Here is a 72089-nt window from a genome sequence, read left to right on the forward strand (position 1 = left end):
GTGTGTTACATACGGATATTGGCTGTATGTAATTTGAGTTTTTCTTGTAGTGTAGTATTACTAGTAGTACTAGCACTACTAGTATTACTATGAGTACTTGTATTACTAACAATACTAGTATTATTAGCAGTACTAGTATTACTAACAGTACTAATATTACTAGCAATACTAGTATTACTAACAGTACTAGTATTACTTGCAGTACTAGGTTTACTAGCAATACTTGCGGTACTAGCAGTACTAGTATTACTAGCAGTACTTGTATCACTAGCAGTACTAATATTACTAGTAGTACTAATATTACTAGCAATACTTGTATTACTAGCAGTACTAACAATACAAGTATTACTAACTGTACTAGTATTAGTAGGAGTACTAGTATTTCTAGCAATACTAGTATTAGTAGCAGTACTAGTATTACTAGCAGTACTAGTATTCCTAGCAGTACTAATATTTCTAGCAGTAATAGTTAGTAGTAGTACTATTAGTACTGTTATTATTAGATGTACTAGTATTACTAGCAGTACTAGTATTACTATGTCTCGACCCACACCAAAAACTTAAATTCCCCCCTTATTTTTTCCACTTTGTGTTTTTTCTAGAGTCACAACAATTCTTGCATTTTTCTTAAACTACACTCTGCTCATAGAAAATTAGTTCTGGAGGGTCGATTTTAACTTTTCTGATCTTTGTCTTTAAATTGAAGTTCTTCTTCATTATTCTTTTTTCCTATTTGGTATTCGTTTTTGTTTTGTCCTATTTGATTTTTCAAATTGGTTTTCATTTCTCCTAATTCTCATTTCCAGAACTACGATGCGGTTTGGGAGTTCGGTGTTTCAGGTTAATGTTGTGAAACTCGTAACTCGAAAGAGGATAAAAAAGGGAATGAAAACTTGTAACTCGAGAATCGTAACTCGACTCGAAAGAGTTACTATTCGAGTTAGTATGATACATAACATAATTAAAAATAGACTCATAATTTATAAAATGGTCTAAATACATAACATAATGTTTAATAGAGATAATCTATCCAAAAAAATTATTCATATTAATCATAGGATAATCATCTTCCTCCTCCAAATGATCTTCATTTTCATTAATATCATCTCAACTCCCAAAGACAAACTGCAACACATGAAATAAGAGAGAGAGGGAGGTGCGAGCGGTGGAGTGGAGAAGCGCGAGTAGTGTAGAATCACTAGTGACAGACAAAATTGAAATTAGGAGTTTTTAAGGTTTTTTTTAGGGTTTCTAATGATAAGGGATTTTGTGCAACACTTATAGGCCTCGTTTTCAGGTATGTTTTTTGCTTTTTTTTTAATGGGCCGAGTCACGGATTAGAGAGACTCAGAGATCCTCTTATTCGGCCACTAACTCGTTGGATTGCTCTTATCCGATCAGTTTACAATTTCCCATGCGATCCTGCACTTTTTTTCTCAAAAAGCGCTAGATCGGACGATCTAGATCACGATTTTAACAACATTGCTTTGGGTGTTTCGCTCAAGGATCGAAGACCACAAAACAAAACTCCATTAATAGTGAGTTTTCCTCTCTAATCGATCAGTCGAGCTTTAAGAAATGGTTACTCGATTTTTTTTCATTATTGTTCTTCTTTTGTCAACTGAGATGAAGAAAATGAATTTATATGCATTGTCGAAGAATTATTTTTGTCATTTATATGAAAGATGACTTTCGTAAAGGTAAAAATTAACATTATTAGTCAAACAAATGTGAATACAGTACCGTATTGTCGATGGTGAATGCATGGTGGCGTAACACAAGTTTTCCTGCTTACTTTTATTAATCTTCAACCCATAAAATGTGAATATGAATCTTTAGTCTTGTTGGTTTATAACCAAAGGTTTAAGATGCCACCAATTGGTCGAGTTGGTTTACATATTGCTTTTTCAATGGAAGAAATAAATAAAGACACTAGTATAACTATACAATTTTAATCTGATGAATGCTTGATTGAAAAAAAGAAACATGTACAATATGAGAAGAGGATGTATAATCAATGTGATAGGCATGAGGAGAAATCAAACCATATTCTTTTTACAATGTAAAGCATACGCAACAGTTTGGCTGTCAGTTTTGAACTGGTAGGAAATAGAAACAATGATGCGAGGTGATTTAAGATCACAGTTTGTGCAGTTTAAAGGACTATTTCATATATTTATTAATTCAGCTCTAAAAGCAATAAAGTATGGAAAGGCGTGTGAGTGACAGTTTTATGGAATATTTGGAATCAAAGAATGAGGTCGTCTTTAAAGGGGAAAGGTGGACGTTGATGAAATCGTTAGCCTTGCACAACTTCAAGTTTGGTTTTGGCTGAAGAGGAAAATAACTAGCTTCACTTTCTCTTACTCCCATTGGGTTCTCTATCCCCTCAATTGTCTGTTCTCCCTCAACTAATGTGCTTAGTCTTCTTCCGGCAGAGAGTGGCAAGTCATCTGAGGGTTGTTAAGGATGTTTTGGTGTTGTAATCATGGTCTCCTTCTCAACCGCTACTTGGATTTTGAAGGGCATGAGTAGTTCCCGCAAACTGGCTTTGCTCCATTGTTGTCTGGAATGGTAGTGCCTATCGACAATTGTTTCAGATTTTATTTTAGTGGAAAGGTTATGATGGTTCTAGAGTTGGAGGTTTGGTTGCTTTTGGATGGCCTTGAGACAACTAAGGAAGTTGTTGGACCAGCTTATTAACTGCGGTAAAATGGAGGAGTAGATGCATTGGTGGATTCTTAGTGCAGTTGCTGCAAATGTGAAACAGAACCGGGAGTAACATCTTTGTATGCCTTACGTGTGATTCTGGGTTTTCTTTGGATATCAGAGTGAAGGCAGAACGTAGCAGCTGCTGGTATGTTTTTTTCAACATAAGTGCATAGATTTTGTTTCTGTGGCTGTTTATGAAGGGCAGCTTTGCCAAGAGGTTTATTCTTTTGGGGCCTGCAACTAATTCCCATCTAGTTGCACCAATAGTCTTCTTTGGCTGACAAGGGCAATGGATTTCTTTGTCTTTTTTGATTCCCTGGGCTTGGCCCATAGTAGAATCTAGATGGATTTGGTCTTTTCTTTGTGGTTTAAGGGAGTTGTAATGTAAAGGTTGATTTTTCGGAGGGATTTTAGGATAGCTTTATTATGTTCTAAGTCAAAAATTGTTTTTTTTTTATACCGGTTGGAATAATCATGAAGGATGATTCTGGCATATGGGTGATATTTGTTTTTGGATTAAGTTAGAATCCAATAGCATGAATATGATGCCACAACCTTTCCCATGATGTATAATATTCCAGTACACCATATATTCCTCCCTCTTACTATGTGTTTTTTTAATTGCCCACTCCTGAGAAGTCACCAAGGCCTGTAAATTGTGTTTAAAATAAAATAACTTATTCATTTTACAAGTCTCCAAGTTTAGACTTGTTGAAGTCATGATTGATTGTCTAAGTTGTAAAAACGATTTTTTTTGTTTAGTTTCGCTTCTATGTAACTCTTTAGAATCTTCCAAACTATTTTCTATCCTTCTACACCACATTTTTGAAACATGAATTGTAGTTTTGGTTTGAGGTTAAGTGATTATGGATATGGGTTTGGACAACTGTAGCTTCAGTTCTTTGATGATGCAACCTTACATGTGGCCAATTTCCCTTTCATATATATTCTTGTATATCTACTAATGGACCTCAATATTCTATTCTCAACTACACTTATATTTGGCTCTTGTTGACTCTTCACTGCCGACCCAGCACTTCCACACAACATTTCTGATTCTGTAGCTGCTCATTACAATTTTCATGTAACTTGATGGGCATTTTGTGATCACAGGTTATACTTGTAGCAATGAAGCATTTATCAATTTCTTACCTAGCTTGAATTTGGAATGTGATGTCTGCAACAATCTTCATTTACTTGACGGAAATTGGAAAACAACTAAGACTAAAACTAGAGATTCCCTTCTTTGTACTTGCATATTTTAAGACATGTTTGTAAAGGATTTGGCTCCTTCAAAGTGAGAGATTCATAAGAGAAAAGGAAAATCTATGACCATTGATTATGATTAAATGTATGCCATAAAATCTAATTAATTGTTATAATGATTAAATTAGATATCATTTTAGAAATTAATTTTTTTTTAAAATTAGTTTCTATTATTGTTAAATGGTTTTTAAATTAATATTTATTTAACAATTAAAGTTTTTTTACTAAATTTAGAATATAAATAATTGATAATTAAATTAAATATCAATTTAAAAACTATTTAACAATAATATAAACTAATTTTTTTAATTTTTAAAATGGTTCATAATTTAATTATTATAGAAACTAATTATTTTTTATTTTAAAATTCGTTTTTATTTGATATAGAAGTTAATATTTGTCTCGGTATTAAATGGATTCTCTATTTTTTTTACACGTGTCCATGGGGAAATGGTAACTATGGATTTTCTTCCATCTGACAACTTTAAAGTTCTTGATTCTCTTTATCAATACCTATTGGATTTTTGGCTATATGATGTTTTTACTGAAAAACTTGACACTTCCCTTTTCTCCCAAAGTTATTGAGAGGATGGCAATTATTCATTACTGTCTTGTCCTCAGCTGTGAACTGGTAATATTTTATGTTCCTTTTCTTCAAAACAATGAAATAATTTCTTTCTTTTCCATGGTGGATTCATAATTGGGGAATAATTAATTTTTCAGAGTATGCTTAATATCCTAAACTGGAACTCATAGCTTTATTAAATTTATATTATTCTTCTAAACTGCATGTAAATTATTAGCACGCCAACTTACAAAGTTATTGAATTAACTTACTTCACTATAGCACTGTTACAAGTGAAAACTTATAACTAAATATTATAATGAATATGTAGTATGTAATATGTATATTGAATGAAATTGAAACGAAATAAATGTTTGTATACATGTAATATTTAAATGGCATAAATATTAACATTATTAACTGGGGACAAAGTTTAGTAAAAAAAGAATTTAATTTTTACTATAAATAGGTTAAATAGAACACAAAATCATTTTAGGAGAGAATATTTTATGTTCTTTGTAAATTATATTTTATAATTTAGTTACTTTCTTTTATTCGTTTTTATTTTTCAATTTTGTTGGAAATTCTTATTTAGCATGTTTGATAGAATGTCTTTGATTTTAGAAATTCATTCCTATTAAAATGATGAGTCCAGGTACATGCAACTATACATGGATTATTCTTCTAATAAAAATAGTAAAAGAAAGTTGGAGTTAATTGAATTTTTAAAATTTTAAAATATTTATTTTTATCATTTTTAGTTGTTTTAAGATTTATGTACATTAAAAAAAGATAATCTATTAAAATAATACAACAAAATTAAAAATACAAAAAATAAAGTAACAGTTTTGCAAAATCTCTATAAATAATGGAGTTTTTCAAACTCCTGGAAGTAACGGGATTTGGAAAATTTCTGGAAGTAAAATGGGTTCAGAGAACTTCTAAAAGTAACAAGGGTTAAAAAAAATCTTGAAAGTAACAGGGTTAAAAAAACTCATGAAACTAATGGGAGTATACAGACTGTTGAAAAATAATTGATCTTTCAGAGATTATTTAAAATAATCGGTAATCTATTAACGACGCTGCATCTACTAGTGATAAAACAGATCACAAATAATACACTTAATAAGGTTAAAATAGTCGAAAATGTTAAATATAATCTCAGTTAAAAATAAATTTTTTATTAATATATGAAAATTTCATAAATTGAAAACCACCCTACACTTAAAAAAAAATTAGAAAACAATGACAACTTACTAGGTGTATTTTACCTATCATAAAATGTGATGATTGAATTTTTATAATAAATATAAAATTTATTATGTCACTTAAGAATATAACTTATTATATCTGTTTACTGTAAACAGTTATAGTAACTTATTTACCATATCATCTAAAATTTTAACTCGCATTAAATTTATTCTATCAAATTTTTTGAATCCTAACAATTAACTCATTCTCTTCTTCCCGTTAGGGTTCACGAATCCGAGAGATTTTTTGACTTGATGCAAATTCTTTGTTCTCAAATCCTCCCCAATGACGTTGTTCCTCGGTTCCGAGACAGTGGCGTCGTCATCCATTTCGCACATGGTAGTGGCGAGCGTTTCGGTGGCAGAAAGAAAACTCGACAAGGAATTCTCGGTACTTCTATCGTGTGAGTTTTGCACACTTCATTTCACTAATTGTTTATGTGATTCATTGAAATGGAGGTTTTGGTGGGGCAGAAGACGAAGCAGTGAGAGTTCACGTTAGCGTTCGAGTTCGAGTTTTCTTCTTCTTCTTCATCTTTTGCTTTGCGGGGGGTTGTTGTGTTCGCTGGTAACGTTCTTCAAATTCAGAACGAATCTAACCATATTGTTCTCAATGCTTATCTTACAGATATCCAGGTTTGTTTCTGTTTTTTTAATCTCGCTAGATTCTTTATTTTTTTTCGTGTGTTAACTTAGTGATGAAGAATGCGACCAATGTTGTTGTGATAGTGATGTCTTTATTTTTGGTTGCAGTATTTGAAATATTGTTGTGCTTTTTTTGGTTTACAACTATTCAAGTTCGGTCCTATTAAATCGGTTTGAATGGTGGAAGGGTCTAATGCTGACAAATAGGTACACATGTGGAATCAACTTTTGTTATTTTAACTGGTGTTGTTTTATTTGGCTCGCACATTATGAATTTTATTACTCTTTTTCTGGTGCTTAGAAGATTTATTCTGTCTTTTTTTTTTTTAATTTGCCTTGAATAGTGATGTTTATGCTTGCGTTGGCAGAGGTTGGCACGATTGCTTAATTTGTTGATGTACTACCATGTATGTATGCCTTTAATTGTGCCTAAGTTAAGTTCCCTTGTGAAATATCATTCCTGAATTTTTACTGTCATTTTGCGAGCTATATTCCAAAATACTTCTTCTGAAGTAGTTAAGGAAAATGATGGAAATACAACAATATTGGGAATACCAACAGAATCAACATTATTGGAATTTGGCTTGCTTTCAGATGGCGATTTTGATGCACAACGTGCAACATATAAGATACTTAAGGTTGAGCCTTTCAATTCATTCCGAAAGAAGATGTCTGTGCTAGTAGGTCTTCTTGATGGAGGTGTCCAAGCTTTTTGCAAAGGTGTTTCAAAAATAGTGTTAAAATTGTGTAACAAAGTTATTGATCCTAATGGAACAGTTGTTGATTTTTCTGATGAGCAGGCAAAGAATGTCTCTGACATTATAAATGGCTTTGCCTCTGAAGCTTTGCGAACTCTTTGTTTAGCTGCTAAAGATGTAAATGAATCCCTAGGGGAAACCAGCATCCCTGAAGATGGTTATACTCTGATAGTCATTGTGGGAATCAAGGATCCTGTGCGCCCTGGGGTTAAGATCTGTTCAAACTTGCTTAGCTGCTGGAATAACTGTCCGCATGGTTACCGGTGATAACATAAATACAGTGAAAAGCTATAGCTAAAGAATGTGGCATACTTACGGAGGGGGGTGTAGCTATAGAAGGATCCCAATTTCGTGACTTGTCTCCGGACCAGGGAGTGCAAGTTGGCATGCGAGAATGGGATCTTGTAAAAAAGTGGTTGCATGATTCTCAAGAATAAAAAGAGACACTTTAGATTGATTGTGCCATATTACTTGAGCTAGGTGGAGAAGAAGACTAAAGTGTCTATCCTAAGAAGGCAAAACAAGAGTGAGAATTTGGCTAGCAACTTTGGCAACAATTTCACTCATTTATTAATCTTAGAAAATGTGAGTCAAGCACCTTCCATGCCAAATCTTCTCCACTCCTAGGTTGTTATGTGGACATTCATGTTCTCCATGCCAAGGTGATTTTCATTCTCCAATATACCCTAGACGTTTTAGGATTACATCAAGTTCAAAGAAGCTCAATTGTTATCCTAACTAGTCACTTTTAATCCTAACTAGACCTATTTTACTAATGGCCTAAATACAAGCTCAAAAACCTATGCTACTTGGCTCAAATATTTGGTCCAGTTATTTTATGCTACTAGGCCCAATACATGGCCCATGAAATCCTAAACAACTTTATACAATTTATTTAAGCTAAAGCTTGCCCCACAAATAATGTTGACTAGTCAGCATAAACTCAGTCTTCTTGTGTTCCTCTGACCAAAACTCTAGTTTATATTTTGATGAGTTGGGGGTCTTTTTTAATATGTTTGTACATTCTTTCACCCTAGAGTTGTCATCTTGATTGGGCCTACAAAAATAAACAAAAGTTCAATTAGACCCATATTTGCAATTAAATCAATAAACAATCTCTAAGTCTTCATCCTCATTGTTATGGGGTTGTGTGTTGCTAGGGCTATGCCATCATCCCCTCCTTCTTGAGAGGGTCTGTCCTCAGATCTACTAGGTTGATCTCGAACAACAACGTTATTCCTGTTTTGAATACTATGCTTATCCTTCAGGATCAAATATTAACTTACAATAAACATCAAAGAAAAGTGAGATAAGGAAATTAAGACTAGTGTATTCAAATAAAATAGTAAGGAAATAAGGCCCTTTGCTATTTTTATAAAAGTTTTATTGGAAATAAATAGGGCCCTTTCCAAAAATGTTTTTGTGATTTTTGAGAATAAGAGTAAGAATTATGATTCAAAGGAAAAGGATAGTTCAAAGTATTGCAATCCCTCTTTAAAGATTCTTTTTCCACTATACTTATAGGAGGTGTTGTAAGATACTTCTCATTCTTTCTAGATTCCTCTTCTTCTTTTTCAAACAACCCTTCACTTGGCTTTTCTATGGAGGAAAGGTTTATATCTATATCTGGTTTAGCTCCATACACAGATTTGTCTTCAAGCATCTTCTCACAAGGGTTTTCTATAGAAGAAGAATGTATGCCAATGTCTAGTTCAACTCCAGGAAAAGGATTTTCCTTTAACTTTTTTCTCTCTTTTTTTTTCCTGTATCTTTCTTTCTCTAAGAGCTTGTAATTTTTCTCTAAATTCTTTTTCTCTTACATATTTGTTCTCTCCATTTATAAAGTTTCTTCCTTTTTCTACAAGCTCATTCATTTCTTCTCTAAGCTTCTTCTTTTTCACATATGAAGGCAGATCAAATTTTCTTCTCATACACATCTTCAATTCATCCCAATTCAATACTTCTGATTTTCTGCCAATTCTAACATCAACTTCCCTTTGTGTCCACCAAGACCTAGCATATTCTTGAAAACTTAGGGTAGCCATGGAAATCTGCTAAACTCATCCAATTGGTGTTTTTCAAAGATTTGATCAACCTTTGTCTCCCATTCTAAATATGCTTCAACATTTTTATTTCCATCAAAGTAAGGAATGTATACTTTAGGCTCTATAGAATATTATAAACTTCTAGGCTCAAAACACATCCCTTCCTTTTTTTTGATAATGAGGGTTATAATTCTTTCTTCTATGACTATGTTCCTCATCTCTATGATTGTTTCCTTTTTGGCCCAACCCAATTTTTCATATATATACCATTTCCTTTCTTTTTCCAGGTTTTTTTGGATGTTCTATGTTTTTTTTTTCTTTAATTTTTCTTTTTTTCTCATCTTCTCTTTTTTGTTTCATTTGTACTTGGTCCTTTATCACTTGTGAGGGTGTTAAAGGATAAAGTACAAACTTCTTTTCCTTATGAGTGAAAGTAATCTCGTTGGTAAGACCATTATGCATAGTTTTCTTATCAAATTGACATGGTTTTCCCAATAAGTTATGACAAGCTTCCATGGGAACTACATCACATAAAACTTCATCTTTATAGTTTCCCACAGAAAGTTTGACTTTCACTCGCTTGTCCACAATTAATTCCCCATCTTCATTTATCCATTGAAGTTTGTAAGATCTAGGATGAGGTATTAATGGTAGATTTAGCTTCTCAACCATCCTAGTGCTACAACAATTGCAACAAGAGCCACTATTCACAATGAGAGAACAAACATTTTCTAAAACTTTGTATCTTGTATGGAAAATGTTCTCTCTTTGTGTCTCTTGGTTCACACTAGGGTGGTTGTTGAGGGTTCTCCGGATCATCATTAGTTCTCCCTCACAGGGATATGCCCCCTCACTGTTTTCTTTTTCCTCTCCCCCACTAGACTCATATTCTTGGCTACTATACTCATCCTTCCCTCTTAGGATCACAGTTTTCCTATTTGGACATTAGGATGCTATGTGACCTCTACCAAGACATTTAAAACATTGTATGTCTCTATTGCGGGTTTGTGAGTTGGAGACATCTTTTCCTACACTCTTGGGAGTTTCCTTAGGTTTTTCTTTTGAAACACTATCCTTCCTTTCTCTTCTATGCTCTCTCTTAGGATAAAAGTTAGAGTAAGAACTTTCCTTGTGACTTGATCCTTTTCTCAAATTTTGTTGCTCAACTTTGATACAAAGTTGGATCATCCCTATAGGGCAAAAGTTCCACTTTATTCCTAATCTCAAGATTCACACCACTTAAAAACCTTGCTATAGTGCTGGTTTCTTCCTCCCTAATTGAGGCTCTCATCATGTATAGCTCCATTTTCTGCCTATATTCCTCTCCACTCATGCTCTTTTGTTGGAGTCGTTGGAGTTTGTCCATTAACTCCCTATTGTAATAGGAAGGAATATGGCGGCATCTCAAGGCTCCCCTAACATCATTCCAATACTTTATGGGAGGGTCCTTATGGAGGCACCTTTCTCTCTCAAGGGCAGTCCACCAATACATAGTGTTACCTTGAAAACTTAAGGTGGCTAGGGGTACTTTTCTTTCCTCACTCACATGGTGGCAGGAAAAAAGTTATTCTACCTTCATCTCTCAATCTAAATATGTTTCAACATTTTCTTTCCCATAGAAATGAGGCAAATCTACCCTAGTCTCCTTTGGGTTTTCCCTTCTAACTCTCCTAGGTTGAGGTTGATAATATTCATTCATTCTAAGGCTTTCCTCACCATATGAATCTCTCAACCTAGAGGTAGATGCATGTGAAGATCTTTTTATTATTTTGATGTATTCATCCTTTTCTTTAACAACTTTCAACTTTTCTTCTAATATAGCAAGATGAGCATCCCTTTCTTTTTTATCTTCTAAGATTTGGGCCTCGTGTTGCATTTGCTATGTAAGAGTGATTGAAAGTCGTGGGCTAATTGTTTTAAAAGAGATTTTATAGACTTTCTATCACTTTCACTAGGAATAGAAGAATGAGAATACATGTTTAAAGTTATGTGTTAAAGCAATTTACCACAAGAAAGATAGGTGGAGTAATGTAGGTAGATTCCCAAGAAAGGGATGTGGACCACTTAAGTACCAAACCTTTCCTAGCCAGATTCTATCCCTCAAAACTTTCACAAACCTTTCTCTAAGTAATTCACTTAGAGCACAATCAAAGATGAAAGCAAAATTTTATGCAATAAAACAAAATGCAAAGCAATAAACACAAACACAATTGAAAATTGTTAACTAGAAAGCTTTAAACTAGGTGATCCTAAGGTGAGGCTTCTAGGCAGTTAGAACCATTGAAGACACACTCACCGTCTAATCCGAAATTAATCCACTAATTGATCACAGTTTTGCAAGATACAACTCACAGAAAATACAATGAAAATTAAATCAACAAATTTTGAAGCACAAAAATTTTGAGACCTAATCTATGCACTCCTTCTTTTTGTAATTCCTTTGTGTATATTTTTATGCTAGCTTGTTTTTGTCCCCTTGTTATACCTCTTTAGGATATTCAACTTTGAGTATTCAAATATGCACCTCTTCAGTGATATAACTCTCACCAAAAATTTCAGCTCCACTACTCACCAAGGCACTTTTTGAACTGCTTCCACCAAGAAAGAGATCAAACACGTTTAAAGCAACAAAAGCTCAATTAAAAAATTGGACCACAGCAAAGGGAATTGATATATGACAAGACTTGAAAGAGTATTCAATAAAATTGACAAAAAAAATTAAAGGTACTCAAGAAAAGGTAGTACACAAATTGAACCTAGAGAATGGTACTAGAATTGGATGAAGAAAACAAAAAATAGTACTATTGGAATTTTGTGTAAAAAATTTGCGTAACTTTAAAATTTTATGTTGAGTCGAATATTTCAAATTTCAATGTGAAATTTAAACCACAGAAAACTCAATGTCTTAACTCAAATTAGGCACTGTAATTGTACCAAAACAGTGCGCCAATTAGTTGTGATAAATTTTTCAAAATCATTGTCGCTTCACTTTTTTTTCTCAGAGTCAGAATTTTGTACTTTGTGCATATTTCATTATCGTTTTTTTTTGTATTTTGAATTTTGATACACTTCTTTTTTTAACTTTTTTTAACACTTTAAACTGTTCAAATACCGAATCTTAGAATTTTTCACCAACGAAATTAATTTTCACAAACGTTTTCAACCAGCATAGATTCAGTGATAGAGGAAACCTACACTGGAATTAAAAACAGAATTGAAAAACTTCAAAGACACAATGAAATTGATGTATATGAACTTGTATGGATCTAACACACAAACATAAACTCAAATCTGAAAATAAAAATGCACCAAAAGCTCAAATACATAAATATAAAACTGCACTCAAATGAAAACAAGCAACCAAATCAAGAAACAATCAGTACCACTTGGAATTGATGACATTGTGGAAGAAACATAACTTGACAAAAGTGAATTGGATTAAAAAATTTAAAATGACTCAAACCAAAAATTATGCACCGATTGAAATATCAAGAAGACTCAATTAAAATAAAAAACAGAACAACACATACAATTACTCAATAGAATCCTATAAAATTTTGAAAACGGAAGCTCAAGATCAATTTGAACCAAATGCATCGATTAGAATTTTCAAACAACAACATATACCAAAATTAAAAACAGTAACATAAAGACAATCAAGGTAAGATGATGAACAACACAGAATAAGAAAGAACACAAAAATAAAATAAAAGAAGAGAAGACACACTTAGCTCTTGAAGAACCATGGCTCATGATACCAAATCATGGATTGTGCCTTCAACCGAATTGATTTGTTAAATTTTTGGAGGATTTGCGGAAGCTTCGATGGATGAGATGAACATGGATGAATCATATAGAGCTATGGATTCCTTGAAGGTGCATGCTAGGTATGGTGAGTGATTGGTTGGGTCATATCACTTGAGCTAGGTGGAGAAGAAGACTAAAGTGTTTATCCTAAGAAGGCAAGACAAGAGTGAGAATTCGACTAGCAACTTTAGCAGCAATTTCACTCATTCATTAATCTTAGAAAATGAGAGTCAAGCACCTCAATTTATAAGAGAGAGGGTTGAACATTTTGGAGCCAAAATTTGAAAATTAAAAATAAATCTCTCCAATGAGAAGGTGTCATGTGGAGTCATGCTTTGCATGTTGAGCTCAAACCTTCCATTCCAAATCCTCTCCACTCCTAGGTTGCCATGTGGACATCCATGTGCTTCATGCCAAGGTGATTTTCCTTCTCCAATATACCCTAGATGTTTTAGGGTTACATTGGGCTTAAAGAAGCCCAACTGTTACCTCAACTAGTCACTTTTAACCCTAACTAGACCTATTTTACTATTGGCCCAAATACAAACCTTAAAATCTATGCTACTTGGCCCAAATATTTGGGTCCAATTATTTTATGCTACTAGGTCCAATACATGGCCCATGAAATCCTAAACAACTTTATACAATTTATTTAAGCTAAAGTTTGCCCCATAAATAATGTTGACTAGTTAACATAAACTCAGTCTTCTTGTGTTCCTTTGACCAAAGCTCTAGTTTATCTTTTGATTAGTTGGAGGTCTTCTTTGATATGTTTGTACATTCCTTCACCCTAGAGTTTTCCTCTTGATTGGGTCTTCAAAAATTAACAAAAGTCCAATTAGACCCATTTTTACAATTAAATTAATAAACAACCTTTAAGTCTTTATCCTCCTTATTATGGAGTTGTGTGTGACTGGGGGTTCTGCCATCAGACCCTCTCGGTGCATTGGCTTTGGCCAGTCAACCTTTCAATTAGACTTATTTTATTACCAAATCCATGTGGAAGAATATTTTTTGTCAAAGTATATATCAACTAATTATCCTGGCGGTTCTCACTTTTGACGGGAAGAGACTACTGATAATTAATGGTTCAGATTCAACTATAGTGTTCAACACTTTGATACTCAACTCCTTTGTATTTTGCCATGTAAACTACTGATTTACCCTCACTAACACCAATTGTGATGATTGTAATTGACAAATATATGACTAATATTTTTGAAGATGAAAAGTGGAAGAAAAACTATTATTAAACGATTTAGTAAAGTTTGATAGAATTATTGTAGAAAAATTAACAAATATATGAAATAAATACTCAATTTGACTGCTAAATGATTTGAACAACTACAATGGTTCATTAATTAACATTTTATACAAACTTGTTCTTAATTAATATATTTTCTTGTATTTAAGTTTTTTTAGATAGTGACACTTTTAACTTTATCAGCATATAACTTAGATGGTGTAATATTAAAATGCTAATTTTCATAAAAAAATTATTCAGGAAAATGTTACCCAGTCTCAATCATTCACGAATTAAATTAGGTATTTATATGATAGAACTTTATCGAGTGTACAAATAATTAAGCGAAAGTTTTATTACAAATAATACATGATTTGACACTATAAAAATCATTTAATTCAATCACTGCTAGTTGACTTTCTTAACAATAAAATGTTTTTTTTTTATTTCCTTAAGTTTGTTAACTCACTTCCTAATATTTTTTTTTTAAACTCTTTTGTTTGTTATAAATTTAAATTTTGTTTATGTCTCTAAATATGTTTGCATGGCTCTTTAAACACTGAAATTAGGTTTTTTTTAAACCAAAGCAATAATAAATTTATTACAAATGAAAAAGTTACAAAGATTACTAGAGATAAAAAAAAAATTGAACATTTAAGAGGGACAAAAACATTTTAATAACAATGAAAATCTATTATACCAATGAAATGTTTCTCTATGAATAAATCCTAAATTAGCCAACCTATTTGAACATGCATTTCCTTCACGAAAAATATGAGTAACTCTAAACCTGATTTTTTGACAGTAATTAAGACATGTATTCCATCGATTATAAAGCATCCACATAACATTAGTCCTAGCAGTAAACGCAACACAAACCAAGGCAGAATCACATTCAAGTCAGACATTAATAAGCCTCATCTTTTGAGCTTTCTCCATAGCATGTATAACTTCATAAAACTCAGCAACCATAACAGTTTGAACTCCAAGAAACACAGAGAAAGCACCAAAAAACTATCCCATACTCCCACAGAAAATAGCTTCACAAGTAGCAAGACCAGGATACCCCTAACAGCCCTATCAGTGTTAATTTTAACTCAGCTTGGTGAAGGAAACTCTCATCTAACAGGAAGAGGACGAAGAACTTTACCACTACGAGTATTAATACCAAAAAACTTAATCACATTGAAATCCAACATATCATTCTTCATCGGACGAATTTCCCACTAGGCAAGTTAAGTCTTTAATTACCGAAATAACCTTAGAAACCTCAATCTTATCCTGAAATCTAGCAAAATTCCTCATATGTCGTATCCAAATAGAAAAAGTTATCACAACAAGCATAATCAATTTAACCAAAGGACTACCATCACTCTTAATAAAAGAAAGAAGATAATCCTTATTAGAGAAATGAAAAGTAAGAAATATCTGTCGAACCCAACTCCAAATATGCAAGCATTAGAACATTAAAAAAAATGTAGAATAGATTCCTCATGCTTTTCACAAACCGTACTCATAGAACATATATGCAAACTTTTATTCTAAATATGTTGATCTGTAGGAAGTTGCCCACGAAAAACTTTCCAGTGTACTAGAGTTTTGGAAGGTGGAATAGATGAAGACCAAATGAATTTACCTCAACCACAAGGAACTCCTGGTTCCAAGAAAAAAGTCTTAGCCGATTTAAGAGTTAAACGACTAGACTCATCTAGAATCCAATTAGATAAATCATGTTCCTCCCTAACCATGATATGATTAAAAAAATGAGGCATCTACTGTAAAGACAAAGGAATATTCCAATCACAACCTGCCCAAAACCGAGAGACTGTATCCAGAATGCTAGCACCATCAGATAACTCTGCAATATTTGTTAAAGAAGTAGTAGAAGACTATTTATCATTCCAGAAATTAATAAAAGTACATGTACCAACAATCCAAGAAATATAATCAAGGATAGTAGAATAAAACTGCTTAATTCCAGGCCAAAGAGATGAGGATCTATAAACCATTTTAAACTCGTATTTTAATTTTAAGAACCCTGACTTTCAGGAGCAAAGACCAAGGATTGTTGCTATAAGCAAAGTTCCAAGCAAGTTTAAGAAGATATGCATTATTTTCATGACGAAGATTAATAATCTTCAAACCTCCATTCTTAAGAGGAGAACAAATAGTATCCCAATTCACGGTGACTATGTTTTTTTTTTTTTTTTTTTTTTCAGGATATCACCAGTCCAAATAAAATTTTGACACCACTGCTTAACTTGGTTAAGAAGTGAAATAGGCCATTTATACATATTAAAGTTATAAGTTAGAAATCGAGTAATCACCGTATTGATCAATTGAATCCGACCCATCAGGCTAAGAGATTTACCTTTCCAAGATGATAGCTTCAATTTGACTTTATCAGCCTAAGGTTGAAGAAATCGACACTTTTGAGCACCAACAAAAATTGGTACTCTTAAATAATTGAAAGGCAAACAACCATGAATACAAGAAAGAATACGTTGAATTTGGTGACAAATCTTGCAGAATTATCAATGGTAAAAAATATTATATTTCCTACCTCATGATTAATATCAATTAGCGAATGTCTAACTTTTTATAGGGCTTTGAAGGCTCATTCGAGATTGCAAGGCCTTCCACATGTAGTTAGGAAGAATATACAATTAATTTCACCTAATGTAACTTATTCATCTTACCACTATTTAATTATGATATAAAATATTTTATATTTGTGTTTTAATTTGAAGTGTTTACATCAATCAGGAAGCTATAAGTGTGGATATCATGTAATGAAGTACATGCACACAATCATATCTGCAAACATTTCTGACTCATGAAGAAAGGTAATAAAAAAATTACTCAAATACCTTAATTATTTAGTGAATTTCACTTTTTATTGATTAAGTAAATTTTTTTTATAGTTATTCAACGATCCATCTTCATTTAAGGATAAAGATATAGAAGACATTAGAATGCATTGGGCTTCATTCTCCTTAAGTGTTTTTGATAAGATGTAAATTTCGTTAGTTTATTAATCGATGAATGAGTTTGTCTGTAAATTGTATGCAATTGTCTGGATAATATTGATATGCAGGTGATTGTTATCAATGAATAGAGTAAAATTGATCAATGATTAAGTTTGTTTGAAAATTGTATGCAATTGCCTAGAAACATTGATATACAGGTGATTGTTATTAATGAATGGAGAAAATTTGATCAATGAAAATATTTTTCTATAAATTTTATGCAATTATTTGGATAAATTGATCAATGAATGAGTTTGTGTGAAATTTATATGCAAATTATTGTTACTATTGAATGCTGGAAAATTGATAAAACAATATTTAAAAAAAAAGCAAACTTACTATGATGGTTGTGGTAATAGATGACATAAAAGGTTTTATTTATTATGACGGGTGTAATAATATTTGTTATAGAAAATCACTTACTATGACGTTTTTTATGAGAATCATCACAGTAAGTCGTATTTTCTTTAACGATTGTAGAAATACGAGTCATAGAAAGTTTTGTCTAAACATATTATGACAGATATTTTGTATATTTTATGGTGATTTATAGAGAACAATCATAATAAGTCAACTTACTATGTCAGTTTTTCAACCGACGTAGAAAGTGCAAAGTTTGTATAACTCTGGATTATATGTCCTCATCAAAACCGTAATACAAAGTCCTATAGAACTGTCATAAAAAGTCTTTTTTGCACTAGTAATATTTTAAAGAGCGTGAAATTCACGTAAAAAGTTATTTTATAGTAAAAACTTAATTAATATAGTAATATATAATTATATTTATTAATTTAATTTAATTTAATAAATTTAAAATTAAAGTGTAATTATATATTAATTTTTTTAACAAAAATAAATATATAGTTTGATATAATAAAAAAGATTATGACTATTCACGGAACTCTCACAATTTGTTACTAAAATCTTTTCAGAAAGTAATCACTAAAAATTCATTAGGATATAGAAGAGACATGTTCCTCCATAAAATATATGCTGCAATATTTATGTTTCTGGTGGCAAGAAATGAATGTTAATAAATAAAATGGTAGTTATTTTATTTAGAAATAGGTGTTGATGGTATATTAACAATAAATATGATTATATATATTTTATTATTTTACTAAAAAAATAATAATTATCTACCGATAATTATATACAAATGTTTTGGAAAAAATAAATAAAGTCTCCGTGGAGGTTTTGGAGGATCACGCACACATATAAATTTATTAACATTTTTCATCATAAATAATATAATATTGATAATTTGTTTTCTAATTATTTTTTTTTATAACATCTATATATATAATATAGAAAGTGTGTGAAATTTATTTTATTTTTTAGACAAAAATAAATAGAATTCCTCCCACTATATTAGAATTGTTTTGTGACACACACTAACAACACACAAATAAATGTAATCAACTATTATCTTTTATTTTAGTTGTTATGATTTATTTTCTGTTTTTCATTTTGAATGTTAAGGTCATTGTTATATCCCTTAAGACCAAATCAAATCGCAGGTACATATTATCCTCAGCTGATTCCTGCTGTTGGTCGTGTCCTGAATACATATTTTATAGTTTTTAACACATCCGGAGTATCCACCTGTGTGAATCATGGGTATTGTCTGGACAAAAATCAGTAGGAATAATAATTTTTGAAGCTGCAATATCCAAATCCAATGAAAACCTAACAGATAAGCAATAAGTAGAATATTAGCAAGAAGCTTCTGAAGAAGAAACCCTATGGATTTTACTTTTGGACCACAACAAAAGGTAGCTCATTATCAAGGAAGATATTGTTTGAATTAGAAATTAGAAACGTATTAGGTTGATATATAATAGGAGGATCATACTTAGGACACTACTTTATGACACGAGTCCATAAACAATGACCATGCGCTCGATAATAATGCATTTAAAGCAGTGCAGCCAAGATTACTCTAGTTGTCATAATCTTCCCTTATCATGATTCTGATTAATAAAATAATTAGGTAATGTTGGTTTCATATCTGCTAAATATAATTGCTTTGATACACGACCAAGTTTTTTGTCGCATAATGGACCCAGGATATACATGAATGCAATCATTAAAAGGAATGGTTTTGAATTAAGTTTTTAACTCTGCAAATTCTAAAAACAAATTATTATTCAATGTCCAACTAAAATGCTTGAGGGAACATTAATTTTTTTTTATCAGAAATAAAAATAAATAAATAAATAGGAATTATCTCAGGGATGGTTCAACCCTTATACAGAAATATTTGACACAAATCTGAACGCCTACCAAATTAGCAAAAGGATAACTATACCAACACTAACCAATTAATGAATCAACCTCATACAAGCCAGAGGATTTAAAACTCAACTAGAATAAGGGAAATAAGCAGAACGAGACTTTGCATAAATCCAAGACCATACCTTTACTTGCACCGAAGCGAACACTTCAGACACATCTGCCACACCTCTATTGAAGATGACCGAGTTCCTATGTTTCCAGATTTCGCTCACAATGTCAACCCAAATTGTACCCCAAACTTCGTTAACCGAAACAGAAGCTTGACTCATCCTAAATTGTGAAAAATTTGACTTAGGTTCCTCGTGAATTACAGACGATTATACGATTATGTGCACTATCTTCTACAAATTATTATTCAATGTCCAACTAAAATCCAAATAATGGGAGTCAATTATTGATGAAAGTTCCACCCCAACATATATATGTCTTTTGGAGGAGTAAAATGCAGTGGCAAGGTCAATTATAGAGGCAAACATTTTAGCTATAACTTAAAGGCTTTGTGAATTTTGGATACAGAACATTCTTTATGACCTTACACTATAATATGAAGCTGCTTTGTGACAGTTTTTTATGCATTCATCATCATCCCTTGTTGCTTGCTTGATAGTATTAAAATTTTTCGATACAATTGTTTATTATTTTAAAATCCAAAAATTTAGTTTTTAAAAGCACTTTTTGCTTGTAGTGCAAATTTAAAACAAAATTAATATTTTTTTAACAATTACTAATGATATAATAATAATAATAAAAAATTAATAGTATAAGATTATTATTAGTTTATAAATATTCATTCATTTTTTGCAAAACTAAATTATTTTATAAAATAATTATGTGCATATTTTTTTATTTTTGGATGAAATTTTGTGACAAATTAAAAATAGTCACAAATAATATACACAAATTTTTATATTTACCAGTTTTAATTACATTATTTAACATTAATTTATAAAAAATCATAAATTCAAAATTTAAATAATTTAATATTTTTTTCACTAATATATATATATATATATATATATATATATACTTATAAGTTTTCAATTAAATATACTAGAATAAATGTATGAGTCATTTATTGAAACATAATTTAACATGCTAACCATTAATAATTTATTTTTAATTTATAATTATTTAATAAATTTTATATTAATTATATAAAAATAATTTTATTATATAATTTTTTTATTAATTATTTATCATATGTGTATTTTATTTTTTTAATATAATTATTGTGATATTTTTTATTTTTATCATTATTATAATATTTATGAAAAATAAAAAATAATTAGAAATAATATATAAATAGTGATAAAATTATGTTTATCACTCAATTTTTGTAAAGAAAAACTTATATTTATTGTAGTGTATATTAATGTTTAATATATATATATATATATATATATATAAATAAAAGATATATTTGAATAGTAGACTTTAGTGACGTTCATTATCAATGATGAACACAAAAGTCAATTTTAAAAAATCTATTTTTTAACTAATGCAAGACAAACGTGAATAACGTCTCAACTATTTGCCGTTAACCTGATTTTTTTTGTCAACAATAAGTTCCATTAAGTTCAGATTTTCTTAAGTGATAATACTGGACCACATTGATTGAATGCATTTGTCATTTTTCTTATATTTTTGGCTAAACGGGTACTAAAATGAAAAAAAAAAATATACCTGCAAAATCATGAAAATGCTATTATGAAATAATGAAAATATCTCAACAAAATGATGAAAATATCCCTTAAATAAAAGAGAGTGTAGATAAAAAATACTTTCAAAACACTTTTTTTCAAAATATATTTTTGAAACACATTTCAGAGTTTTGGAATTTTTTTCCAAAATACATTTTAAGATGTGTTCTTGATTTTTTTAATGTATTTTTTGTATTTTGAATTACTATTTATGAACTGGAATGATATTTTGATTTGTAGTTTTTGAATTTCATATTTTCAAATCCAAAATAAAAAATAATTTTGGAAAATTTGAAGGATGATAGGATATATATTCAAATTGATATGGTGCAAAATGAATTTGTCCCGAATAATTGAGAATTCAGTGAATGATTTTGTTACTAGCTCTCTAACCTGTACAGTCTTGCTATAGCTCTGCAATTTCAAAATTAGATTACAATAATTTTTGTTTGCTTTATGAGCTATTTTGGTGCATGGGTGACTTTTTGTTCATACTTCACCTTTCAACATGCTTCCTTTTGCCATTTTATTTTATGTTGTCATCTTGCCATAAAATATTTGTTTTATTTGATGCTAGTGGTTCCCACATATTTGACTTTAGTTGATGAGTGAGAGTTTATCAAATTTTTTTTTTTTTGAGAAAATGAATGTGATAGAAAGGAATTGAAAATTTAATGTTCACTCAATATATAACTTATAACTTGAATATAATTTATATGTGTGTAAAATATATACCAATTTTCACTTATTAATATTTTTATTATAATTAATAAAAATTTATACACTTTCTCGTGTATCTCCTTTAATTCCTCTTAGTTTAAATATTTTTTTCTACTCTTTCACAATTTTAAGTTATTCCTAACATTTATTTCATTAAGCCATAATTAATAGTATTAATATAACACCTTTAAAATAACATTATTGAAAAGAAAAAAAAAACATAGATGTATGAACATAAATAAATAAAAAATAACGTCAACATATTAACTTTTAAATGTTTACAGTAAATGATCATGTTATAACTAGTTAACATTTTTTATAAACTTTAACATATTATCTTTTAATTAAGTTTATAATTATTTATGTGCTAGATCGTTAATTTTTTATTTTGAAAATATTTGTTTGAGAAATGTGTTTATTATGCAAGATAAATAGAAAAATGAATATATCACAAAACAATATTTAAAAAATACATTTTTCTATTATAGTTATTGCTAAATTTGTCATAAAAAAAATACTATTTTATGTGTCTGATTTGTCTATGACAATTAAAAAATTATATGTAATAGAAATTAATATTGTTTATGACAGATATAATTTTTAATTATCATAAAATGCGTTACTTTCTATGAACGTTAAAGAAAAATTCGTCATAGAAAGTGAATTTTTTTATGATAGTTCCTTTAGGTCTGACATAAAAAAACACAGACTTTCTATGCCGCTTGTATCTATGAAGATTCTAAAATTGACATAAAAATATTTGTTTGAATCGTCATAAAATGTATTTCCTGCACTAGTGAGGGGAGAAAATATCAAATTTTGGACAGATAGATGGGTTATTGAAAGAACATTGGCTGAAAAATATCTTAGGTTATACAATAATTTAATCCATAAGATATATATTGTATTAGAAATGGGTAAATCGACAACAAATGGGACTGGTGTATGATATGTAGGAGATACTGATTTGAGTGGTAATGATCTCAATTTGAGTCATTCATGTAGGATCTAACAAAGATCACATCATAATTATATGGACAAGATGATTAAAAATAGGAGACGAATAAGTAAATTATACAATAAAGTCTGCATACAAGAGCTTGAGGAACAACATATGTGGTGAGGAAGATGTATTTTACACATTAATTTGGAAAACATGTGCAATCCCAAAAGTAAAACATTTTATAAGGAGGTTAAGTTTGAATAATAATTAGGGTCTATTTAGGAGGGCAATGATTCCTTGTAAGTTATGTGTCATCTATAAAAAAAACAAAAGAACTGGAAGAAATTTTCCAACACCTATTTTTGAAATGCAAGATATCGAGTAGGATTTGGTATCTATGTCGCAAATGGATATGTATTAAAATAGTAGAACATAAAAAGAATTCTAAATCATTTTCACCACTTCAATTTACAAAAGGAGATTTAATATGGAAAACAATACAAATAATGTTAATGAGAGGAATATGGGATCATATAAACAATGTATTTTTGAAACCGCATAATTGAAAGTATTGAAAGTGTGGGCGTGGATTAGAAATAGATCTCCAAAGACAATATTTTCGTACTTTGAATAGTGTATTTTCCCAAAAAATCTGTACAGTAATCATACTAAAGTAAAATCTTTTTCAAGTGTTTAGATATAGTGGTAACTAGTATAGTGGGTGACAACAATACAACTAAGTGAAAAGTAGTCAAATAACAAAATTTCAATATATGAGATTTAAAGAATAAAGTTGAAGATCAGGTTCAATGGTTAATTAAATGGAAAACATGTCTTTAATAGGGCCATATAGTATCATATCAGACTATTAGAAATACCTGCAAAATATGTAAAACACCCTCTTCGAATTCATGGGTCAATTGTGGTAATTCATAACAATAACAAGGTTTGATTTGGTTATTAGAATAAAACTGGAACAGAGGACAAAGAAACATTTAACCTAGATGCATAAAATGCAATTTGAAAATGTGAAGCCTAGTGGAATAATTATACATGGATTAAATCCTTTTTATAAGACACTTATGAGTCAAATTAAGGTATTACTAATGAAAGGCGACACAGTAAAGCATACTACAAGTCTTTCTAATTAATTTCTTTGTGCATAAGGTTTCAAAAGATTGTTTTCACTTAGATTTTTGCATAATGATGTTTTAAGAGCTCATAATTCTAGTCACTTTACATGGTGCATTTTTGCAACATTAACTTATAATTTGTTATTCTACAATAGTATTATGAATTATATCTCTACTTTTCTTTTCTGTTTGGTCTAAAACACTCTGGCATGTTTAAGATCTTGCCAACAATTCTATATTATATTTGTTAACCATGTGATTAGGTTTGAAAATGAAATAAGATGGAGGTACTCTAGGTGGAAGCACTTGTCATGGAGATGTCATTGACCACTATATGAAATACAAAAGATGGACCATGCTTGGATTTTTTTAGTAATATTGGGTGAAACAAATACGTTTATTTTGGGATGTCTCAATTGGTCCAGTGTTTGTTTGTATTATAGATGCATTATTTGATAAGGTCATCTCATTCATCCACATAATTCTTCTCGTCTATTTTATTCATATTATTTCTTTTATTTATATTTATATTCTTTATCCACTATAATTTTTTTTCTATTTTGTTTTACTTTATTTTAAATAGAGGTATTATACAAGATTTTTTTAAAATTATTATCAGTACTATCAATAAAATCAATACAAATTAAATTAATATTAAAAATATATTTTATTTAACGTTGAATTAACTAATATTATTTATTAATATAATTAAATTTTATAAATTCACCGCCTTTTTCTAATTAACGAATGTTTAATATATAATATCAATTTTTCTAATTAACTAATGTTTAATATATAATATTTATTTTAGGTAGCCGATACTGATAGGAACTCGGTGACCTTTGACAGGGGCGTGGTAGATGTGCTCGAGGTATTTGTACTGGTACAGGTAAATGTTTGGTCTTGGATTTTTGCAAAGTCCTGTTGTAATTAATTCCTTTACGTATCCCAATTGGATTTTGAACCCAGTGGATTGTATGAGACTGGTTGTTTAATGCTTTCTTGAGTTGGTTTGGTTGTTCCTTATTTAAGTTGGAAGGTGTTTCTTGGTTAAATGTTAGTAAGACGCTAGCTCTTTATGTATAAGTTGGATCACCCCTGAAGTGGTTCCCATTTATTTATTTTTTATTGCTGATAAAAAAAAACTAATTCGCAACTAGTTATTGCAATCTATTTACTTACTTGCATTGATTTTTTTGCCAACAGTAAGTTCAGGTTTTCTTGAAATGGTATTAGTGGAACACAATGGTTGAATGCATTTATCATTTGTGTTCTATTTTTTTGGCTAAACACGGCATGGGCAATTGAGAATTCGTGAATGATTTTGTTCACGACACCGTTAATCATCTACTGATCATGTAAAGTGACATCCCGCATGTGCGTTTTCTTCTAAAATCAGCTAACAAATTTTTTAATGTTTAATATATTACTTTTTTTTTTTAAGTACTTAAAAACTTCTTTTTTAAATTAAATATATAAAAAACGTAAAATTTGATTTTAATTTTTATGAGGTCATGGCCGAGCTCAATGATATGTTCCGGTAAAAAATTTCTAGGATACGTCTCAAAATGAATTACTTCTTGAACTTATTAGGTTTATGTCTGATACCGAGAGACTATGAGGTCATGAACTGAGTCCAATGATACGTGTTTCGGTTAATTATTTAGATTTTAAAGTTGATATCTAAAACTTGGTATCTAATTATATATCAGTTTAGAAATTGTTTCTTAATAATATAAACTAATTTAGATATCAATATTCCTTTTAGTATCTAAAATAGTATCTAACTTAGTCAATATAACAACTAATCATTTCTTGTATTTGAAATTAGTTTCTATTTAATGAATTTTCTTGTAGTGTTGGGAATGTAACTAAGGATGAGACCATGTACAAGAAAAGGGGGAAAACACTACACGATATAACAGAAAGATAAAGGCAGACAAAACTACTCAATTAGGAATCATTATTTCTAGTTAAATTGAATGATCTAGTTGAAAGACATCCTTCTTCTATAAAACAATTTTAATTTTAATATTATATTTCCTTTAAATTTTTTTCTTAAAAATAAATAAATTTCATTTTTATCTTTTAATTAAGTTCTTATCGTAACATTAAATATGTTTTTTTATCTTATAATAATATATATTATCTATATAAATAATGAAATGACTTATTTCATATTATTCTCAACACTCTAACTTCTATTATATATAAGTTTAAAGTAAAGTAACACAGCTAATTTAAAGAATTAATCATAATGTTTAATTTATTATATATTTAATTTATAAAAAGTTATTACATGTTTAAATTATAAAATCAACAATTGTAAATATGTTGGGTATTTTGTTAGGAGGATTTGAACCAGCATCTTATCCATTTTCACTTTTTGTACATCTCTTCCATGGGAGCTAACTCTATATAAGACCTAAGCCATGTTCGGAGAAAGCACAGTTCTTCACGCTGAGAAGAAGAATTAAGTTGAACACTTTAAAACACCTTTTCTGGGTCTTATATATATAACCCAAAACCTCACTCATGGCACATGTTTCTGTTGTCTCCGCTGCTGTTAAAAGGTAAGGAACCTCTAACCTATCAAACACACACAAATCCTCCCCATTTATTTTGATAATCTATCATAGAATTATTAGCTTGCTAACATAAGATGGCATGCAGGCTTGAGGGGAAAGTGGCCATTATCACTGGTGGTGCCAGCGGTATTGGCGAGGCCACTGCAAGACTCTTCTCCGAGCATGGAGCTCATGTGGTGATAGCTGATATTCAAGACGATTTGGGTCTTTCTCTATGCAACGAATTGGAATCTGCTGTGTATGTTCATTGTGATGTGACAGAGGAAGAAGACGTTGAAAACTGCGTGAACATAGCAGTTTCAAAGTATGGGAAGCTGGACATCATGTTTAACAACGCTGGTTCAAGTGATTTGTTCAAAAGAAGCATACTTGACAATACCAAGTCTGATTTCGAGAGAGTGTTGAGTGTGAACTTGGTTGGTCCATTTCTGGGAACAAAGCACGCAGCAAGGGTAATGATTCCTGCTAAAAGGGGTTGCATAATTAACACAGCTAGTATTGCTGGATGCATAGGTGGAGGAGCTACACATGCCTACACCAGTGCAAAGCATGGTCTACTGGGACTGATGAAAAACACGGCGGTGGAGCTTGGAGAATTCGGTATTCGGGTGAACTGCGTGTCTCCCCATTTGGTTGTGACACCGTTGCTAAATAAATATTTCAATCTTAATGAAGAAGGAGCTCGTAAGAGTTATACCAACCTAAAAGGTTGGCATCCTGTGGCTAACGATGTAGCCGAAGCTGCTCTTTACTTGGCAAGCGATGAGTCTAAGTATGTTAGTTCTCTCAATATTGTTTTAGATGGAGGATTGACCAATTCAAATGTTGGATTTCCTATGTTTGGAAAATCCGAGTAAAAATACTTTGTCTCTAAATAACTGTATTGTCGTTGTTTTGGCTTGGTGATTATTGGTCATAAAATTTACCTGTCAACATGTGTGAAGAAAGAAGGCAATAGATTGGTGGGTATTAATTTACAACCCTCACTCTAATGTAGCCATTTTCGTATTCAGAAAATAAAGATATGTTGAATGTTTGGGAAATTTGTGTAAAGATTTTGTCTTTAACTCTTCAGAAACTTTAGTTGACACCATATATGAAGAAAGAAGACAATGTATAATCCTCACACAATCTAACCTTTTTGCTCATTTGTGTAGAATTGAACAAGGATGTGTTACTATGAAAATTAATTTTATCCTTCATCTACCCGTCAATATAAAATGATAACATTTTTCTTATGAATTCTTTGATGCATTTTTATTTTTGGACATTGGTTTGAATATCTAAAAATGATCAATTCAAGTTAAAGATGATGAAACTAATTCACTCACATCCATAAGTAGAAGAAGAAAATTAACATGTGATCAATTAATTTTACTTTAGGATTTGGTCAACCAATGTTCACCCTACCTAGAACAACTTATCAAGAATTTGCACTGCGGTAAATTTTTAGGACAACTATGCATATAGCACACCCTATTCGCTGTAACCATTTATTCTATAGTTTAGCATGTCCTACCATGCAAATCTTTAACATTCTTTTTTAAGGATATAATGATACACTAAAAACCCACATCTTCTATGTAATCATATTACAATATTACTTTAATATTTTATTATATCATTAAATTCCAAATTTACCTTTTATTATATATATTTATTTCTATATCCATCACATCTAGAATTGTATACAACTCTAAGAGTTATCAAACTATATTTTCCTTTTTTCAATGTTACTCATGAAATTTATTTTTTTATTTCAATAAAAATAATAAATAAATGTGAAACATTTTAAAAATGTTTCAATCATATACATTAAGATTATGTTACATAACTTTAGAAAAAATCCAAATCATTACCAAAAATTGAAACATCTTTAGGTCTTGCACAACTTGTTTTTACCTCTTGACCTAAAAGCAGGTAACCTATCATCAATAGTCCTAAGTAAGCATATCAAAAAACCAAACTAACAAACCACATTGTATGTAATTAGTCTTTAATACTTAGTGTAAAATTATTGTGAAATTTATAAACATCACATGTTACATTAACCATTATCAAAATTTGCAAGGCAAATGTACCTTTTTACATAAGTGTTGTAGTGCATAAAGAAGAGAAAGATAAAAAAAAAAAAAAAAGTGATAGGGGTTGGTGATAGTGTGCTATTAATGTACACCTATATGGCAACATATGTGAGTGAGGTTTTAAGATGCTTTATTACACGCTTGAGAACAAATTCACAGCAAATTAGTACAAGTTCATAAACGTTGTGGGTCTTACCGTTTAAATTTATTTTACCATAAATATTTTACTGATTTTTTTTCTTCAAAAGGTTAATTACTTATAAGAAGTATTTCAATAATCAAATTTTATTTTTTAAAAATAGTGTTTAAAAATAATTTTAGATAAAAAATTATACATTTCTTACTATTTATTACAAAGTATTTAACATTTTATTTTAAATTTATATATATATATATATATATATATATATATTAAAATTATAATTATAAATGTATTACAACTCCAAATATTATTACTATTTTATATAATTTTTATATTTTGATATAGTATAATCACTTATGCATACAATAATTTTTTTTAAATTAACTTATAAATTATGTATTAAGCACTTAATATATAAATTTATAAATTTTGTTATAAAATAAGATTGAATAATACATGAGATAATTATGGTTGTTTTTAACTTTCTTATAAAAAAAAGTCACACCTTAAACGAATTATATCTTATAATTATAGTTAGCAAAAATAACTTTTACAGTTATCTCTAAAAAATCATTATTTATGTTAAAATTGTTGTTATTTTGGAGTAACATCATTCAAACTTAAAAGTCATATTACTACTATTTTTATTTAGTTATGGGTACCGTAATTGTTTAGACAAAGTGTGCCTAGATAGTACTTAAGATTGGTTGTAATAATTGTTGTAGGTGTCGGTCGTTCGGTCGCTTCCTCGTACTCCAATGCTTCACTCTTTCAGACTCTTTAGTTTCGGTCGAGAGTAAACTTACAAAAGATTTTCTAACAATCAAGTAAGTACTTTGTGTTATGAGAGTGTATTGTGAAATTGATAGAATGACACCTTACTCCATTGTAGAGGGCTTATTTATAGCATTGAGTCATGGGCCATTTGACTGATAGGTCGAATCTAGCATATATATGCACTAAATCAGTGTTAGCTGATTTCTCGAGAGGTAACCCTGATTTATAGGGAGGTATACTTGAAGAATATCTTCAATAAATCAATGTTAGCTAATTTATTGGGGTATTATCCGGATTTGATGGGATATAGCATCCTATGGGTCTGTGGCCAGCTGGTAATGAAACAATGTTCCAGGTGTTGTTTTATGTCAATACTAATAATTTAGCTTCCATGGCTTCCTTCCAATAAGGAGAAAGAATGGCCTGATCATATGATGAAGGTTATTATGTGTAGAAATGTTAGCTAAAATTGTGCAATGAGCAGAGGATATGTTGGAATAAGAAATAAAATGAGAAAGTGCATATCGTGTACCTAGGAGAGAACCTTGGCTAAGAGTGGATTGATTGGCAGGACGTGGCAACAAATTATCTTTAAGCCATGTAGGAGGTTGCTTGAGGCGTGTAAAATGTCAAAGTGGTTGCGTAGAAATATTAGGGGAAGAATTAGGTGTAGGAGATGCAGTGGTCATAGGTTCAAGAATAAGCTCAATGGGTATGGGTTTGGTAATGGGCTCACTGGAAAAAGTTGGTGAAGTCGATTGTGAGTTCGGTAGTGTGGTAGGAAATGTAGAATTTTGATGGTTTAAGTCAAGGACCAAATTTGGTAGGATAGGAGAGTGTGAGGGTGATGTTGTTTCATGAGAAGGAAAAATTATTTTGTGAAAAACCACATCCCTACTGTCAAAAATAGTTTTGTCTTCAAGATCATATAATTTGTAGCCTTTATGATTAGTTGGATATCCAATAAAGACACAATGTTGAGCGCGAGGATCAAATTTGTGTTTGGGATAATTCACTATTGCATAACATAGGTTGCCGAAAATACGTAAATGTGTAACGGATGGAACTTGATTTTATAATAGTTGAAAGGGTGTGTTATCTGAAAAAATGAGGGAAGGTAAGTGATTAATGAGGTAAACCGCGGTAAAAACACAATCTTCCGAAAAACGAATAGGTAAATTAAACCGATAAAGAAGAGATCGTGCAAATGGCAGGATATGACGGTGTTTGTGCTCAACCACCTCGTTTTGTTGGGGTATACACACATGTATGTTGGCATTCAATGACGTGATCAAGAAAAAGTTTATGCATGGAAAGAATTTTCGTACCATTATCTGTTCGGACGACTTTAGCATGAATGTGGAATTGTGTATAAGCAAATATGATGAAAGATTGTAGTAGACGTTGGGTATCTAATTTGTGTTGCATAAAAAAAACCCATGTGCATCTAGTGAAATCATTGAAGATGTTTTAAAAAAATCATGCATTTGAATAAGTAGGTGATTTATAAGGGTCCCAAATATCACAATGTAACAAATCAAATGGACACTGTGTATTTATTGCATTGGAAATAAAAGGCAGTCTTGCTTGTTTAGCAATGGGACAAATATTGCAGTTATTATGAGTAGACGTATTACTGAAAGAAAATAACAAAGATGTCAATTTTAAACGGGATGAAGACAGATGACCAAATCTCATATGCCAGAGATCCGTGTTGTCGGAAACATGAAAAGAGTCGGGAATTTTTTCGGAAGGTTTCATATAATAAAGACCACCTCGCTATTCACCCGAGCCAATTATCCTCCCATAGCCAAATCCTGCAGGATACAACCATTTGGAAGTAATACAACACAACAATTTAGAGCTTTAGTGAGTTTACTTGCTAAAATAAGATTTAACTGAAAAGAAGAGACACATAAAACATGCTCTAATTTGATATCCTTATTAAACTTGATGGTCCCTTTGGACGTGATTGGGGTTGTTGAGCCTGTAGGAAGGTTTACCAAAGAAACTGGTGATGAAGTTGAATTAATAAATAATTCTGGATTTTAAGCAATATGATCAGTTGTCCCACTGTCCAAAATTCATGGTTTTGTGAAAACAAAATTTACTTGAAGCATTAAAGTTCATTAGAAAACTTGTTCCATTTGCTTAAATATCATGGTTACCCGAATTAATTATCGACAATTGTTGTTGTGTTAACTTTGAAAGAATCATGCTATTGCATTGATTTCATATAGCGTATTTTGTCGTTTGCTTGGTCTTTCACGGAGCATTGATTATGCCATTAATGAATCCTATTTTGTTCTTGGCTATGAGAGCATGAGTAGGGGGTGGCAAAGTGGGGCGGGCCATGCGGGCCGACCCGCGGTAAAAAACGCGGGACGGGCTGATGTTTTCAACCCGCATTAGCTCGCCCCGCATAACCCGCGGCCCGCGCGGGCCAATAGCGGGGCGGGGCGGGCTGGCCCGCTAGTCCGCAAAAAGAAATTTTAAAAAATAATTGACTTGACTTGTTAGAATATAACTTTCTCTTTTCATCAATTCTTAAAATTTATTCTATAGTGGTTCATTACATTACAACACTAAGGGTTCTAATTAAATCCAATGTGATTAAACTATTTTTTACAAAATTTGAAGGTTCCTTTTAAGTGATCATCCCTTTATATTGAGACAATGATTTAACAAGACATACAGTTAATTTTATATTTTGTGAGTGCATGAAACACGGGAATCAATCTCGTTAAAAAAAATTTCTCTATTAAGTAACTGGTATAGACATATACATAAATTTTATATCCTGAATCCTTTGTTGCGTTTGTTCTAAGCTTGGTTTCATGAACATTGGTTTCCAACCTCTCAGTAGGATTAGACAATAAACTTCTAAAAAGAATATAATAAATCATTAATTTTGCAATCTTTTTTTTCTTTTAGATGTTTCTGCAACACTCAATTGTTTTTTCTTCTACGTTAAAAAAAAAAAAAAGTGGGTCGGCCCGCAAGCCCGCGAGCCAACCCGCATGCGGGGCGGGTCATGAAAACCAACCCGCATTTTGTATGCGGGGCGGGCTGGCCCGCTTTGCCACCCCTAGGCATGAGTCATTGATTTTCTCCATGTTGGGTAGTTTGAGCCATTCAATTTCTCTAGGACAGGTAGGTGTTCAGATTGATCTAAATGATGAACGTAGTATGAATTTGATGTATCTGTAATTGCGTCTTTGGAGTTTTCAGCATACATGGTTATCGAGGGGAAAAAAAGGGCTCAATTTTTTGTTTTATTTTGTAGAGTCACCAAAAACCTGACTCTAATATCATGTCAAATATTTGGAAATGATATTTGTGTATATTGTATATTTTTTAGCCACTGAATATGTTTATTTTTTAGTCACCGATTTTCTTTCAGTCGCTAAATGTAATTGCTTATTTCTACCACCGAATTAGCGACCAAAAATGTTTCATTTTAGTCACTGATTCAGTTACTAAATATAATTGCTTATTTATGCTATCGAATCCGCCAACAGATATGTTTATTTTTAGCCACCAATTTTCTTTCGATCGCTAAATGTAATTGTTTATTTTACTAATATTAATATTAATAATAATACTAATACTAATATTAATAATAATAAAACAAATTAGGGACCGATTCAGTTGCTAAATATAATTGCTTATTTATGCTACCGAATCAACCAACATATATGTTTATTTTTAGCCACCATGCTAAATGTAATTGTTTATTTTACTATACTAATATTAATATTATTAATAATAGTAATAATAATAATATTAATAAAAAAAAATTAGGAACCGAATTTACATTTTTTTCAATTAATTATGCTTATAAAAAATATATAATATGATAGTTATATATTAAACATATAATTATAATTAAAAGAAAAAAAAGTTTTCTCCATTTTCACTGTTGTTTCCTCCTCCCTTCTCTTTAGATACTTTAATTGCTTGGATTAATTTGTATTGTTCACTCTTCATATTGCTTTTTATTGTTGAATAATACCACAATCAGTATCTTCTATGTTTTTTTATTTTATTTTTTTGAATTTGTTAAAACTTTGATAAAAGTTCAGTGAACATATAAAAAATTCTATTGTGTGCCTCACACGCTTAGCATATTTGATTTAGGTTTTCAAATTTTCCTGAATTTTTTTCTCTACGTTTAGTGTTGTTGTTCTTCATGCCTCGGAGATTCATTCATCAAATTCTCTTTCACTCCATATGAATCGGTTCTTCGAAATCTCTTATGAGAGGACCTAGACGCTTCTACACACAATCGTGTAATCATTCATATCAAAAGCCACTACCATTTGCGATTCTTCACTACTTCGAGTATTACTGTTTTCCGATCAACCTCTGATGCCGTTAGGCTTTGGACAAAGGAACCTTTAGGTGGCTTCCTATTATACCAAGAACCAGAACAATGATAGAGAATTGAGAAACGGAAACAAACTGCATATATTATTCATATCTCAAATAATAGTTCAATACTCTATTTATAAAGTACTAAATATCATAAAATCCCAATAAAATCCTAACTAATTAAATAAATGATAAAATCCTAATAAAATCACAACTAATTAAATAAATGATAAAATCCTAATAAAATCCTAACTAATTAAATAAATGATAAAATCCTAACTAATTAAATCTTAACAACCCAATAATAATATTAATCAAATTCCAAAACTTTAGAATATACTTGATTAACTGAAGTTCAAGTAACGACGAACAATTCTTGTGACGAGTGAAATCAAATAACATGAACCAAAAAGGAACATTAGTGTTTTGTATGAATTGATTCACGTAAGTTCCTTCTTCCATTCTCGTTTTCGATTCTGAAAATATTTTTTGGTTCTGCGTTTTGTTCACTGTTCTTCGTTTTGGAGAAGTTTAAATGGAGAAACGGTGAGGTGTTGAAGAAAATTGAAACTAGAAAATCAAATTTGGTGAATCGTTTGGTGAATTCGGTGAATCAATCTCCTCAGAGCCTATGCCTTCTTTCAGAGAGTAAATCGCTTGGAGAAATTTGGTTTGGTTGTGCCTTAGTGCAGCCAAGGTGTTTGAATCATTGTTGTTCTATTCATAATTTGTTGAAGCAGTTTAAAAAAATTGGTGATACAGATTATTCTGGAATTAATTGGCATTGGTTCGTATAATATTGGAGCTGGTACAGATTTTGTACATAATTTAATTGAATTAGTGAAACTTGGTGAATACTTTTGATTTGTAATTTGTGCATCTAAACTTGATTTTTGATTCTCTATATCTTTGATTCAATCTTGAAACTGTGCCTCTGAATTTAACACCATTTTTCTTTGGTGTTTGATTCAAATTACTGTTAGGTGCAATTTTCTGACTAGTGCCGCGTGAATTTTGAACAGTGACAATTGGAGCTGTTTTTGAAAGTGATGGTTCAATTTATTTTGAGCAAAATTTGGCACTGTTTTGATGTTCCAGTGCAGAATTCTGGTGCAAGAATTTAAGTGGTAGCAGATTTTTGAATAAAAAAACTGAATTACAAAATTGTTGAATTTGGTGCCTATTCTGATTTGTAATTTGTGTAGTTGAAATTGAGTTGTGAAAATTGGTTAATTGAGGTGAATATTGGGGCTGCCAATGGTGTGGTGAATTGATTGTGCAAATTGGAAGAGACCTTGAACACAAGAGAAAACGTCACAGTGCTGGAACTTAATGTGCAACAACAAATATTTTGTTTAGGCCAAAACCGTGTTTCACTATTAGTTGGGCTGCACATTTCTAATTGACAAATTTTGGTGCAGTAATTTTGGAGGTGCAAAAAGCATAATAGAAGCTTTTAATTTGGGCCAAACAGATTGGGTCAAAAAAAAATATTGGCCATTGAAAATATTGATATTCTTTAATTTTTCTTTTTCTAATCCAATTCTAGCGTCAATTTTGAGGTGCTTCCTTTGAGTTTCAAATTTCTTGATAGCCTTTAATTTATAGCTTGTCATATTTCTTAGTATAATCTTTGGAAAAGGTTGACTAACATTTCTAGGTAGTATATTGGGGAAGAAAAAGTCAAGCTAAGGATAACCATCCTTGAGAGAACCAACAAGTAGAAGTTCTAAAGCAAGAGCTAAACACTAGAGTGAAGAGAAGAGTACTAACATTGGAAGACTTTTTTTTTAATTTTTCTTTTTTATATTAATTCTTTGATACTAATAGTGAAATTTATAATGCATCTACAAAGGAAGATGCAAGCTAGGATTGCATTAACAAATAAGCAATAGAAAAGAGTTAGAGTTGAAAGATAATATTGTATACAAGTCTTCCTTAAATTATGTATCGGAGTTCATTTCCATTTAGCTTAATTGAATTTTGAGTATTTATAAGCAGGTCTGATTTTTTTTAATATACATGCCAGGGTACTGATTTTTTTTTTCAAATAAGTATTAATAATACATATAAAAATAGTCACCAAAACTGATTTAGCAATCGAAATAGGATAGTTTGTTAGAATTAAAAAAAAAAAATATTGAGCCACCAAAATCAATTGTCATTATAGGTCTCAAATTTAGCCACTGAATTAGCCACCACGAGATTTTTTTAAAATTAATTATTTCAACCCATTAACGATCGAAAATGGTGGTCGCTATTACCTTTTCCGTCAGCCACCGATAAATTGGTGGCTAATATTGTCCTTGGAATTTTGGTGCCCAACTTTCTGTGACCGAAATTTCGGTTGCAAAATTGTGACCAATTTATAATTTGGTCGTTAAATGCTTTGCGACTAGAGTTTTCGCTTTCATCTTTATTTGGTGACTATTTCGGTTGCAAACATGCTTAGTTACCGATTATAGTACTTTTAGCGATCGAATTTGGTGGTCACTAAAAATGTTTTTTTTAGTGATATACAATCAGATTGGAGAGATATGCTCAATGTAATTTGATACTCCAAATATTATGTTTATCACACCAAACTATTGGCGCATATATTATACATTGATAACTTTCTATTTACATTTATATGAAAAATATAATAATTTCAGTACATATTAATATATTTTTTTAATATTTATTTAAATTAACATTAATTTAACCAACACAAATATAATCTACTTCTAATATTTATTTAATATGGATTTTTAATAATTTTTAATCTAGATTAGAAAAATATTGATTTTGACAATGCTCACTTCAACATAATTTCTTTACTTAGGGTATTTGTATTATAATGAATATCAAAAGAGGTTTGACCGCCTGACGCACTTGACAACTTAAATGTAGTTTTTGTGAGATTTTTGCTTGAGTCTTGTACCCTTTTAACTTATCTATTTTTATCAGTACTAAGGCAGAGTATTTGTTGGGAGCAGTTATTTTGTATTCTCAAATAACTGCATCCTATATATATATATATATATATATATATATATATATATATATATATATATATATATATATTTTTATTTTATTTTTTTATTTTTTTATTTTTTATTTATTTATTTTATTTATTTTTTATTTTTTATTTTTTTACTTATAAACGGATTGGACCACGTGTTGTCCGTATTTAAAAGATTGTTTGTAGTTGATGAAAAAAATATCACTTGACCACTTCATCTTTGAAAAAAAATTAATAATACTAATTAATGTTAAATAAAATGGTGTTTAATAAACACAACTCCTTCCGTTTTCTTTGTTAAATCATAGTTGTATGTAAACTATGAAACTCAGACACTCCTTTTAAATGGCGTGTCAATGTTGACACTCGTATGATACTTATAAGATACGTATCCGTGAAGTGTCCAATTCAAAAAGTATTTATTAGATTTCTAACAATTCTAGTACGGTTCTAACACAATTTTAAAAAAAAAAAATACAGTAATTTTCTAAAAATTCAAACTTTACTATTATGATTATAAAATTAAGAAACAAATCCTTATGAATCAGCCTTAAAAAACATTTTTCTGCTCCAAAAAATAATTTAAAACATACTTGTGCATATAAATCTTTATTGTCAATTTATATAATTTATAATTATATAATATATAGATACGTGTCCACGTATCCTACATTTTAGAGATTTTACGTATCTCCGTGTCCGTGTCCGTGTCCTTGTCATATCAGTGTCTGTGCTATTTGTAACAAACTTTATAATTTTTTTGTATTTTAATGTTAAAAGTTAAAGACTTTTTAAAAATAAAATCGTGTTACCAAACACAATTTATTCAAAAAAAATTCAAATATTTCCATTTTAGTAAATTTATTGCAAAATTGACGAGATTTAGAGGAAGTGATTATTATGAACTTGGTCGATGTCTTGCTGGGAAAGAAGCATGTGGCGAGGGTAATCCTCATTGAGGCTGCCTACTATGTCTCCATTATAACCAAAGACAAAAATCCCTTTCACGCTCACAATTACTGAATAAGACAAAAACAGCTATAATTCACAATTCACACCATTCATTGTTTTCAAACACTTCAATAATACATTCATGTGATTTTATTTATTATTCTTTTAGTTTACTTATGATGAAAGTGTTTAGTGGATCCATTATCTGTTTCCTAAACCAAAATTTGTATTTATTACAACTACTTTTATTAGTTGTTTTAGTACATCAATTTCAGTTAATAGTGTCTTTGGGGTATTCACTTGATGCCCAACTTGATCCTTAACCTGAACATACTCAAAATATTATTTCAAAAACAGTTGTATCATAGTTGTTTTTTAAGAGAGAGTTGTCATGCATTGATTTTTGTTTAATTTCAGTATAAACTGCAACGTTGGACTGATTTTCTTAATAATTTCTTATAAAAAAAATTCTTATGCAAAAATTATTTATTAGAATATATATATGCCCAATATTTGTGTTGAAAATTTAATTTTTGGAAATTTAAATTCACAATGTAAAATAATATATTTTTAAAATTAATGAAAAAGTATTAAAAAAATATAAAATATATATGACCAAAATTTAGCTTCTCAAAAGCTATATTCCAATAAATTTTTTGATAGAATTTGATTCCAATGAGTTTCAGATACTCTTCTTAATTGACGTGTTTGTGTCGGACTTATGTATCAGACACCGACACTCGTAGGATATGTATCGGTGAAGTGTCAAATTCAAAAAATATTTGTTCGATTTCTGAGAATTCTAACACGATTCTAATCTAATTTTAAAAGAGAAATATATTTTCTAAAAACTCAAACTTATTGTATAATTATTTTGTATGATTATAAAAATAAGGAACAAATCCTTTTGAATCAGCCATGACAAATATCTTTTTGCTCCAAAAAAAACTGAAACATACTTGTGCACATAAATCTTTATTGTCAATTTATATAATTTATAATTATATAATATATAAATATATGTCTCATGTCTTACATTTTAAAAATTATACGTATTTTTATGTTTGTATCTGTGTTGTATCAATGTCCATTGTGCTACATATTCCAACAAACCAAATTATCAACATAAACGAAAAAAAAAGTTTATTCTAATAAATAATGTTAATAATAAGTTTATTTTGAAAAAAAAATTGAAATGAGTTAACTGTGGAATCAGAATTCCAATCTTATCCCTTAAAATCCCGTGAATGATGAACTTACCCGCAAGACAGGTTCTGGTTATGTTGTTGGTATTAATGATAAAACTGTTGATTTTAGCTTAATCCCAAGTCCCACATCGGTGAGTTCATTGTTTGGGAAGGAGGTTTGAGGGTTATAAATTAAACTCTCCTCCTTCACTGTGATATATCCCAATTTGTAATATCTTCTCCCATAATAATAAAAGTGGGCTATTTGAGTTGTGCTCGGAGATTAGGCTAAACAGGTCGAACTCCGTTAACAAGTTCCGGGTGTGTTTTTCCTCTTTATCTCTTTTATTATTCCGCTCTGTTTATTCAATATTATTTGTCGGGTAGCTTTGTTAGGGTTTTGTTTTAGTGGGAAAATTACCCGTTTTTCCCAACAAGTGGTATCAAGAGCCGAAGGTTCGCCCTTGGGTTGTTTGAAATTATTTGTAATATTGAATATTATATTTTGAGTTTGAAATGACAAATCAAGAAGAAGAAGCGAAGGATGTATCCTGAGTGTCGGGCTCCTCGTCATCATGGTCGAGGTTCCCGGTGTCCACTTTGAAATTGGCGGTGGAAATATTTGATGGCACGGGACATTTTGGCATGTGGCAAGGAGAGGTCTTGGACTCTCTTTTTCAGCAGGGTCTTGATATTGCTATTGAAGGAGAGAAACCAGAAGAGGTAGAGGAGAAAGACTGTCCAAAACTACAGAAGAAAGGGAAGGCTCCACAAGATGCAAATGTTGCAGAATGCAAAAGTGATGTGGAATCAGATATCTCTTTAATTGTCTTGCTTTCAACATCATCGTATCCAGATGAGTGGATATTGGATTCAGGTAGTACCTATCATATGTGTCCCATTCAGGAATGGTTCTTTGAATTTCAAGAACTCGATGGCAGGGTTGTTTACATGGGTAATGATAACCCATGTAAAACAGCTGGGATAGGTTCAATCAAGCTGCAGAATCATGATGGATCCACCAGAATTTTGCGGGATGTACGGTACGTGCCAAAGTTGAAGAAGAATCTCATCTCATTGGGGGCTTTAGAATCTAAAGGCCTAGTTGTGACGATGCGAGATGGAATTCTTAAAGCAACTTTAGGAGCACTGGTGATGTTGAAAGGCGTGAGGAAGAACAATTTGTATTACTACCAAGGTAGTACAGTGGTGGGGACAGTAGCGGCAACAACTTCTAGCTCTAAGAAGGATGCTTAGGCAACGAACTTGTAGCATATGAGGTTGGGACATGCTGGAGAGAAATCCTTGCAAATTCTTACCAAGCAGGGATTGTTGAAAGGTACGAAGGCTTGCAAACTTAAATTTTGTGAGCATTGTGTTCTGGGAAAACAACGAAGAGTGAATTTTGGCACTGCAATTCACAATACCAAGGGTATTCTGGATTATGTGCATTCAGATGTGTGGGGACCTGCCAAGACTCCGTCAATCGGAGGTAGGCATTATTTTGTCACTTTTGTGGATGATTTTTCCAGGAGAGTTTGGGTGTTTACTATGAAGAACAAAAATGATGTGCTTGAAATTTTCCTTAAGTGGAAAGCTCAAGTTGAAAACCAGACAGGAAGGAAGATTAAGGTTCTCCGAACAGACAATGGAGGAGAATACAAGAGTGATCCGTTCCTAAAGGTATGCCAAGATTGTGGCATAGTTTGACACTTCACTGTTAGAAAAACACCACAACAGAATGGGGTGTCGGAGCGTATGAACAAGACACTTGTGGAGAAAGTTCGTTGTATGTTGTCTAATGCTGAGTTAGACAGAGAGTTTTGGGCTGAGGCTGTGACATACGCTCAACATCCGTCAATCGTTTGCCATCATCTGCTATAGATGGCAAAACCCCGTTAGAGGTATGGTCTGGAAAACCTGCAACTGATTATGATTCTTTGCATGTTTTTGGTTCTATTGCATATTATCATGTGATTGAATCAAAGTTGGATCCACGGGCAAAGAAGGCTCTTTTCATGGGCTTTAGTCCTGGAGAGAAGGGATACCGTTTGTGGTGTCTAGAGGCAAAGAAGACGATTATCAGCAGGGATGTTACCTTTGATGAATCTACCATGTTAAAGAAGGTAAATCCAGAAGGAGCTGATAGTACTCTGCAACAGGTGGAGTGTGCCCGGAAGCAGGTGGAGTTTGAGCCGACAATGGTGATCCCAACACGAAATACCACAAGTGACTCTCCTATGGCAGAAGAAGTGTCAAATGAGGAAGAGGTTCCTACCCAAGAATCTCAACAACAATCAACACCAATTGCAGTTAGAAGACAAAGACGAGATATTCAGAAGCCTGCTCGTTTCATGGATATGGTTGCCTATGCACTTCCAGTTGTTGATGACATTCCATCCACTTACCCAGAAGCCATTCTGAGTTCAGAGAGTGGTAATTGGGCAGGTGCGATGGAAGAGGAGATGCAGTCTTTGAAGAAGAACAAGACGTGGAAGCTGGCACAATTACCAAAAAGTAAGAAGGCAATTGGGTGCAAATGGGTATTTGCAAAGAAAGAAGGATTTCCTAATAAAGAAGATGTTCGCTACAAGGCAAGGTTGGTTGCTAAAGGCTTTGCTCAGAGGGAGGGAATTAATTATAATGAGGTATTTTCTCCAGTTGTTAAACATTCCTCCATTCGAATTTTGTTGGCCTTGGTAGCACAGTTGAATTTGGAGCTTGCTCAACTTGATGTAAAGACCGCGTTCCTACACGGTGATTTGGAGGAGGAAATCTATATGACTCAACCAGGAGGATACAAGGTTGATGGTAAAGAAGATTGGGTTTGTAAACTTAGCAAATCGTTGTACGGACTGAAACAATCTCCGAGACAGTGGTACAAACAATTTGATAAGTTCATGAAGGATCAGAAGTACAAGAGAAGCAAATATGATCACTGTGTGTATTTGCGCAGACTTGAAGATGGTTCCTACATTTACTTACTCTTATATGTTGATGATATGCTGATTGCAGCAAAGAGCCAAGTTGAGATGGACAGGTTAAAGGCTCAGTTGAGTAAAGAGTTTGAGATGAAGGATTTGGGGGAAGCCAAGAAGATTCTCGGCATGGAGATAAACAGGGACAGAGAGAGGGGAAAACTTTGGCTGTCACAAAAGCAGTATTTGCAGAAGGTACTACAACGTTTTGGTATACACGAAGATACAAAACCTGTAAGTACCCCACTTGCTCCTCATTTGAAATTGAGTAGTCGTTTATCTCCGACGACTGATGAAGAACGAGAATACATGGCGAAAGTAACATATGCAAATGCAGTTGGAAGCTTGATGTATGCAATGGTGTGTACAAGACCGGATATTTCACAGGCTATGAGTGTTGTTAGCAGGTACATGCATAATCCGGGCAAGGGTCATTGGCAAGCTGTGAGATGGATTCTACGGTACCTCCAAAATACCTTAGATGTTGGATTGGCATTTGAGCAAGATGAATCACTTGGTCAATGCATAGTTGGATATTGTGATTCTGATTATGCAGGTGATTTGGATAAGCGGCAGTCTACAACTGGCTATTTGTTCACTTTAGCAAAAGCGCCAGTTAGTTGGAAGTCTACCTTGCAGTCTACGGTGACTTTGTCTACGACAGAGGCAGAGTATATGGCGATTACAGAGGCTGTGAAGGAAGCAATTTGGCTTCATGGGTTGCTTAAAGACTTGGGAGTTGGTCAGAAACAACTTGAGTTATATTCTGACAGTCAGAGTGCTATTCATTTAGCAAAGAATCAAGTCTTTCATGCACGGACGAAGCACATTGATGTTCGTTATCACTTTGTGCGTGAGATTCTCGAAGAAGAGGAGATTGTTCTCCAGAAGATTCACACTACGGAGAATCCTGCAGATATGCTCACCAAGGTGGTTACAAGGACCAAGTTTGAACACTGTTTAGACTTGGTTAATATCTTGCACATTTGAAGTTGGCGTCTGGAGGCGCAAATTTGAAGCACTGCAAAGTTTGTTTTTTGTTATGTTTTGAGAAGATTTGTTTTAGGTGAGACTTGAAATTAAGCCAAGGTGGAGATTTGTTGATTTTGGCTTAATCCCAAGTCTCACATCGGTGAGTTCATTGTTTGAGAATGAGGTTTGAGGGTTATAAATTAAACTCTCCTCCTTCACTGTGATATATCCCAATTTGTAATATCTTCTCCCATAATAATAAAAGCGGGCTATTTGAGCTGTGCTCGGAGATTAGGCTAAACAGGCCAAACTCCGTTAACAAGTTCCGGGTGTGTTTTTCCTCTTTATCTCTTTTATTATTCCGCTCTGTTTATTCAATATTATTTGTCGAGTAGCTCTATTAGAGTTTTGTTTTAGTGGGAAAATTACCTGTTTTTCCCAACAAAAATTACATTTAGCAGGTATTCGATTTCTGATATTAAAGCTGAGAATGGGTCTTGCATTCTGCTCTTAGTGGGACGTATAAGAGAACCCAAATTGGTGCAAACTGTTATGTATATAGTGACTCCAAAAGCATTTTACTTTCATATTATCAGAGTAGGTAAGTCACTTATAAAACATGATTTCATATTAAAAAATGTTGTGTTTTATAAATGTAAGTTTAATTTTTTCTTAACTGTGAAAAAATTGTGTCTGAGATGAATGATTTTTTTTATTTATTAAAGTCAAGTTTATTATACACAATTTTGATTTATATAATTTACTATTATTATTATTATTATTTTAAAGTTGTGCATGATAATATATTTTTCTAATTTTTTATTAAGTTATATATTAATAACACAATTTATAAATTTTAAACTAAAAATTATAATAAACATGACTTATATTTATTTTTTTAAAATTATCAGCATGAAAATACAACTGAATAAGTAGTGCTTTTATGGTTTTAAGAAGAATGAAATATTTAATAGTTGGTTTAAATATTTTATTTGTTTTATATTAATAAATATTTTCTTATGTATTTATATTTATATTTTATTTTGTTATAGTGTTATATGTATTGAAGAAATTAGAAATGATAATGCAAGCTAGTCCATCCTGTATAAGCTTGTCCTAGATAGGTACTTATAAATTGACTAATAAAATATTTCATTAAATATATAAACTTTTTAAAGGTAGTCCATGCTTATTACTTTTCTAATTTAAAAAATAATATAAAATATTATATATATAATAATATTATATTTCAATTTTATTATAAAAAAAACTAAGGTTTGACTACTGCATTTAGTATTTGACGAGTATTGAAACTTAAATAATCTATGCATTTTAGAAAGACAAAAAAACACTATTACATACTAAAAAAATAATTATCGAATTTTGTGATATTTTTCACTGAATGTTGTTTCTTTAATTCACAGAATGTGAAATTCAGAGACTCCCTAGGTTATAGTATCTGAAAGTTAAAATTTATGTTTTAGATGGTATAATATTTTAGATTGTACAATTCATAATACAAATTTGTATTCAAAATTGTAGAATTTAGGGTTTAGGGTTTAGGGTTTAGGGTTTAGGGTTTATCATGTGTTCTGCCTAATCCTCACAACAGTAACCAACCCGACACAGCCACATGCACCAGCAGATCAGCCCGTACCTCATCCACATCACATGCATCAGAACATCACCCCTCACAGCATCCACAAAGACAGAGTACACCCAAATACTTACCTCCCGAGACACTGACAGAGGCATTTGGGCTAGAATGCCAAAACCAGAATACAGGGTGTTTTCCTTATGCAACCACACCCACACCAATACCATCCCTTTACAACAAAACAAACCCCACTTCTCCCTGGTCCCCTCACAAGAACACCAACAAGACATCCTCTTGGTCCCCTTTACTTATAACTCTTGATAAGGAGTAATCAAACCTTTGTACCTTATGCTTCATCCATAGCCACGATTTTAGTTGGGCTTTTTGGAACACCTCTTCTGCATCCACTATTTCTTGCTTGAACACCACCGAGTTTTTGTGCTCCCATATGCACCTTATTATAGCTGCCCAAATACCTTTCCATACCATGTTTTGTTTGTTATTGGCCTGGATTAACTGGAAGCTCTCAAAGTGGCTCTTTAGGACATTATGTTGTACAGACAAAATACCAATCCACCTAAAACACAGGCCTCATACGCGCATAGCCAACCCACACTCCATAAAAAGATGTTGGCTGGATTCGATCTTGTCTTGGCATAGCACACGTAAGGTAGATTCCAGCGCCACCCCTCTCCTATTCAAGCACTCTCTAGTTGGTAGTCTGTCCAGAAGAGCTCTCCATGCAGTGATTATGACATTGGGAAAGGCCTTTGCCTTCCATAAAAGCTTAAACACTTCACTCTAGGGCCCTCTACCACTCTTGGTTAAGCACAAATATGCTGATTTCACCGTGAAACACCCATTTTCTTCATTTCCCCACACCCGTAGGTCTGGCTCCTCCCTGTTAACAGTGGCCCTTGATATGTGAGTTGCAAGCTCTTTCACTAACTCCGATTCCCATTCGAATCTGTCACGCCTCCAGCTTAATGTCCATCGCCATACTGACCCTTCCCACACATAATAATAATAATAGTAATAATAATAATAATAATTATATAGTTTGTTTGTTATAAATAATTACATATGTTTGCCTTCTATAAAAATTTTATTTTATTATTAAATATTTGTAATTGTGAATATTTAATTTTGTTAATAATATCAATAAATATTTTATTTAGTTAATTTGATATAATAATTAATATTTAGTTTATTTTTTTTAAAAAATAATATTTAATTTATATTATATTATATTATGTTATATATAACATAATATATATTTGATATATATTATAATATTATAATAAATATTACTATTATTATTATTATGGAAAAATGAATATATTTTAAAATAATTGAATATTTAATTTATTTATTTTTAAATAAAATTTCAACACCAAAGCACCTAACGATCTACCACCAGAAAGAATCTCAAACCAACTACAAATCACCTACAAAGCAAATAAAATCCATTATTCATGGCATACAAAAAGGGGTTAATAGATTAAGTATGTAACAAAATAACAGGAAAATCAATTATGAGTCACGTGTAAGAATGAAGGAAATCGATTAAGCTAAAAACAAAAGACTAAGCTAATCGATTATAGGGCACATGGAACAACCAGGAAAATCGATTAAGCTCAGAAAAACAAACCAACGCTTGTGTTTACACCGTATATAATCGATTAAGGTATGTGCCAAATTCCACACATAATCGATTAACCTACATATTACGCTGCAAAAGCTCACATCTACGTTTAAACGGTGCAAAAACTAGTAAGGAAAAGGGGGGACAAAAATGTATTTCTCAACGGATCAAAACACGTATTCACTCATTTTTCCGTCTTCGATAATAGTTCATTATTTGATTTGAAGACGTCATTAAAGTATGTTTGGATTAACGAAGAGATGTGTAAGAAATTTAAAGAAGTAAATTTAGAGTGATTTGAGAGGAAAATGTGAAAAAAAAGTGAAGTTGTTTGGTTTGGAGTATATTATAATAGATTTGTGAGAAAAAAATATTTAAATTTGTAAGTGATGTGATGGTTGTGAGAAAAGGAAATATGATGTATTTTTGTGTGGATTTGAGCTAATTAAAAATTTTGCAAATTATTCTCAGTATAATTGAACAATTATTAAAAAAACACGACTTTTTTATCATTTTTGGAACATTAAAATTTTTCATAAAAATAAGTTTATGACTAATGTGATTACAATAATTGATTTTTTTTAATTAATAAAATTTAAGATTATAAATTAATTTTAAAAAGGTTATTATTTTAATTTTTATATTATTAGTATTAATAATATTTTATTATTATTATAGATATATAAATATATTTATATTATTATATTATATTATATTATATTTTATTTATATAATTAATTATATTATTAAATTTACATACATAATCAATTATATATTATAAATAATATAAATTTTATATTATAATTAATTTTTTGTTTTATTAATATATAAATATATACAATATTTTTATTTTATAATAAATATATATAATATTTTTATTTTTATCATAAATATATTTAATATTTTTATTTTGTAATATAATTAATATGTTCTGGAAAACCTTTTTTCAAATGACTTTAATTGTTTTTTTATCATGTATGATTCTTAATCAAATATGTAAATAAAACATAATAATTAAATATTTATATTTTGATATTAACAAATTTATTTTTTTAAATTGAAAATTTTGTAAATTTCTTTATTTTTTATCTTTGAAAATTGGTTATATTTTAAAAGTTAGAAAAAAAATTAACAGATTTTTGTTTTTGGGTAAAGCAAGAAAAGCAATAGATGTGGCTTTCTGTTTGCATCTTTGTATTTTTGGAGTAAAGTTTTTTTTTTATTTTTCGTGAAGAAAATCATTATACAAATAAACTTGTGGGTTTTTGATTATCACGGGGGTTATTTTTTTTGTTTTTTACCAAAATGGGGTCCATTTAAAAAGAATTACAAATTTAGGCAAGTCGTGTCAATTCGGCACAACTTCATATGCATAAATCGTTCCAATTAGGCACGACTTCTGTCCTGTCATATTGAAGTCGTGCCAACTTTACACGACTTATGCCCTGTCATACTGAAGTCGTGTGCCAACTTGGCACGACTTCTGTCACGTCATAATTTGTTTAGTTCTAATTAATCTCTTCTCATCATTACGTGTTCTGTAAAGTCATTACTTCTCAAGCTATTTATTTTGCAAATTCACAACAATAATTCTCTATTTATTTTCCAAATACAATAAATTTTCATTTATCTATTTATTTGCAAATTCAATAACAATTTTCTTCATTTTTTAATTAATCAAATAATCAAGTTATTGTATTACATTACCATCAACCATGATCCATGATCCATACACGATTATCCAATTTTTTGTTCTTTAAAATTAACACTCTTAGAAAATTATGTATCAAATTAATTTTTAACATTACATAACTTACTACCCAATATATAAACAATAAAATTAAAAAATTATGACGTGGCAGAAGTTGTGTCAAGTTAGCACGACTTCAGTATGACATGAAGTCGTGCCAAGTTGACACAACTTGAAAATGACAAGGCAGAAGTCGTGTCTAATTGGGACGATTTGTGCATATGAATTCGTGCCGAATTGGCACGACTTGTCTTATTTGTAATATTTTTTAAACGGATTCCATTTGGGTAAAAAGCAAAAAAAATAACCCCATCATGATCAAAAATCCTATGGTGAAAAACCCTAAACTTGCTAATATTAATATTGAAGAAAAATTAGACTTTAACTGGTTTTGATTCTCGTCAAGAAATCATTATGCGTTGTATGGTTGTACTATTATTAGCTAAATTTTATGGTCACAAACACCAACAACACAATTAATATCTGCATAATTATCTGTATCATCTACAGTGGATCTACTCTCTCAATTCAATGATACAATTAGTTCGTCTCAATCATGATCTTTAATGTTTTAGCAGTAGCTCAGTCAATTAACTATAAGCCTATGAATACATTCACCACATCACTCTGGTTTGGCCTATATTGCTACCAAATATTGTCATGCATGTGCATGTTTTGCAGACTTATCATAGATATTGATATGCCTCTGCATGTTTTGCATACTGATCAGGCGCTTTGATTGGCCCTCCTATTTCTCCCCTTCAAATTAAGGGCTACCGTCATATAGATTTTATGCATATTATTGGACAGATATTATTCAAAATATGTGAACTCTAATTTAGGAAACTTATTCGTTATCAGAATTCACGCGAGCTAGTGTAAATATCTCCAATCTTCTCAGTTTTAAAAATAATTTTGTTCCTTTGCTATCATATGTTCTAGACAATGACCCACATGTATTTTCAAATTTTGTTTTCTCTATAATTCAAGTGATGGAGGAAGAGTCTAGTTGAAGGGCATCTGAAGAAGCAAAGTTCTAATGATGAGGTGGGAGGAAAGGACTCTATTATTTCTGTTAAGTGATTAAAGTCAAAGCAAGAATGAAATTCTGCAGCATCAGAACCCTGCAGCAACGCACATGCTGCTTCATCTACAATTCTGCTCTGCTGAGATGGATCTGTCACCTCAATATTTTCTGGAGGGCAATCACTCATCATAGAGATCAATGATTAGCAGTATTACCATCCAAGCCTTCTATCTTGGAACATTTTGGTTATGCAGTTCTGTGCTAAAACATCTGGGAAAGTGTTAGTTTAGTGGATGTGTAGGTTTGTTGAACTACTATGATCTTAACACAAATCTTTTTGTAATAGTTTCTTTCACATGTTTGAGTGTTCTTCTTTGTTGGATAGTTGATTAACTTTTTGAGTATAGTGTTTAGGGTGATTACTTATTCTAGTTAGCTCAATCCACTTATTTCACAAGTATCTTATAAAATCAAATGTACACATGGTAATGTTAGACATAGTCTTCTTGGAAAAATGATAAGTGTCTTTCTTTCTCTTTTTTAATTTTCTTTTAGATTTTCTCCTTGATACCTTTCCAAGAGGAATATTTCCTAGGGTTACCTCTTATGGCATTCCCAGGTATATAAGTGAGAGACTCATCACTATAATTTAAGATTGCTGAGAATCTACCAATGGTATGATTGTTTACTCCAAATCTCAATACCTTTTTATATGAAACAAGCTCAAAACATCATCAAATACTATTCAATTTCAAAATATATAGTGTTTGCTTTGCATTTTTATTCTTTGCATATGATTAGTGACTCGTGGGATTAGTAATTATTTAAGAAGAGATCGTCAACACTGCCTAATGTTTTGACTCAAAATAAATTAAAACATTGGTTAGGGTATCAAAGAAGAAAAAAAAAATCTTAAGTCATTTATGGTAAGTTAACTTATTGGGATTTGGATTTTATACATACACTAGAGTTAATTAATAGTTGTAAAGGGTGAAAAAATTACTATATTAATTTTTTTAATAGTTCTTGAAAGTAAAAATAATATTACTTCATTCTATCTAGATATTAAAAAGTATATTAATATATTATTGAGTTAGTTTTGAATCTACATAATCATACTTAAACTAGTGTTCAAATATTTATTAATAAGTTAAGTTAAGATTTGTATTTTTTAGTCGGGCACAGGCCAACTTTAGGTCAATTTTGTTGGTTTTGTTGGTTAGTTTAATTGTAAGCATAATAGGTATGTTTTAGTAGAAATTGTCTAAGATGGTAATTGCGTTGCGAGTTGCGAGTTTTGTATATGATTGGAATAATTCTGAAGTGTATTTTTTTTAATTTATTTAATTTTTTGTTGATAAAAAAAAAAGTTAAGATTTATATTAAATTTTGATAATGTAATTAAATAAATTACTAATTTTAAATAAATTGTTATTATATTATTTGTTAACACTTGAAATATATTTAATATAATTTTGCTGGAGAGAGCTGTTATATGCAAGAGAAGATAACGAACGTTGTTATATTTTAAGATACAAATTATATTGTGATTTTTTTTATTCTTAGCAATAGAAAATAAAAAATTATTATTATAAACTTAGTTAAAAATATATGGTAATTTTCAAATTCTGTTGAAAATTGTATGCGGCAACAAATAATATAAATATTGCTATATATTTAGTTCCAAAATATATTGTGATTTTCTTATTCTAATTTATTAACAATAGAAAATAATAAATATTATTATATATTTAGTTACAAACTATATTGTGATTTTCTGATTAATTTTTTTCGAGACATAAAAGCATCTTAAAGAGTTACATGTTTAATACACACTTATCACTATGTTCTCACCCTCTCATAAAATATGAATACAAAAATATTTTAATAAAGTACCTTTACCCTTGTTCCATATATCAAAATTGTTGATAACAAATGTCAATATATGATTATATAATAGAGTTTTCACACTAGTAAATTTGTAATACTTCAAAAGCTTACCCACAAATATAATGTATGTATATGTTATCTTTTATTTTTTATTTATATAATTTAAATATAAACTACACCTTTACTTTTCATTGGATTACAATAAATCATTATAAAACTGAGAAAAAATATATTTGATGAGTTCGAAACCATGTGTCAACCCCATATATATAAAAGACATGACACCATGTTGAACCAAAAGATATTTAAAATTTGTGATTTATTTTTCTTATTAACTCATCTCTACCCAGTATAAAATTCTAGATTACACTTAAATTTCTCATAATTACTATCACACCTTTACCTTTATTCGTAACCAAACAATTATTATCACACAAACCTTTATTTGTAACCAATGGAAGTAAAGGAAAACTATGCATGATAGGGCAACAGTAGCAGATTTCAACTTCCCTAATCGTGTTCTAAGTTTGTTTACTATTCCTAATCAATGTTTTTTAGTAAGTTAATTGAATTATATGACGGTGATTAATCTGTCTTATAATGAGAGTAAATACTATATTTTAAGTATTTTTTATGCTTTTTACAGCAAAAGTAAATAAAGATGAGAAGAGCGATAAAATGTATGAAGTGATAGAAAAATAAATTGTCAAAGGTATTGTAAAATATTTTTTTTTTAAAAATTACAAACTCAGGCACCCAAAAGGTAAAAAGGAAAATCCAAACAAAAAAATAAAATACACCAATTCATAAAATGTAGACAAATGTGTATATGGATCTTTATGGTCCATAACTGTAAATCAATGGATACTGAATCTCTGATTAGTACAAGAAAAATTCAATTTACTTAGGAAAAAAATCCAAAGGTAACAACCAAAATTCGTAGGTAAATCAGTATTACCTATGGATTATCTACCAAACAAAATTCATAGGTAATTTACCTACGAACAATGTGTTTGTCGGAGACAGTAAATTATCCAGCAACCTCAGTTCGTAAGTAATATCTACCAACCTAATATGTAGATAAATACATGATCCACATATTTTATTTTTAATTTTTTCATTATTATTTTTATCGTTGTGATTATGATTATTATTATATTTATTATAATAATTATGATTATTATTATTATAATTATGATTGTTAATATTAATATTATTAGTAATATAAATATTATTACTATTATTTATATTATTAATATATTTCATATTATTAATTTATTAATATTATTTAAATTAATAATATTATTAATTTAAATAATAATATTATTTACAATATTAAATATTAATAATATTATTATAATAATTATTAATATTATTATGATTATACTAATAAAAATATTAATATCATTAATATTATTGATATTATTATTATTATTACTAATATTATTAATACTATTAATTTTATCAATACCATTATTAGTAATATTAATAATAATAATAATAATATTAATATTAATAATATTATTATTCTAATAATAATATTAATATTACTAATATTATTAATATTATTATTCATATTATTCACATTATTATTATTGTTATTATTATTTAATTAATAATATGCATACCTACCAACTCTAGTTCGTAGATAATATTTACCCACTTCAGTTTGTCGGTAATACCCACTAACTCTATTACGTAGGTAATACCACTAACTTCAATGTGTAGGTAATATTCATCAACTTGAGTCTATAGGTAATATCCACCAACTTGAGGTAGTAGGTTATCTATCCACTTCAATCCGTGGATAAATTCAAAAGTAATCTCGCATATCTTTCTTTAATTTTTTAAATTATTTTTTTATCTTTTGGTATTATTTATGATTATTATTTATAAATATTAGTTATGATTATTATTTATAAATATTAGTTATGATTATTATTTATAATTATTCATATTATGCATGTAATTAATATGATTAATATTATTCATATTATTAAAATTATAAAGATTATTTATATTATTTATATTATTTATATTGTAAATATTATTAATATTTGTAATATTATAATAATAATTTAAATAAAAATACTAATAGTATTAATAATGTTAAAAAAATATTTATATTAATAATAATATTTAATTTACTTACGAATATATATTTGTAGGTAAAATTTGTTGATAATGGAAAATTTACCTACGAATAAAGATGTGTGGGTAATAATCTATGGATAATGCTGAATTTACCTATAGATTTAGATTTCTGGGTAATATTTAGTAGATAATGCTAAATTTACCTACAAATTCATATATGTGAGTAATATTCATAGGTAATGTTGAATTTACCTAAGGATTCATATTTGTGGATAATAATAATCCGTTAGTAAATTTTTATATTTTTTTTTTGTAGTGGATTCAAGTAGTAATTGATCTTTGGAAACTTAACCTCTTAATATCATATAAGACAACTCACACAAAGATTAAATCAAGAAGTAACTAGCAATAAAAAAATAAACTTTTATACATAAAATTAAAAATTAAAAACAAATATAAAAAAAAAACAAAACAAAATTAAAATATTCACAAAATTTAGGTATTTGTACTTAAAACCTACACCGTTTTTCGACAACGACGTAAAAAGCTTGATGGTTATTTTATAGCAAGTGTAACGTGTCAGAAGTAATAAATTTGTAATTAAGGACAAATATCGAACTCACAAAAAATAATTGAAATTTCAAGTATAATATTCATTAAATAGAAAATAATATATATATATATATATATATATATATATATATATAAGTTTGTTGGAAGTTTGTTATGTATGAGATTGCAAGAATGTAAATAAAGCAACGTAAAGAGTTGTTTGGACTCAATTGGGATAATTGGGATTGAGGTTCATCCTTTCCACTCTTTTGTATTTTAAAAAGCATGTAATATTGTATCTTTGATTGATATTGATGTCCATGTAAAATTCATTTATATCAATTCCTCGCATATAAAATTATTAAGATAGTCTCTTAAATATTGATTCCTCGCATATTTATAAAAACTTTTTATTGTTACGAACATATGTTGATAGCAATTAACATTTCAAATTTATTCTTAACATTCAAATATGTTAAGCATTATCATTTAGGTTAGATACTTAGAAGTGTTTTTCAGTCAAATCTAAAGTTCAAAATCATAATAATTCAAGTGTTAAGAATAAATGACAATATCAATCATCAATCAAGAACAAAATATTATGTTTAGATATATCCTCAATACATAAGAGTTTGAACATATTACTCTCAATCTCAAAAGGCTACTCGTGTTGGTCATTACAAGCATGGAAAACAAGAAAAGAAGATCTAAGATGTTTCTTCTTGATGATTGTCTCCTCTAGGGTTTTCTATCTCTTTCTATTCTTCCAATGATGTTTAGGGTTATGCACTCCTCATATTTAACCTAGTTGGATTTGGACCAAGTAACTTCTTGCTTGGTCGAATTTAACAAGAAAAAAAATCCAATTTTCTTAGAGTAAACATACCTAGACTAGCTTTGGACAAGAAAGTTTTTCAATGTAATTTTTTTTTTAACATATTAATTTAGTAATAGGACCTCCTTTTTTTTAACATATTAATTTTGTAATAGGTTAACGTGTTGGGAACGGATAAAAAAAGTCATAGTATTAGAGAATCGATTTTTCAACTAACGCAATGAATGCTGATAGTTAGCATTGTACTGTTTGTTCATTTTTGTTTTTATTTTTGCCGACATTATTTGAATGCAATGTATTACGGAACACAATGATTGAATGTATAACACGGCACGGAGCAATTGAGAATTCGTGAATGATTTTGTTCAGGACACTCTTAATCATCTTCCGGTGATGTAATGTGGCATCCCGCATGTACGTTTTCTTATAAAAATATCTAACAAAAACGTGTAATGTTTAATATATTACTTTTTTTAAGTACCTAAAATCCTATTTTTAAAATTAAATATATAAAAATTATAAAATTTTAGTTTAGTTTTATTTGTATATATTTTATTTTTAATATTATGTTTCCCTTTTAATTGTTTTTCAAAATATTTTTAGATTTCATTTTTAGATTTTAATTAAGTTTTTATCGTAACAGTAAATATATATATTTTTTATCTTATAAATAATAGAAAGGACTTAATTCATATTATTGTCAACACTCTAACTTCTATTATATAAGTTGAAACTAAACTAACACGGCTAATTTAAAGAATTAATAATAATGTTAAATTTATTATATATTTAATTTAGAAAAAATTATTACAAGTTTAAATTATAAAATCAATTATATATTAAATATTTTTGAACTTGAGAGACAATAATCGTAAAAGGTCCGGATATTTTCACAACGTATATCATAAAAAATATTAATATTTTAATAATTTGTAAACCCACTATGATATGTTGGAGTGTTTTTCTAATCTTTTGGGTTTTTTTTTTAACTTTTATTTATATTTGAAAATTTTTCTTCTTACAGTGTAAGATCTGTTTTTTCTCTTTTGTTGTTTTGTATTTGATTCCGGTTCTTTTGGTTTATTATTATTATTATTATTATTATTATTATTATTATTATTATTATTATTATTATTATTATTATTATTAAAATTATTAATAATAATAATAACTTAAATAATAATATCAAGAATAATAATAATTTTAATATTAATAATAATTAAAATAATATTAATATTATTAATATTACTATTAATTACAATAATAATAATAATATTGATAGTAATTATAATAATATTTTTCCAACTTACTTAGTGCTATCTATTTATTTTCATATTCTTATAATTTCAATTTATCCTAGTCAAATATGTTCTTGAATAAAATAAATATTTATCGCAAGCATATTTTTTAATTGGACTTTCTTGACATCATTGCCATAATTTTATTCAAAATGATTTTTTGTATGCTTAAATGCATATTGTGATTAAATTTAGTATGAATGATTTTATTTATTGAAGTACTGGAGAATTGTACTCGAGTATAGATGAGGTTAATGCGTTGATCACTCAGAAAAATGGTTTGGGAAGTGGTGACCTGGTCTAAGTATTTGCACACTAGTAAGGGATGATGATGAATAAGGTGAGTTTGTTTATCATACATGAAATTTATTTATCACATGAAAAATGAAATCAATTACTTTAAACATTTTGAACAATGTAACGTTGGTAATACAAACCCACTAACTAATAAAATTTTCCAACCTAAATCATAAATTATAAATATTATACACAACCACAAGTTCGACTAGTCTACTACAATAACTGTACACTGATAGACATTAGACAAAATTACCTCGGTTTCCTCCACTGGGGTCACTTCACACATACCTCATGCACCACCCTATCAAATAACAACAATAAGCTCAAACTGTCAAATATTTGTTAGTGTGCAGAAAGTTGATATCAGGTCACCACTTGCTGTGACTAATTACATTGATAATGAGATTAGATAACTTTTTCTCAGTGTCCTCCACTGAGGTCACTTTACAAACACTTCATGTACCACCCCACCGAAGAAAAATACATAGCTCAAAATTTCTAAAAAATTACTTCATTATGCAGAATCTTGGTAGTTATGTGATCATCATTTATTCCTACCTAGATCACCACTTAATGTGTTTGTCACTATATACATTGACATTGAGATTACAAAACTTGACCTTGGTCTACTTTTACACATACCTCATTCACTGCACCACCCTACACAAGAACAACCGAACCCAAGTCCTTTCAGTGACCAAAGAAGAATTAACCACTAGACCAGACAAGTTCTTTGGTCATATTATGATTTTTATTATACTTATTATATTATTATTAATATAATTTATACTTATTATTAATAATAATAATTATAATAATAATAAGAATATAAATTATATCAATAATAATATAAATTATATTAATAATAATATAAATCATATTAATAATAATAATATAAATTATATTCATATTATTCATATTATTAATATTATATTCATATTAATAATATTATTAATATTATTAATATTGTTATATTATTCATATTATTAATATTAATAATATTATTATTATTCATATTATTATTATTATTATTATTATTATTATTAATATTATCAATATTATTAATATTACTAATAATAATAAGTATAATAAAAATCATAATAATACTAAAGAATTTGTTTAGTGTAGTGGTTAAAGTTTCTTTGGTCACTGAAGGAACATGGTTTTGAATCCTATCCACTGCAAATTTTATTTTATGGTGCCAAAGTTACATAATAATTATGTGTTGTTTACATACGGAAAAATTCATATATAATTCATGTTTTTCTTGTAGTGAGTAGAATAGGCTATATATAACTTATATTTAGCCAAGAGTGGTTTGTGGTGGTGCTGACATAGAATGTAAACCCTGCAAAAAGGTTGTCAAATACAAATGAATGCACACAAAACTTCTTGAATAAATGATTATGAAATTCATATTCCATATCATCATTTTGTTATTTTTTAATACTTCTTTTATTTTTTTTAAATTCTATGATTCTTTTGCTCATTGTATTTTGTTATATTGCATATAATCATTGTATATTATTATGCGTATGTACTATATTAATTAGGTTACGAGGTCAAACTTTGTGAATTTCTCGCAATAATTTAGAAAAAGTTTACACTAGCACAAAATATCAAAACAACAATTCCAAATAACGACACTTATTGCAAAACTGTCATAAAAGAAAAAGCGGTGACAGTTTTATAATTTTTCAAACTTTTTAACGACAGTTCCTAATCCAATTGTTGTTAAAAGTGGTGAGGAGACATATATAATGACAGTTCTACTGTGAACCCTCGTTGAAAGTGATGTTGAAAATCATATCCCGTGCCCTTTCACTATTCACTATTCACTCTCACTTTTCACTTTGCGTGCCCCCTCTTTACTCTTCTTCTATCTTCACTTGTTTCTGCACCACCAAACACTATTGCTCACGCCGCTACTCCTCCACCACCGTGCCTCGCTCCTTACCACTGCTCGCTTTGCCTCCACGCGTCCCTCCTCACCAATGCTCTGCTCTTTATTTTCGCTCTGCCTCCACCATTGCTCCGCTCCTCCCTTTTGCTTTGCCTCCACCATCGCCCTGCTCCTTTGCCAAGTGTCGTCTTGCTCGTTTCCAAGTGTTGTCGCCATGCATTTTTGCCGCTCGATCCGCCTCTACCACCGTTCCACTCCTTTATCAAGCGTTGTCTTGCTTGTTTTTGCGCACTGCTGCAATGCTTTTCTGTCGCTCATTTTGAGTTTTGGGGTGTCCGATCTTTGACAATTTTAATTTATATTTTCTTAATTTACTAATTCTATGGATCGAAGTTTATAAAAAAAATTTGTTGAATTTTTTCATATATAATTACTTGTCGAACTTTTTGTTGTACTTATATTAAATTATAATGTTATATGTATCCAAAATTTTGTTACAATGCATGATTTTTCTGGAAATTTGAGCATTATGCAGAATGAATGCCTATATAATAACATTTGATTTTTTTTTTAAAGTTACTTTTAACGTTCATAGGTAAAACCGTCGTTAAAAAATTATTTTTATTTTACTTTATTAACGACATTTTAAATAAGTGTTATAAATATTTTTTATTACAACGGTTATATAATCGTCATTAAAAATCATTGATTTATAACCACATCTCCTTTAACGATGATTATAAAACTGTCTTCATATATTATTTTTAACCGTTGTTATAAGCCACTTTTGTAGTAGTGATATGAAGATTGCGTAATAACATTTTAAAGTTAAATATTTTAAATTTTTGAATTATTTTAAAGAGATATTGGGTGGGTAATTTTTTATTCTTAAAAATTATGAATTTCATAAATTATAAATAAATAATTGAATTGCTAAAATATATTATTAATAATAATATATGATTTTTATTATTTAAATTTTTATTTTATTTTGAGAAAAAATAGATATTCATATACTCTATATATAATTGATGTTTTTGGAATCATAACATAAAAATTCAAAAAGTTAGTTCTTGAAAATTTTACTTTCTTAAATATACTAATTATGAGATTTTTTTTTAATTTTAATTTTTTTGAAAAATTTAAATTTTCTTTCTACCAAACATTTGTCTACTTTAAATGAAATAAAGAGATTTTAATATTTTAAAAAATTAATTATTTAACAATTAATAATATCAAAATTTTGATTATATTTTTAGTTTTTTTAATTGAAGTTTGATATATTTTATTATATATACTTGGTAAGTATTGAAAATGGTGATATATATGACTATTTATTAGTTCAAAATAATCAATAAAAAAAATTATCAAAATAATTTTTTTAATTCTCATAAAAATATTTTTTTTATAAAATTTCACATCATAATGGTAATGTAGAGCCCGTTGATGGGAAGAGGTTGTCAAATAATATTTTCCAATCGTAAATATGTTGAGTATTTTGTTATGGGTAATGATACATTAACGACTCACATTTTTTATACAACTACATTACAACTCTCAATGTTATTATTTTAATATTTTTTTTATATCATTTAATTTAAAATTTATTTTTTATTATATATATTTATTTCTAAATTCATCATGTATACAATTATAATTATAAGGTTTGTGAAAGTATCATTTTTTCTATTTTTCTTTGTTATGAGTAAGGCTGGGTAACAAATCCACTTTTGTCAAATTGCTTCATTTCTGCACTGCACTAATCCATTAAAAATATATTTATTTAAATCCAGTTTTTAGTTTGATCCATATTTTATTATATTTTCTTAGCGGATTTTTTTTTTTTATCAGCAAAGAATGGAATTAAAATTAGAGGAGATACAAAGGGGTATCTCAACCCTTTTACATAAAACGCCCTCATAGAAAAAAGGGGTTGAACTGTTTTCAATAAAACGCTGCAAAAGCTAGCATTAAAACAACACCCTACCTCTAATAACACTAAGAAAACAAGAACACTCAGAAGCAACAACGTCATCAGGCATCCCCACATACCACAACACCTCCTTCCTCCTCTCATTCTATATAGCCTAGCAACAGAGAGCATAGGCTAAAGCTGCATAATTCAGAGTTTTGTGTTATTTGAGCAATCTCCACCAGCCAATCCCTTGTTTTTGCTATTCATCTGTGTTGACTCACCATTGCAGAAGTGTGGCCAAAAGCGGCTTCCCGGGGCTGGCATTCATCCTGGCATCTAAGCAGATTAAGACGCACATAGAGGCCAGCATCAAGATATATACTTCCTATACAACCATTGGTGCCCGCTGCTTCAAAGGCTGCATAGCAATTCTTGTCTTCTGCTCTCTCCCACTTCAGCCATGCATTAACTGATAGTTCAGTTTTGAAAATCAGTTTCTACAAAGGAAAGCTTTGCGAAAATGGGAATGGTTCCTTGCTCCAACAATGCCTCATAGTTAAAAAAAAATCAAAAGTGGAGATCTGTTATCCATCATGTCCATCACAAACACCTTCTAGAAGCGTAAAAGCTCTCAGCTGAACCCCACGGTACACACATGATGTTCGTATCGAGATATATCAGCTCCTTTTCATATACTATTACCACCTAAGAAAATGCCCGTCCACCTAACATCTGCTCCCAGCATGACCTACGAGCTCCAAGAACTCCCTTTGCCAACTTTCCATCAATATTGCTTGGTGAAGCAGAACTCAATGAAATTGGATTAACTATCGGCCTTATTATCCGTGAGAATGAGCTGCCTTCAGAACTAAAACTTCTAACATAAAGCTAGTTCTATTGCTGGTGATAGTACAGATGTACCGAAAGGCACGACATAAACTACCACAATTAAATAGGCCACTTCCAAAACAAAGAAATTACCTTCAGTGATTGCATTTCCAACTAAGCCATGGAGTTTTTGAGCATGGTCCACCAAAGTTTGTGGGGTTTTTGCCTTCAGTGGTTTCTGAACATGGAATTTTGTCAACACTATAAGAATACCCCATTCTGTACCGCCCTGATACTAAACAAGCTCTGTTTCTGACATATTTCTTCCAAGGAACACCAGAAAACTATGGATCACCACTGAAGGCTGCAGAATTCAGAAAATTATAACACACATTCCTTCCACACCCCCACCTATCCCTCAGATTTACTCTACCACAGTAACAAACACAGCAAAAAAGATCCATCTAGAGATAAACAAGAACAACACAGGCCTAACCCAGGGGGGTTCCATGTCCACTTTCAGGGATAAAACTCCCGAAACCGGCTACTACCAATAGCAAAGACGCGAACACCTTATACTTGCTAAAAAACCACCCTCACTTCCTTACTACGCCATACCTGTTCCAGCCCTTACTTCAACCACTCAGCGAACCAAGAGGAGACACTGGTTCAGATACAAAAGCTAGTCCGAGAAAGCGTACGAAAAATCTGATGTTTTGTGCTTTAACCCACAACAAGGACTGCAGCTGAGCGTTCTGGAAAATCTCATCAGAGTCAGGCACCCCTTGTCTAAAAGCCACTATGTTCCTGTGCTCCCAAATACAGCTAACAATGGTCGCCCAAAAACCTAGCCATACTTGATTCTGTTGACTGGACAAATGAGTTAGATGAAAATTCATAAAGTGGTTCATGATATCTTTATTTTGGACAACTAGAATACCAATCCACCTATAACACCGAGACCACACTTGTTGAGAGTTTTCCTCCGACAGATTGCAAAGAGCACAACGAGTTGATGTTACCTGCACACCTCTTCTCAACAAATTAACTCTATTAGGAATTCTATCGATGAGAATTCTCCAGGCTGTTGTAAGTACCTTGGGCATGGCTTTAGCTTGCCATAGGAGACTAAACACACTTTCTCTTACAGCTGAGCATTGGTGATTATCCAACATAGAGTACGCTGATTTAACAGAAAACATACCCTTCTGGTCCCCCTTCCATAGGAGTTGGTCAAGGGAATCCTTCCACACAGCGCCCGTACTAAGTCTGGACAAGAGATCTTCCTCCATATCCGTCTCCCATTGGAACCTGCCCCTCCTCCAGTTCAGATTCCACTGCCAGGTAGTCTCTTCCCATACTCCTACCTCCCCCACCCTTTTACCTTGATCAAGAGACAAGGAAAAAAATCTAGGGTAAACCGATCTAAGACATTCATTCCCAAGCCACACACCCTCCCAGAATCTCACTCTGGCTCCATTACCTACTTTCCACCCAATGGCCTTTTGGAACCAACCGTCTTCAACACCTTCACCGCATATTTTAGTGAGATCCTTCCACCACCATGATTGGTGCTTTGACCTCAGATTCATATTTTCTGCTCCTGTACCGTATTTCGATGATATAATCTCTTTCCACTTACCTCCTTCACTACTCATGAGCCTCCATCTCCATTTAGCCAGTAGTGCCACATTAAAGTTTTTCATATCCTTCACCCCCAAGCCTTCTAACTCTATAGGCTTACACACATTATCCCAGCTTACCCAGGATATCGACTTACTCTGTTTTCCCCACGCCCATAGGAACTTTCGCTGAATGCTACTGATTTTATTGTACACTGCTACAGGAGCTTTGAAAATGGAGAGATAGAACAGAGGAATAGCTATGAACACTGATTTCAACAAACAGATTCGTCCTGCCATTGAAAGAAATCTCCCCTTCCAAGAGCTAAGTTTGGCTTCGACCTTTTTAACTATCGGATCCCATAACTGTATCCTCCTCGGGTTACCACCCACCTCAACCCCCAAATATTGGAACGGAAGCTTCATCGTATTACAATTTAGAGTTTTAGCATACGTGCTCATGGCAAACTCGTCCACTTTAATACCGGACAACTTGGACTTATGGAAGTTGACTTTCAGACCCGATGCAATCTCATAGCACCGAAGGATAGCCTTAATTGCAAAAATGCTATCAAAGGAATCCTCACACAAAAAAAGTGTGTCATTTGCGAACTGTAGCAAACAGCACTCAACATTATTTCTTCCCACCTTGATCCCCCTAATGACATTCGTTCTCAGCGCTTGTCTGACCAAACCTGCTAAACCTTCAACAACCACTAAGAAAAGGAATGGAGCCATTGGATCGCCCTGTCTCAACCCCCTAGAAGGTTTGAATTCCTTCGTAGGGCTCCCATTAACCAACACAGATACTGACGATGAAGCCAAGCATCCTTTAACCCACGAAATCCACTTATCATGGAAGCCTAGCCTATGTAGCATATCGAACAAAAAACTCCATCTCACCGAGTCGTATGCCTTTTCAAAATCCACCTTGAAGCACACCCCACTTTTACCATTTCTCTTTATATCCTCAAGGACCTCATTAGCCATAACGACACTGTCCAATAATCCTCTTCCACTAATAAAGGCTGACTGACATTCATCAATGATAAGCGGCATAATATTCTTCATACGGCTTGACAAGACTTTAGTGATAATCTTGTATATTACACCAACAAGAGAGATGGGTCTGAATTGATCGAGCGAGGATGAATCTCTTACTTTGGGGATGAGCGCAATAAGCATTGCAGCCTTTCGGAAGAGAACTAGTGGTATGAAAAAGTTGCACTGCTGCCATAACATCCGCCTTAAGCACTTCCCAACAACTCTTAATGTAATTGAAGTTGAACCCGTCCGGCCCCGGGCTTTTTGAAGCACATTCCCATACGGCATTCTTCACTTCTTCCTCGGTGAAGCTGACAACCATATTTCTGCTTACCTCCAAGGGCAACGACCTGAATTCCACCGAACCCAAATGTACACCAAAGTCCTGCGTAGCCATGAATCTTTTCTCAAAGAGAGACTTTGCTTCCCTCCTTACAACTTCCAGTTCCTCACACCACTGAGAGTTCACCACAACTCCTTTGACCTCATTTTTTAACCTTCTCCATCGAATCGCGGAATGGAAAAAATTGGAGTTAGAGTCCCCATGCTTTAGCCAATTCACCCTTGCTTTTTGCCTATAAATGGAATCTAGCTTTCTATTAACCAACCCCAGTTGACTGAGCAGATCCAGCCTTATCTGCCTTCCCTTGTCCTCTAGAGCATCAATGTCATCCTCCCCGTCTAAATTCTCAATTTCCATCTCAATGCGTCTTTTATCAGATTCCACACAACCAAAAACCCTTATGTTCCACTCTTTAAGATCAGCCTTTAATAGTTTCAACATTTCTTTCAGAGCGGAAATGCGATTACCTTTCACCTGATATGATTCCCATTTAACCTTTATCATTGCAATGAACCCCGGTTCCTTCAGCCATACATCGAGGGTTCGAAAAAGTTTAGGCCCCCAATCTTTAACACATGATTTTAAGATTAGAGCACAGTGATCCGAGACGACTCTCTGTTGCACATATTGTTTGGATGCCGGCCAAATTTGGAGCCACTCTTCAGAGACCAGAAATCTATCCAATCTACTCTTTGCTGTGCCATTCGCTTTAAACCATGTAAACCTTTTCCCTACACCAGGAATGTCCACCTGATGACTTTTTACGGCAAGTGCACCGCGTTTGTCAAAAGTAATAATTGTTCCTAAGGACGGATATTGATCCCACAAGGAACAGTGAATTATCGAGTACAATAATCGCTAAATATAAAAACAGAACAATTAAAAGAGTTTTGAATTAATTGTGTTGGCACTGATAAATAAGAAAACAAACAAAGAATTAGTTGTTTCAATTGGAAAAATAAGGATTAGTTTCATCTCTCTCACTCTCAAGTATTTTGATTAGCATGTCAATATTAAGTTCTTTGATTGAAATTGATGCTCGTATAAAAATCATTTATATCGATTCCTCGCATATAAAATCCTTAAGAATGTCCCCTAACTATCGATTCCTCGCATAATTATAAGAACAACTTAGAACAAAGCTCAGACGTTTAATAGCAATTAACATTTCAAGTTTATTCCTAACACTCAAATATGTTAAGTATTGTTGTTTAGGTCCGAACCCTAAAAATACCTCCCGGTCAGATTTAAGATTCTCAATTTGTCACGGAAAATTAAAAGTAAAACAACAATACCAATAATCAATCAAGAACTTAATATTAATATATAAGATATCACCTCAATACATAAGAGTTTGAGCAGATTACTCCCAATCCCAAAGGATAGAATTAGCCACACATACTTCTAGCACCTTCCATTCTCCCAATTAGGTTACAATTCACTCTATGGTGTTTTCCTCTCAATCTGGCACACCAAGATTGAGCCTCTAGCCCTCTATTTATCCTAGTTTTCTAGGGTTAGGTTGTTTATTGTGTCGCGCTAATGGGCTAAATGATAAAACATAAAAAAAGCCCAATCTTTCTTTGCATCTTTTTCCATTATGGGACCTTCTATCTTTATCTTTTTAGCTCAAATCATTCATCTTTAATCCAAATCTCCAATCTTCCTTAGAAATCTGCAATTAACACCAAATTTGGGAATAAAATACTCTTATTTAAATAAAGATCATAAAAAATGTAAAAAGGTATAAATTCATAAATTAGAGACTATTTTATATGTAAATTAGCAATAAATCCTCATAAGTGCTTGTATTTTAATATGAAATATTACTGAAATTAGACACTTATTACCACACAACCATTATTTTGAATAAAGTTATTAAAACCTGCAATCTCCTTCTTTTGACTTGAATGGCCTCTAATCCCTTTCCTCTCCTCGGGCCTCCTAACAGCATTGAAGTCACCACATAGACACCAAGCCAAATTCTGGTAGGATTGCTTGAGAGTCATTAATGCTTCCCACAAGAGAGTTTTATCCTGTAAGTTACATGCTGCATAAACATTTACCACCACACAATGACATTTTGTTTCAAGATGATAGCCAGCTATAGCGATAAAGCCAGTCTCGACAGCGTGGCTTCCACACTCGAATGCTTCCTGATCCGATCGGTCATCGGTAGTCGATGACATCAGCATCAGAGAACCACGTGGACCACTCACAGGGTGACACGTGGACCAGGTGGCAGAGAGGTAGGGGGACGATCGCCAAGAGAGGTGATCGGTGGTCAATAACCAAGTTACCACCGACAGATCAGGCGGCAGAGAGGTCGGGGGACAGATCACCCAGAATGGTGATCGGTGGTCAGTAGCCAAGTGACCACCAGCAGACCAGTTCCCAGACTCGCGCCTGGAGGCAGAGCGCGAGTAGCGAATAAACACTGATCAGTCATCGGGTGTATTGTCATCGGGGTCTCGTGTTACACGCAGTTGAACTGGGACTAAGGTTCCCAGCGAGAGCGTTACGCATGGACCTCGCATGAGCACACCTCAAGGAATCATGCACGAGAGTGGCCTGAGGGAACTAGTAAGCCAGTCGGTGATTGGTGATTCCCTCAACCCATTACGTGCGTGTCATCCTGAAGGGTAAGTCGCCTACGCAGAGAGTAACGTTTGGTGAGTGCGCCTAGACCAGCCACACCCGACGCTCTCCTAAGAGTATGCAATTTACCCAGATAAGAGAAGCATCCTAAGTTACTCCGCAAGGGCGTAACTTAGGCAGACAAAGAGAGGCGTTAGAGCCCTTCCAGTAAGTGACACGTGTGTGGTTAGATGTGAGTTGCAGGCCTCCACGTGTCACCATCTGAGAGGGGCGCGGTCCAGACAAAAGAGCACTCCGTACCGCTAAAGGTACAGACAGGCGCAGCCAAGCGCAGACATGCGCAGACTCTCACGCTCCCCATTGCTGATTCTGAAGGTACGCTTTCTCTGAAAAGCACGACAGGGTTCTGACACATGCCAGAAAAGCATAACAGAATTCTGTTATGCCCAGAAGCAGGGAAAGAGAGATAAAAGGAAGAATCAGAGGGAGAGTGGAGGGGGGATAGAAGAAAAACATAGTGCAAGTTTTTTCTCACACACACATTTTACTAAGTTTCCAGTTTCTGGTGGTTCTGTTGAACTAACTTGATCGTCGGAGTGCAAACGGTCGCTAGAGGCGCCGTCTGTGTATTTTGCAGGTCACATTTTGAAGACATCTGAGAGAGAGAGAGTTAGGAAGGTGATTCTTCAGGAGACACAGTCGCGAAGACAGGGCAGAAAGTGTTACGAAGCGATTCACCCACGTTCAAGTTGCCGGCAGGATCATTTGGCGTCCACCGTGGGGCACGAGTGAATTGTTGTCCCACATATACCATAGTTTTAAAGTTCACCAGAGTTTCATCAGTTTCTCTGATAGAGAAGATGCCTAGAAACAGACAGCCATCACCTGCGCCGTCCGCTGACGAAGGAGCTGTGACAATGGCGTAGGTCCTGGAAATGGTGCGCACGCTGCAGGATAACGCTGCAGCGTCGAAAGTCGAACAAGAAAGGATGCAGGCGGAGTTGGCTGCGTCGCAAAGCAGGAACGACGAACTGAATCGTGTCAACGAAGAGTTGAGAAGAACGCTGCAGGCGCAGAGGGAGCACGTCGTTGACGAAAGAGTGTCTAGGCAGCCTTCACCTCCAAGGGCATTTCCCATGCCATTCTCCCCCGAGATTATGGGAACCATGGTGCCTTCCAACCTGGTGGGGGTAAAAGCGTCGTTCAAAGGGGTAGAAGACCCGGAGGCGCATCTGACGGCATTCCACACCCAGATGATGTTGTCTGGGGGCTCAGACGCTGTATACTGCAAGATGTTCATGAGCACACTGAGCGGAATCGCCATGGAGTGGTTCGTGAGTTTACCAGAAGGGCATATCACGTCTTTCTCTCAGTTCTCGAAGCTCTTCATTGAACAATACATCGTCAACAAGGCACCTGCAGTGGTGTCCTACGACCTGTTCGATGTGCGCCAATACCAGGGGGAGTCGCTGAAAGATTACCTCAACCGTTTTGGAGCACAGGTGGTTAGACTACCCAGCAAAGATGAAGATATGCTTGTGCACGCGTTTAAGAAGGGAGTGCTGCCTGGCCCTTTCAGTGAGTCTCTCATCAGGAGCCATCCCAGCACTTTTGCAGAGATCCGACGGCGTGCGGTGGCGCACATAGTGGCAGAAACAGAAGTTTCTGAGAAGAGGGGAAGTGCTGCACCACCCAGACCGCGTGGAGGGCAAGGAAAACCACAGCAAGCGAGGGTGCATGAGGCCAAAGAAGGGAAGAAGGTGCGGGAAAAACCTCGTCCCTATGCACCAGGCAAAGACCAGAGTAAGGGGCGTGCAAGGGAGAATAACGCGCCCCCAAGATACAACTTCATGGTGGGATTGGCGGATCTCATCGCCCTTCCTGCCGTAGCAGCAAGACTACGAGTACCAGAGAAGACAGATAAGGTACTCGGAAGGAAGAAGAATGAATGGTGTGAGTTTCATCAGGCCTTTGGACATACACTTCATTCCTGTTTGGCGCTGGGACACCAACTGGCAGAGTTGGTGAAGTCTGGTTTTCTAGCAGATTACCTGCGTGAGCCACAGGGTGATCGCGCGTCAGGATCCCAAACTGGAGAGCAACAGCATGAAGTCCCTGTGCATGGGGAAGTGCAGACGATCGCTGGAGGCTTCTCTGGTGGGGGATGTACAGCTTCACAAAGAAGGAGATACACTCGATCGGTGATGGCGGTCGATGCAGTGAATGAGAGTCATTACCCTGAGGTGGACATTATCTTCAGGAAAGCTGACCTACGGGACGTTGTCCCGCACGACAACGACCCTGTGGTCATTTCTCTCATCACAGCAAGAAGGCGGGTGCATAGAGTACTTGTAGATCAAGGAAGCTCGGCGGATGTCATGTTCTGGCCAACATTCAACAAGCTACAGTTGTCCCCTGATCAGTTAAGACCGTATACTGGTTGTCTCTACGGTTTTGCAGGGGACCAGGTAGAAGTGCGGGGATACATCGAGCTGAGAACAACGTTCACCGACGGAACGGCAGCCCGCACGGAAAGGATAAAGTACCTGGTGGTGAACGCCCCTTCTGCGTACAATGTCCTGTTGGGGAGGCCGACCCTCAATAGACTGGGCGCAATACCATCGACAAGGCACATGAAGTTGAAGCTGCCATCGATGGAAGGGGTCGTGATAACCATCAAGTCGGACCAGGCTGAGGCAAGACGCTGTTATGAGAACAGCTTGAAACAAAAAAGAAGTGTGTGCCATGTCACCACAAAACCACCACCAGGCGTGCGCGAAGAGCGATTGGCGGTCAGGGAGACACAAGGCGCTCAGAGGATGGAGAGCGCTGCGGTGGGGGGCTCCCAGGTGGCCCAAGTTGAGGAAGAAGATGAAGGCACGATCACTCCTCGCGAGTCAGGGATCGCGAGAGCGGTCATTGCCAGTGAGAGGAGGCCCCACCCAGCTGAAGGATGGGTCGAGGTGGACATCAGGGGAAGAAAATTCAAGTTGGGGGAATCCCTCGTTGAAGAAGAGCGAAGGCTGATCATGGGTGTGATTGAGAAGCACATGAATGCCTTTGCATGGTCATCATCCGACATGCCAGGTATCGACCCAGATTTCCTCTGCCATCGTCTATCAATGGACCCCATGGTTCGACCGGTGCGACAGAGAAGAAGGAAATTCAACGAGGAGAAGAGGAAGGTGATCCACGACGAAGCGCAGAAGCTCCTTGTCGTAGGGCATATCAGAGAAATCCAGTACCCCGAGTGGCTAGCGAATGTGGTACTGGTGCGGAAGGCGCGCGGCAAGTGGAGAATGTGCGTGGACTTCACTGACCTCAATAAGGCGTGCCCCAAGGATTCTTACCCCTTACCCAGCATAGATGCTCTAGTCGATAGCGCCTCGGGGGGAAAGCTACTCAGCTTCTTGGACGCTTTCTCGGGGTATAACCAGATCAGGATGCACCCAATGGACGAATGCAAGACCGCGTTTATGACGGAACGGTCTTGCTATTGCTACAAGGTCATGCCATTTGGGTTGAAGAATGCGGGGGCTACCTACCAGCGGCTCATGGATAGGGTGCTCTCGCCCATGCTGGGAAGGAACGTACACGCCTATGTAGATGACATGGTGGTTACGTCCCAAGAGAAGAAGCATCATGCAGCTGATCTGGAAGAGCTAATCACCACCATTGCAAAGTATAGGCTGAAGCTCAACCCTGAGAAATGCATATTCGGTGTGGAGGCTGGGAAGTTCTTGGGTTTCCTCTTGACAGAGCGGGGAATTGAAGCCAACCCGGAGAAGTGTGCGGCGATCGTGGCAATGAGGAGCCCAACGACGGTGAAGGAGGTACAGCAGCTCACCGGTCGCTTGGCAGCACTGTCCCGATTTATGTCTGCTGGAGGGGAGAAAGGTCACCCATACTTCCAGTGTCTCAAACGCAACAGCAGATTTCTCTGGACGCAGGAGTGCGAGGAGGCCTTCATTAAGTTGAAGGGATATCTGGCAAGCCCACCAGTCTTGCGAAAGCCCCAGGTAGGCATCCCTCTCCGTCTATACTTTGCTGTTACGGAGAGGGCAGTCAGTTCAGTCCTGGTGCAAGAGCTGGACCAGGCCCAGAGGCCTGTTTATTTCGTCAGCAAGGTGCTGCAAGGCCCTGAAACCAGGTACCAGGCCCTCGAGAAGGCTGCTCTAGCGGTGGTATTCTCAGCCAGAAGACTCAGGCATTATTTCCACAGCTTCACAGTGGTGGTGATGACTGATCTGCCTATCCAGAATGTATTGAAGAAACCTGATGTGGCAGGAAGGATGGTCAAGTGGGCAGTAGAATTGTCGGAATTCGATATTCAGTATGAGCCCCGAGGACCGATCAAGGGGCAGGTGTTCGCGGACTTCGTAGTCGAGCTATCATCCATCGCGACACCTGCAGAAGGGCTAGATTTCCGATGGGTGTTATCGGTGGATGGCTCCTCTAATCAGCAAGGAAGCGGCGCTGGGGTCATCCTGGAAGGGCCAAACGGAGTACTAATCGAGCAGTCCCTCCGTTTCGCCTTCAAGGCTAGCAACAATCAGGCGGAGTACGAGGCCCTGATCGCGGGAATGTTGCTAGCAAGGGAAATGGGAGCAAGAAATCTGCTGGCCAAGAGCGATTCGTTACTGGTCACCGGGCAGGTTACCGGGGAGTTCCAAGCAAAGGACCCCCAGATGGCAGCCTACCTGGAGTATGTGCAGCTCCTGAAGACGTCTTTCGCCGAGTTTGAGTTAGTGCATGTACCAAGAGAGCAGAACGCCCGAGCAGACCTGCTTGCCAAGCTGGCCAGCTCAGGCAAAGGGGGGAAGCAGAGGACTGTCATTCAGGAGACCCTGAAGGTGCCACGCACGTTTATATCAGACAACCAGGTACTTCATGTATACAAGTCAATGGAGCGTCTAACGATCGGTCATCGGTCGTTGACTCAAGAGACGCTGAGAGCGCCGAGGGTGAGATCGCGACCCTCAAAGATCGGTGAGTCGATGGAGGTCCACGCGGAGAAGGAACCCCACACCTGGATGACGCCATACCGGCTATACTTAGAAGATGGTGTACTCCCGCTCGATCTGGCAGAGGCAAAAAGAATAAAGAGGGGTTCAAGTAAGTTTACTCTCATAGATGGAAGCCTATTTAGATTTGGATTTTCTCACCCTGTGCAGATCTGTGTACACGGCGAGCAATGCACCAGACTCATGTCTGAGCTGCACGAGGGGGTGTGCGGAAGCCATGTAGGTGGTCGCGCTTTGGCAAGTAGAGTACTCCGCGCGGGGTACTACTGGCCAAAGCTGAAGGAAGATTGCATAAGGTTTGCTCAGCGATGCAAACAATGTCAGCTGCATGTAGATTGGCACAAGGCACCCCCTGAGGAGTTGAGGTCCATCCATAGCCCGTGGCCATTCCATACATGGGGGATTGACATCCTAGGACCTTTTCCCCTGGCGACAAGGCAGATGAAGTTCCTCATTGTGGCCATTGAATATTTCACTAAGTAGGTGGAGGCAGAGCCGGTTGCACACATCACCGCACAAAAAGTCGAACACTTCGTCTGGAAGAACATTGTCTGCCGCTTCGGAATACCCAAGAGGCTGGTTTCCGACAATGGCACCCAGTTCACCAGTCATCAGTTGAGGAAGATGTGTGAGGAGCTAAAGATACAACAGGT

The 72089-nt window shown here is 32.6% G+C and overlaps 1 protein-coding gene, 1 long non-coding RNA gene and 1 pseudogene across 2 annotated transcripts; 2 read left to right on the plus strand and 1 right to left on the minus strand.

The window, feature by feature from the left end:
- The first annotated feature begins 5962 nt into the window (after nt 1-5962).
- LOC137818032 (uncharacterized) lies at nt 5963-6741 on the plus strand. The gene is made up of 3 exons (XR_011082030.2): nt 5963-6184; nt 6268-6429; nt 6547-6741. It is a non-coding gene; the product is annotated as an uncharacterized LOC137818032 (long non-coding RNA).
- A 1573-nt stretch (nt 6742-8314) lies between these two features.
- On the minus strand, nt 8315-11087 carry LOC150023050 (uncharacterized; annotated as a pseudogene).
- A 15376-nt stretch (nt 11088-26463) lies between these two features.
- Nucleotides 26464-27745, plus strand: LOC137818029 (borneol dehydrogenase, mitochondrial). The gene is made up of 2 exons (XM_068621253.2): nt 26464-26687; nt 26788-27745. The coding sequence occupies exons 1-2, from the start codon at nt 26650-26652 to the stop codon at nt 27557-27559; spliced, it is 810 nt and encodes a 269-aa protein (XP_068477354.1). The 5' UTR covers nt 26464-26649; the 3' UTR covers nt 27560-27745.
- The last annotated feature ends 44344 nt before the right edge of the window (nt 27746-72089 follow it).

This window comes from Phaseolus vulgaris, chromosome 11 (assembly GCF_051622355.1).
Source record: "Phaseolus vulgaris cultivar YP4 chromosome 11, ASM5162235v1, whole genome shotgun sequence".
NCBI classification, from domain to species: Eukaryota; Viridiplantae; Streptophyta; class Magnoliopsida; order Fabales; family Fabaceae; genus Phaseolus; species Phaseolus vulgaris.

Coding starts and splice junctions, on each gene's coding strand:
- LOC137818029 (XM_068621253.2), top strand. CDS start 26,650: ATGGCACATGTTTCTGTTGTCTCCGCTGCTGTTAAAAG. Junction 26,688..26,787: donor GTCTCCGCTGCTGTTAAAAG/GTAAGGAACCTC, acceptor GATGGCATGCAG/GCTTGAGGGGAAAGTGGCCA.